The sequence below is a fragment of the Plecotus auritus genome (assembly GCF_963455305.1).
Source record: "Plecotus auritus genome assembly, chromosome: 1".
NCBI lineage: Eukaryota > Metazoa > Chordata > Mammalia > Chiroptera > Vespertilionidae > Plecotus > Plecotus auritus.
In genome coordinates, this window is record NC_137770.1 from 238,392,632 (window position 1) to 238,464,720 (window position 72,089).

Here is a 72,089-nt window from a genome sequence, read left to right on the forward strand (position 1 = left end):
TTATGATAAACTATGTGTCTGATATAATTATATGACCTATGATTTCAAATTTTAATTGCTTTATCACAGACAATAATAGAAGGTAAAATGAAATAAATAGGATATTTATATTATGTATGAAATACTGTAATACTAGCACCCATATCTAATTTAAAACTGTTTTATGCTCAGTGAATATTGATTTTTTCCTCCCTGCTGTCTGGACCCTACTTATCCTTCAAGATCTCCCTTTCTTTTAGAATTTGAAACCTGATTGCTCTTCTCATATCCTAAAAAGGCAACTTTAGCATAGAATAATTAAAGCATAACATCAAGGCCAAATATAGAATAGCTATGGAATGAGAGTTGAGATATAAATTTGTGTGGTTAAAATGAAAAGATAGAAATGTCTTCCCTGAATCATGTTTAATTATGGAGGACAAGATGATTGGAAAATTATAGTTAGGTAACCAGGGTAGGGTGTCCAAATAACCTCATATCAGAATGATCAAGAATCTGTTGTGTGTGTATATTTTTATTGAATTTATTAGGTTGACATTGGTTAATAAAATTTTATAGGTTTCAGGGAGGGGGGTCTGTTAGATAAGTTATCATCCAGGAGATTTGTTTCTGGTATTGTAGAGCCCTAGACATTTGACCAGACTTCTAAGACAAAACTTGGCTTCCTGGAGAGGAAGAACAGAAAGAGAAAAAAAGACATAGTGGTTCTGAAGAAATTCCTTTCAACCAATGTATTCTCTATTTCTTTGAAAGAGGCATAAAAAGAGAGAGGAATTTGAGGCTTAAATCTATCTAACAAAATAATTGAACATTTTGTTTATAGGTTTGTTTGTGTGTTTTTTTTCACTGATTATCCTTGCTTAAGGGAAAGAAATAGAAATGTGATCAGGACCAAACTCACCCATTCCATAAACACATTTTTTCACTCCCAGTGAGGAATGAGATTCACATAATGGGCTATTTATGGAAGCTGAAGTTCATACATTTAGAAACATATATTCTACCAGTGTGGAAATCATTCTGAAATAAATTAAACAGTGCCGATAAAATTACAATAAAATTGAAGCCTAGAGCCAGATAGAAAAATCTGAAAACCATAAAGAATCCAGTGAGGCAGTAAAAACACAGGCTGATGCAAATCAAGAGATGAAGGGAATTAGCTGCAACCTTGGTTGTAAATATTAAGCAATGGTGATAAATGAAATACATCTAGGAGGGATATATAATGCATTAGACTGCAAAATTAATTCTAGCCAGAAGCCTTAGGAGTGGAGTGGCCCATTTACTCAGCAGCCAGAACTCAATTATAAGAACAAGCTAAATATATTCAACTATGGCTCAAGTAGACTCAACTAGATATATGTAGCTGCTGAATTCCATGATACAATTTTCTAATATATTTAGACCATAGCAAAGATCATCAGATTGCAATAATACAAATCTCCTATAAACCTTTTATTAAAAGACAAAAACAACAACAGATAGAATGCATAAAAGGCATAAAGAAAAATTTAGATTTATAAATTTAAAATATGTATAATTTTATGTATAAAATATATAAAATTAAAATATGTTTGCTTGCAATAGTAACAATTCTAAGATATACTATCCGTATGATGTCTTTTATAATATTATTATTAATATGTATGTTGAGGGAATGTTACTTATATTATTTCTGTACCATCTATTTTTCCTAGTACTTTCTATAGTTTATTTTTATGTCATCACCATGTTATTGGATGCATGCATATTAGTCACTCTTACATATTTATTATTAAATATGGCTGTATTATTATAAAGTATTCTTGTTTGTCTCTTTTTATGTTTCTTGGCCTCAATTCAACTTTGTCCAAAATCATGACTCCTGTTTTTTTCTTTTTAATTAGGAATTGCCAGCATATCTGTGTCCTCTATTTTATTGTTTTGGGTTGTATTTCCGGAATACAGCATACCGTGTGACTTTCTTTGCTAACTGTGATGGATTACATGTTGTCAAGTCAGCATCAATCTTGGATAAGTTTTCAGCAAAGCTTTTCCATATCTCCCTCTGTATGGTGATGAGTAAAAGTTTGCCAATAAGGGGAACATGCATTAATTTAAAGGATCAAAATGAAAGAGAAGATAATATATATTCACTTGAGATTGTTCCAGCCAGACATAGTGGCTCTGAAGAAATTCCTTTCAACTTCTAAGAATTACCAGCTTCTCCACTACAGGTTAAGATATTTGGAGGGAAATTCTCAGATTCCCAAGAATTGCAGCAGCTTCCAGTTTTGAAAATTACCTACTTTGGTACTTTGATTGAGACTTCAGTATAACTTCCAGTTTTCAGGAGATGCTCTCTCTTTCAGTAGTAGCTTCTCTGATCTCTGCCCCTCCAGCTTTTCAAATAGATATTTAAGCTCCTTATAAAACAACTAGTGGCCTGGTACATAGATTCATGCACATTGAAAGGAAATTAATTAGAAGGTGGCCAGTGGGACTGGGCAAGAAGGGCTAGACATGCCCTGGAGCCATCCTCCCACGGTCCCTCCACAGCGCTCAAAGGGCATCTGTGGAGTGAGCGGGGTTCCTCTAGCAGGTGGGGTCCCTCGGCCTGGCCTGCGGGGATCCAGCCAAACGGGCTCTCCAACATCCCTCAAGGGGTCCCGGAGTGTGAGAGGGAACTCTGCAAAGTTGCTGTTGTACAGGGTGTGGAATGCAAAAGCAACTGTGCAGTAAACCAGATTCCGGGCCTACAGTGCCTCAGCAATAACATAACCCATGGCCGAAGGTGGAATCGCATGGCCTCACAAGGAATCAAGCTCCCTCCTCTCTGGTTCTGGGGTGCATCACCAGAGAACCGCCGCTGCCAAGTCACCACAGCTTTGCAGCTCCTGCACTGAGCACCAGCCCCCTGGTGGTCAGTGCACATCATACCTACTGGCCGGTCGGATGGTCACTTAGCCTTTTATATATATAGATTATACCTGAATATTTAGTGGCTTCTGTCTCCCTGACTATACATTGACTAATTTGGCCTCTTGAATTCTGCAATATTTTCCATCTTATATTTACCCTTGATTATCACTTTGCTGTAGTGTCTACTTCTGTCTCTCTTTCTGTCTCTCTCTCCCCTCTTTCATCCTCACCCTCACTCTTGTTCCACCTGCATATTTTTAGTATTTATACAAGTCCATATTTTTGTAATGGTTTACATTTATATTAATTTCTTTGCATAATACTATTAATTTAACCTTTTTTTTCTCTTTTTTGGTAGTGCTTGTTTTCTACTCTAAGCTGGTTTATTAGGTAGAAGTTCTTCTTTTTCTTTCTGTCTTGCTGCTTGGACTTAATTGAAGTGATATACTTCAACTCCCAGTTTATATCTATAAGGCATTTAGTAAACTCTTTCTGCTTTCCTTTTTCTTTCCACATTTTTCCTAAACTTATATTACTTCTGTTGATAAAATTACATTCCGTGCTTACTTTAGATATATATGACTGTGTCTTGAGGGGTTTTCTCTTATCTTCAGGTTCTTCTTTAGCATATCTCTTATGAATGACTCAAGAAAAAATATTAACTGACATCATGCCTATTTATTACAGTGTGTCCATATTATGTAAAAATGTCTTTACATTTAAACATCAATTTGGCAAGATATGCAATTGTTGGCTTACATTTTCTTTCTTACATTGTCTTCTGGCATAAAATGTTAATTTATTAAATTCTGATAACAGCCTCATATTCTTTTTTAATAAATGACTCCATCTTTTGGGAATGATGCCTAAGGAATTTTTGTTTCTCTAAATTTTTTAATTGTGCAAGAAATTAATCTTTCTGGGTCAATTTTCATAGTATTATAGTATTGCTTTAATATGCAGTTTTAAGTTTTTTTTCATTTAAAGAAAATTTGCTTGATTTTATTTACTAGTATTTGATCCACTCTATTGTCTTGTTATTATTCTTCTGCAGTACCATTCTGCATACATTGCATCATCATTACCTATTTTTATATCATTCTCAAAAAAAATCCTTTTTTCTCTTTTTTTGTATCTTCTTTTTTTCTTCCTTTCTTTCTTCCTCTCTTTCTTTCTTCCTTCCTTTCTTTCATTTTTGTATTTCCATTACCTGTGTCCCTTATGATATTATCTGTGGCCTTAATTCTTGTTTAAACTTTAGTTCTAAAATATCTTTTTTTCTTTCATTTTTAATTATTTTATGATTTTTGTTACTTCTTTATTCATTTTCATATGTTGAATCAACTGTCAAGATTTTCTAATTCTAATTTCTATTGATTCCTTAATTCCTTTTGGCTGCTTTGAAATAATAGCTTATAGACATCTCTTTTTGTGCATATTTTTCTGGAATGTCCTAAATGTCTACAAGTATGTTACTTTGTTCATTTTATTCTTTTCTTAAAGAAATTTAATACAAGGTTCTATTGCAATATGTTTCAATTCTTGATGTCTAAGAGAAAAAAAATCCTGGACTCTTAGAAGGATAGGGAAGTCTAAAATATTATTTAACTACATGACTCTATAGCAATATTCTCTATTGCTTCCATATAAGATTCGAACATATGGCCTTGAATTTTCTGAGATGTATTGACTACATTTTCTTTGCAGACCTTTATATGAACTATATCCATTTGTTGTAACTTAAGTGTATTTTTCTGTTCAGTGTAGATTCTGTACACAGCAATTTTACCTACATCTGATGCTTTATTCCAAAGTTCCATTTCATTAATTGCAATAATTTTTAGTTATTAGACCACCTCAACATTGTCTGAAAGTGCTGCTCATGGTCAGAATTAACTTTCTTACAAAGTTAAGCCTCTGTAGACACTCTCTTATTTAGGCTATTCAAGATTTGCCTATCATGTTTCTAAAACAATTGGGGCAATTTCTGGGTTCTTATTTATTCCCTGTTTCCTCCTTCTCTTGCAGAGTTGTTGAAGCCATAGAGTTCTTATGGCTGTTTTTTATTAGACTTCACATATGTGGAATAGCTGTTCATATAATTTCGTGGATGTTGCTTGTGATACTTCTGACATGTTATCTTAGTGGCTATATCTATTTTTTGGAGGGGTTCCTGGGCTATCTAAATATTACACCATGAACTACTATGTAAACTGGATATTTATTTTTGTCACTACTACAACACATAAAATTTAATTAAAAGAGAAAGGAAATATGCCCATTAGAAAAATACTTTTCAAGCGCTATTTATCTTAAGATATATTTAGAGCAATTAATCCATACTTGCAATTATACTATACTTGTTCACCTTTTAGTAGTACATACAATTGTGATCAATATAAGTTTAGTTTTGCTAAACTATTTTTTTAAATAAAGTCTTTTTTTTCTTAATATTTTATTGATTTTTTACAGAGAGGAAGGGAAAGGGATAGAGAGTTAGAAACATCGATGAGAGAGAAACATCGATCAGCTGACTCTTGCACATTCCTTATTGGGGATATGCCCGCAACCAAGGTACATGCCCTTGACCGGAATCGAACTTAGGACCCTTCAGTCCACAGGCGGACGCTCTATCCACTGAGCCAAACCGGTTAGGGCGTTAAACTGTTTTTTAAAAAAATACATGGTAATTGTGAAGGATAGGTAAATTAAGCTAAAAAATTGTATACATTTATTGTCTAAGAAGTAATTCAAGGTTCTGGGGCTTATTCTGATGTTTATCTAACACAAGGCTGAATAGTCTATTAGCTCCTTTCTCTTTTGGATTTCCTAGATTTCATTAAAATAGCTCCCCTGGTACACCAAAGAAGATGCAAACACATTTAATTTGTGTGACAGACCACAAGCTAGTCACATCCCTCTCTCCAAGAGACCAATTTGTATGTTATGTAAAGTTTTCAAACTTGATAGGAATAATGAGTGATAAAATATTTACATTTCAATTAATCTATAACATTAATAATGTGAATTCTAACATAGACGAAAATATTTAGTTGTACTAGTATTACTGAAAAAACAAACAAACAAACAAAAACCCCAAGTCTGCCATGATGTGGGTTAGTTTGTTGGGCACCGTATTGTGTACCAAAAAGTCCCTATTTCACTCCCAGTCAGGGCACATGCCAGGGTTGCAGGCTCAATCCTCAAAAGAGGGTGTGTGGGGGCAGCCATGGATATTTCTCTCTCTCCCTCTGCCTTCCACTCACTCTAAAATCAATTAAAACATATTTTCAAAATAAAATCAAACAAGACTATTAACTCAAAGAACAAATCCTTAAGCTAGTTTAATGTGTGCTACTCTGTATAAGCCCATAAGCATTAAGTTGAAAGCATTTTGTCCAAAACCTAAGTTTTACAATATAACCTGGAACTTGCTCATTTTTAATATTCAGTTTTATAAATCTAAAAGTCTCCCCTCTACTCACAACAGAGTTCTTTATCTATAAGATGTCATATGAGATTTAGGTCAGCTGTGATTATGTACACTGTGCTGAATTACAGATCCAAGGTTATTTTTTAATCATTTGAAATGATTTCATATTCACAGAATACAGTTGGAAGCAGGTTATGTTGAATTCTAGGAAATCCTATTTTATTATCTTCCTGGTAGTTAATGAAAAGCAAGGTGAATCAAGTTTCAGTTTGAGTACTGTAAAGCAAAATATGAAAACTCATATATCTTGGCTTTCAAATACCTTTGTTGAGGAATCCTAGTGTTTAAATTTGGGAAGCCTGCTGAGGTTTTCTTCTCTGGCATAAGTGATCAATTTTGGCATTTTTCCCAGGGAAATGCTGTACATAGGATTTGATGAAGGAGTTTTATATTGGGTTATTTCCCAAACACTTAGAGAAGTCACATTTCCATTCTAAAACAGAGAGACAGAGAAAGAACAAGGAAAAAAATTAACTGTGTTTTGGACAATCAGGATAAACTCAGGAAATATAAACTGAACAAGATCTCATCAGTCTGAACCACAAAAATTTACTCAGGCCAAAATAGCATTTCTCTAACCAGAAACATGTACATTATCTTTGAAAGATCCCCCAGAATCTCAGAGCACAACTCTTCCCCACTCAACCATCTTCCTGATGATATTATTTTAAATTAACAAAAGGATTATTATAAATGGGCTGAAAATAAGTAAGAGAAATGCTTTGTTTTAAATCAGAAACATATTAGGCATCACTGCAGATGATATCATCCATGAGCACAATAATAAAACAGAAAACGAGTGACATTAAGTCAGACACTTGCAGCTGTGAAAATCCCTGCCTCGGTACATCATTCACCTTCTTCCCAGGGTCATGGAGAACCTCAAATATGGAGGGGAGCTAATCAGAGTGCATATTGCTCTGAAACACAGATTGCAACTCAGTATTTACAAACCCACTAAAACTACCTTGCTATTACAAACCTAACCATCGATATTCAACTCATTTCAAAAAGCAGGCTTGACAAATTTCCCCAAATCTCAAGATATCTTTAACATCATCTTATCCTACTTTTGCCTCATTTTGTTGGTATGGAAAAGACATAATTTCACCAAGCTAACAGAAATAAGTGCCAGAGCGTGACTGGCATATTAGCACACCAGTTCCCACCTTGACGATATTCTCTTGAAAACAATAGCACCAGGCTGGAGTTTTTACAAATATCTATCTCCATTCCGCTCCTCTGAGGCCTCAGTCTGGTATTTCCCATATCTTCATATATGAACAACATGCTCTCCTAGCCAACATTTTTCAAAAGTACATTCATTTTTCTTTTTCCCAAATAAAACTTTCTTCTATATTACCTTTCTAATGAATGACTCCAAAATCACTTAATCTTCCAGTGGAACACCACAGAGGTTATCCTAGACCTTTCTCTTCCTTTGTCTCATATGATGATTAGTCTTCAATGCCTGCCCCTCCTCTTTCCCAAGTTTCACATCAGTCTGTTAGCCCTCTCTCCAAAACCAAAGATGCTCCTGACTTCAAGCCATCATTACTTCTCAACTTCTAATTGAAAATAAATCCCTAACTGCATTCATATCTCTGTTACCTCTTTGATCCATCAACTACTCAGCCATGTAAGTGCTATTTCTAAAACGAAAGTCTTATTGCACCATTCCTGGGTCTGGAATTTTATATGGGGCATCTCCTTACTATTCATCTAACAATTTCTCATTCTTCATTCAATTATTCTGAGAGAATATTAGATTTTATATGAAATGAGCCCATTACATGGTGAGATCATTCTGTTATTTTCCCAAAACTCTTCTGTAAAATGTATAATTTTGTTTCAAAAAAAGTAAATTAAAATGTACTAATTAAGCAATAGAAGAGAATAAAAAACACAAATTAATTCTATTTTTGAACTGCTGACTCTTATCTCATTAATATACTGGTTTCTGTTTATTTGTATTTTTGTATTATTTCATTTGTTTTTTAAATATTTTAATCATATTTAAAATTATCCCCCAAACTATATACAAAGTGTTCATATATCTATTCTTTATTTTGAACTTGATACAATATTGTCATTGTAATATAAAATATCATCATAACTCAATTACCTTCTGTTTTGTTTTTCATATACCCATTCTTCTCAAATTATACCAAATTTTATTTTCAGCTTTCCTATCCATTATCTACATAGATTTGCATATTTACTTAATTTTATTTTATAACCTATCAACTTAAGATATTATTTTTCTGATTTTTCATGATGTAAGTTAATATAATGTACCATCTTCTCCTATATTTTATTCACCATTATCTTTCTCATAAATATTATTGACATTTATTTCTTTTTATTTCTGTAAACTTAGTTCAGTTAATACATATTTATTGAACACACTAGAGGCCCAGTGCACAAAATTCGTGCATGGGGTGGTGAGGGGCGGCGGTGTCCCTCAGCCCAACCTGTACCCTATCCAATCTGGGAACCTTATCACAATCCAGGATTGCTGGGTCCCAACCGCTCGCCTGCCTGCCAGCCTGATTGCCCCTAACTGCCTTCCCCTGCCAGCCTGGTCACCCCTAACTGCCCTTCCCTGCCAGCCTGGTCACCCCTAACTGTCCTCCCTGAAGGCCTGCTCGCCCCCAACTGCCCTCCCCTGCAGGCCTGGCCACCCCCAACTGCCCTCCCCTGCAGGCCTGGTTCCCCCCAACTGCCCTCCCCTTCAGGCCTGGTCCCCCACAACTGCCTCCCCTGCAGGCCTGGGTTCCTCCCAACTACCCTCCCCTGCTGGCCTGATCATCCACAACTGCCCTCCCCTGCTGGCCATCTGTGGGGGCCATCTTGTGTCCACATAGGGGTGGCCATCTTTGACCACATGAGGGCCGCCATCTTGTGTGTTGGAGTGATGGTCAATTTGCATATCATGCTTTTATTAGATAGGCTACAACACAAAGATTACAGCATTTCGTTATTTTTCAAGTTGCTGCTAAATATCCTGTAATTCACAGAACAGCCTCCCCCATACCAAGAAATTATCTAACTCAAAATGACAATAGTGCCAAGATTAAAAACACTGCATCAAGTTCATCTAACTTCTGTATCAGTTTAATTGTTACAGTAAATAATTTTTCTTCTTTAATCTCTTTTATCTTAAAACTTTTTTTTTAAAATATATTTTATTGATATTTTACAGAGAGGAAGGGAGAGGGATAGAGAGTTAGAAACATCGATGAGAGAGAAACATCGATCAGCTGCCTCCTGCACACCTCCTACAGGGGATGTGCCCGCAACCAAGGTGCGTGCCCTTGACCGGAATCGAACCTGGGACCTCTCAGTCCGCAGGCTGACGCTCTATCCATTGAGCCAAACTGGTTTCGGCATTATCTTAAAACTTTTGACTTCCTGTTCTACTTTATTCATTTTCTAAGACAACTGCACAGTTAACAGCTGGGTTTTAAAATTTTACTCAGGTTTTACATGATGTTTTTTGAAACTCATATCTTCCATTTTTTTCCTGTATTTTGTCTTAAATTTGCTGGAGGGCATTCTAGAAAATCACTATAGGAGGTGAATGGTACAGTTTCTGAATCTATGCATATCTAAATATGTGTTGAGGCTGCTATTAAGTAGAAATATCCGAGGCTGATTTTTTTTTTTTTCTGAAAGGGTATCTTGAGCCATATGCTGGTCAGAAAAGGACCAGATCCTGAGGCTTGCAGCTACGCACCAGAGGGAGAGCTGGATGGAGAAAAAAAAAAAAAAAAAAACATGGCTGCCTTCCTGGGACTGAAAGGGCTCTTTCACACAGTGAGTTTGGAGAAGAAAGTTGTACGTTGCTCAGAAAGAATTTATATTGGCTATAAAGGGTACAGGAGAAGATGAAGCAAAGAGAGTTCTCATAGTCCATGAGGAAGAAGTATTGCTTCTTTCCTGTTGGCTATAGGCAACAGCCCAGAAAGTTCATGCGTAAGCAAGATGAAGTGGTATCTGGTGATCAGCTATGCTCTCTAGGTAAGAGTTGAAATAGCCACCTAGAAGCTGACTCAGTGTTTCAACATATGTTCAGAAATGTGAGCAGTCTTTTGTTGGTTTTAGCCAGTGGCCTTGTTAACTGATTGATTTCACTTGTCTCTCTCTCTCCCATTCTCCGTCCAGATGTTACTTAATTGAGGACATTTTCAGAACTTTTCTCTTGTTATTGCACTTGCCCTTGATATTTTGGCATGGAATAGCTTTTTCCTTTGGAACCTAGAATTTCTCTCCCTCTTCCCCCCTGCCCCCGTCATTCAATTTTGCTGATGAGAAGACAGATGCCAATCTAATTCTCATTTCTTTGTAAGTAACTTGCTCATTTTTGTCTCTGCATATTTTGGAATCTTTTAAAATATCTTTCATGTTCTGAAATGTCCTAAGCGATGTACCTGAGTGGGCATTTTCCATTCATCCTGCTCAGTCCTTCATGGACTCTTTTTGTGCTGATGATTCACATCACAATTTGTCTCTAGGATTTTGTTTTATTCCTTTACTTTTCCTACATTTTTAAGTGTTTTAAGGAAATTTATTGAATTCCTATAAGGAATTAAATACTTAAGCATATGAGTTCTGGAGCCCACGTCATGTGCTTCCTGGAGTTGAATTTCAATTGTGCCCTTATTATCTGAGTGACACTCTGTTCAGGTCATTTTACCTTAGTGTTCCCAGTTCCACAATCTATGAAATGGACACCACACTTCAATTACTTCAGAAGGTAAATGTAAGGATTACGCTGGCAAGCATTACAGAAGTTAGAAGTTTACCTGGCACATATCACCTTTTGAATGTTTTCTAACATTATTTCTCTATTTTCAGTTCACTCTATTGTCTCCATAGGTCAGTAAATATATTTCTGGACCAAAATGACATTTACATGACTTTCCTCCCAGATAAGGTCAGATAACAACTAACAAAAATAATATATATGAGATTTACTTATAAGTCTGTGTTTCTGTAAATGTCAGGCTGTCAACATACATCCACTTTCATTGCATCCACAGGTCCATTTTAATTATATCTTCTTTGCAAATCTATTTCAGGGGATTGTGAAAAGGAAGTTTTGGAGGATGAATAGCTCCCTTAACACATGCAGATAAGCTACCGGTTGTTACATGCATGAATGTACACACAGGCACAAAGAACAAAGACTCATACAATAATTCAACAAACTTCAAAACACCACCCCTTCTACACCTACTCAACCAACAAACATCAAATTAAGCATTCCTTTTCTCCTTTTGCTTCTCTCTCTCTCTTTCTCTCTCTCTCTCTCTCTCTTTTTCACAGAATTCCCCCCACTTGGGAAAAAAGCATAGTCTTTGCATCAAAAGACTTAAGCGCCCATGTTAACTCTGTCACATATTACACACAAAATCCTAAGTAACATACCCTCTCAGTAACTTCTCTTTTCCTGTAGTTTATGAAATGAGGTTAACCTAAATGGTGTAAATGAGATATATACTATACACATGCACAAGACAGATAGTAAATATGCAAGCTTACTCTTTCTTTTCTAAACCATATTACACATAAATTATTAGTGAAAGAATGAGATGACTAGAGTGATCACAGAGTATTGTTTAACCTATACATAAACTTATCTAATTTGGTTCTGTCCCAGTAATTCATTAATAAGTATGATATAATCATATATTTTACGTATCTCCCTTTGTATTTCACTTTATCCCCTACTAAAATTTTTTCATGTTTCATTTTGTTGAATTTTAAGTGCTCATGATAGGCAAGGCATATGAAATGTTTAGGTTTGCATGTCTAAATTTCTATCACTTTTTAGCTGTCAGGAATATTTATTTTTCCACAAAATCAGAGTATTGAAAACATAGGTTTCCTCTTAAAAGAACTGCTTATTTCTTTTCCTCATTGGGAATTTTTGATATTTTGGCACAAATATATGGAAAAATATATCATATAGTTGGATGATTCCCAGAAGGAGAAATATTTGACAAGCTTGTTCTGTTAATAGTAATTAACTTAAAGTGCAAATTTTAAGATCACTTTCTATATAATAAAATCTTCTTGGCTAACCTCTAAGTATTAAATTATTATAATTTTAATGGAAAATTTCTGGCAAAATATTCACCATTGCCTTGTATAATGTCCCAAGGAAGGATTTTTAATACCACCAAAGGGAGAAGGTTAAAACCCATTGAAAAGTGCCCTTCATTTTCCTGGAATGGTGCCTAGCTTTTGGAAAGCAATTTACAAAAGGCCTTTCTTTCTACTATAATCTTTTTTCCCTTCCTGATGACTCTTTTATTTTAGTGCTTACATGGAGAGCCAGATAGCCACTTAATACAATGTTCTGGTGCATTAGGCACTGTTCATGAATGAATGAAAAGATCTAAAATGTGGAGAATGTGAAGATTGGAAAGGACATGAAAAAATGACACAGTATCATTGCCAATATTATTTATTAATAGCCGCTGCAACAGTCAGTCACTTTTGCAAAGGGAGGCATTGATCACCTTGTTTGCTAAGACAATTCCACTAAGTAGCCACCAGATAAGTAGGATGTTCTCACTTCATTCTCTCCACTTTTTCTCTTAACCTATTTCCAAAGAGCAGAGCATCACAACTATTATAAAGATAAAATTCCTTAGTTGTTTTCTCTGAAAACTGCCAAATTCCAGATTTGTCATTGGTTCAACTAATATTTTATTTAAAGGATGAAGGACAGAAAACATGTATAATTTTAGCTATTCACCTCAGTGGTGTATTCATTTTCCTATTGCCACAAATGTATTGGCTTAAAACAACTCAAATTTATTCCATAGTTCTGGAGGTCAGAAGTCTAATGTTAGAGTGTTGGCTGCATTCCTTCTAGAGGTTTCAGGAGGAGACTATGTTTCCTTGTTTGTTGTACCTTCTAAGAATGCCTACATTTCTTGACTCATGGCCATTTTCTCCATCTTAAAGTATAATCACTACAGCCTCGATTTCCATCATCCTCTTCGTATGTGGTGAAATCTCCCTCCACCTCCCTCCATTTCCCTCTATTAAGGACATTTGTGATTAATTGGAGCCACTGAGATAATCCACAATCATCTTCATATTTTAAAACTCTCAATCACAACTGTAAGGTCTCTTTTGCCATATAAGATAACATAGGTTCAGAGATAAGGACATCTTTGGGGTCCACTATTCAGCTTCCCACAAATAGAATTGAATATTTTTAGATTCCATAAGTCATTCAGTCAAGGTACATATTTGACAGGTTATCAGAACTGTTTATGTTGAAGTAAGAGAACTATGACACTACCTACAGGATCTTCCTATAAAGAAAACTGCTAGTTAAAAATATCCTATATAATAAAAGCTTAATATGCTAAGTGCCCAGTCGTCCAGTCAACCAGTCAAAGCGTAATATCCTAATGATATGCTAAGGCCGCTCAACTACTCGCTATGACGTGCACTGACCACCAGGGGGCAGATGATCCAACCAGTAGGATAGCTTGCTGCTGGGGTCCAGCTGGATCATTTCTGAGTGAGACAGCCCTCCCACAGTCCCTCCCTGACTGGCCAACCTCCCGTATTCCTCCCAGGCCCTGATTGTGCACCGGTGCCTCTAACCTCTAAGGCCCTGGTCTCTCACAATCCCGGACACCTCAGGGGATGTTGGAGAGCCAGCTTTGGCATAATCCCACAGGCCAGGCCCAGGAACCCCACTGGTGCACAAATTCGTGTACTGGGTCTCTAGTTAAGAAGATAAGTGCAATAACATTTAAGAATGTAAGAATAGATATAACTTCAAAATTAAAAAAAAAAAAACACACATAAGTGCTCACATCTGAAGTGTAAAGTTTTCAATATGATTCACACGATTACCACTTCAAAAGTATATTTTTGTTGTTTTAGAAAGGAGTTTTCACCCAAAGCCTGGGCTATTTAAAATAATTGATAGATCAGTTAGCTGTTAAACAAGATATATGGATTTCATATAAGAAATTTAGACATTTTATAACTACTTGAGAGTGTTAAGGTCCCTTTGGAGGAAATAAAGGCTTAGATGTCTCTGGATCCTACTTGCAAATGTTTAGAAGGTCAAGTGACTATTATTCAGATATATATATATATATATATATATATATATATATATATATATATTAAACTTGAAGCCAAAATTGGATATTGTGAGAAGGTCTGATTTCCAGGCGAGTGCTATGGGTTAAGTCCATTGAAATGAATTTTCCAGGTGAACTTAAGATGCAAAGGTCAAGGGAAAGAATTCACATTGAATAAGTTACCTAAAGGGTGTTTATCTTTTAGTGTGCGCAAACTACTATGCTGAGTAAAGATTTAAATTAATTTCATCATAAAATGATAATCATGCTGACAATATTATTATTAGTTAGCATTTCATACATACACAAACATGCACATAGATCCATGGAATTTTTTAATCTACACATACAATATTGGACTTGGATATGAAAAGATTGCCATAGATAAATGCAACTCAAAGATATGATATATAAAATTACATTGTAAATTCAAGAAGACCAGGGTAACCAGTATTATATTGTCTTTTCCCCTTTCTTAGATATATCTTACCTAATAATAGAGAAACATGTAAATTGACCGTACCTCCGCTACACCCACAGCCAATCAGAGTGAGTATGTAAATTAACCCAACAAAGATGGAAGTTAATTTGCATACATACCTGGGTCCTGGGAACCTCCTTGGCACTGAGGTCACTCCCAGCCAGCCATCTGGTGGAGGCCTTAGGCGTGGGAAGGGGCTGAGCCTGCGATTGGATGGGCAGGGGGGAATCCCTTCCCAAGCCTAAAGCCTGGGGCAGAGGCTTTAGGCTTGGGAAGGGGCCGAGCCTGAAATCAGTGGGGTGAGGGGGTCCCCCTTCCCAAGCCTAAAGCCTGGGGTGGAAGCTTTAAGCTTGAGAAGGGGCCAAGCCTGCAATTGGAGGGGTTGGGGAGGGTCCCCCTTCCCAAGCCTAAAGCCTGGAGTGGAAGCTTTAGGCTTGGGAAGGGGCCGAGCCTGTGATCTCAGGGGTGGGGGCGGGTCCCCCTTCCCAAGCCTAAATCCTGGGGTGGAGGCTTTAAGCTTGGGAAGGGGCCAAGCCTGGGATCAGAGGGAAGGGGAAAAAATCAATGGAAACATATCCTCAGGTGAGGATAAAAAGAAAAATAAAGAAAGAAATGTCATATCCTATGAAAGACACATCTTGAAAATGCTTAAAGAAAGTTGTCATTTTTTCATGGTGAAGGGACTGGAGTCCATGTTGATGAAAATACCTTGGCGGCTGCGGTGACTGGCAGTGGCTGCAGCAGCAGGGTGATGGGGCTGGTGCCTTTTCCTGATCAGCCCAGTCGCCTCCCGCAAAGGGAGGCCAGACTGCGGCTTAGGTCTGCTCCCAACAGGGAGCGGGCCTAAGCCATCAGTAGGACATCTCCTGAGGGCTCCCAATATGTGAGAGGGGGCAGCTGGGCTGAGGGACCCCTCCCCAGTGCACGAATTTCGTGCACCAGGCCCCTAGTTTGAAAATAAAAGTCTTCGCAATCTGCTTTGAAATCACCTGGAATTGATACACATCAATATCATGTATTGTGGACTTTAACAATACAGAAGGCTTTAGGAAAAACAGCATATTAGTTGAAAGATTTTTTAAAAATATATTTTATTGATTTTTTACAGAGAGGAAGAGAGAGGGATAGAGAGTTAGAAACATCGATGAGAGAGAAACATCGATCAGCTGCCTCCTGCACACCTCCTACTCGGGATGTGCCCGCAACCAAGGTACATGCCCTTGACCGGAATCGAACCTGGGACCTTTCAGTACGCAGGCTGATGCTCTATCCACTGAGCCAAACCAGTCAGGGCTAGTTGAAAGATTTTAACATCAAAAATATAGATTCAAGTCTAACCTCTGTTCTTATTAGCCATGAACTCAAGAAAAATCACACTACTCTTGAGAGTCCAATTCCCCTTCCAAATGAATGAGATGATAATATATGTATCCCGTTGTTTCACTGAATTGATCTGGAAAGAGTCTTTAAGTCTTTTCTGGCTGCAGCATGCTGTACAAATTCAACAATAGAAACTATTTACTGAGCAAGGTACCATGACAAACAGTATTCTCTAAATCACAAAGAACTCAATACGGTAGATATGACATTTCACTTAGAACAAAAAGCTGTGGATCAGGGAAGTAAGACAGAATAACACAGAAGGAAAGAGAAGAACTTGGATGTTAAACAAAGTCTATGGAGCCTGCTCTATCCGCCGTTCCCAGCTGCCTGTCAATGAAGTAAAATACAACTTTAGGATGGAATCCAAGGCTTTCCCCTTCATATAAACGAAATGCAAATCCAGGTGAAGTATCAATTTGAGTCAGTCTGATTTCTGGAGGCAGAGTTGGGTTATAAAATTCAGGTTGAAAGATGCACCTTTTTGCCCCATAAATGATGAACCTACAAATATCCTATCATGATCAAGATTTTCATGAAAACAGTTAAAAGTTCATTTTTGTAAGAAAGCATAGTTATTGTCATTTTTAATTGTATATCATTTTAAAATGTATATATTGTAATTTTTAAAAATTAAGATCGGGGTTCTCAACTTGGACCAAAAATCCACTTAATTACCTCACCTAATGTCAAATCTTTAATTTCTAGAAGAGTTTTACAACTTGACAATGTTCAGAAAAGAGGGACATGCACATTAGTTAGTCCTTATATTCTCATTGCAAAAGGCATACACTCAAAGATGTAGAGTAACTTAGAGACACGGGGAACTTTTTTTTACCAGTCTGTGTGCCTCAACTAAGAATGACACTCCACACACCTGCAATAGTTGAGTTCATTCAATTCCACGTGGGAGTGAAATCACATGGTACTTGTCTTTCTCTGACTGCCTTATTTCACTTAGCATAATGCTCTCCAGGTCCATCCATGCTGTCACAAAGGGTGAGATTTCCTTCTTTTTTTATGGCTGAGTAGTATTACATGGTGTGAATGCACTACACTAAAACCTATATAATTTTATTAACCAATGTCACTCCAATAAATTCAATAAAAATGTAAAAAAATAAAAGGACTTTTAAAGTAAAGAAAAAAGTTGAGTTCATTTTACTATTTCATTTAATAGCCCACACAGAATCCTCAGCATGAGCTATCATTTTGCTATGTATAAACCAGGCTTACCAATAAAAACAAATCCAGCTGATGGTTCCCACACTATAATTAATACATAGAACTATGCACATTATTTCCCTAAAAGGTTATTATCAGGTGTGTGGGATACGCAGGCCTTCTACTTTTACAGGTTTTGCTATTCTCAAAGTGGATATCCTGCCTTACCCCATTCATACTCAACCATGCTTGGAGCATTAATACTTTCTATCTCTTTCCAGCTTCTACCTACTCTCTCACTGCACTTCTCTTTTAAAGAAAGTCAAGAGAAAAAAGACTCCAATTGAAGATGCAAATATCATCCAAAATCTCTCCTTCAAGTCATAGCATACACTATGTATAAAAATAAAGAATTGCAGACATTTTCTGGATGAGATGAGCCTCTGAATGATTTGCTCCGCATGGAAATTTATTGTACCCTGTCTTTCAGCAAAAGTGACAAATGAATGCAGCTGGGAAAACGTGCTTCCTTATCTATTGACAATATATTCTAGAGGCTGGGCATGCATTCATTCATCTTTATTTCAAAGTTTTAACCATACAATTTTTTACAAGAAACTTTACTACTCTATATGCATATTGGTGTATATGCAAATATATAAACATATATGCAAAATATAGATAGATAATAGATAGATATACATTTTAATTATATCCAAAGCAATTAAATTTCGTGTTAAGGCTATTCTGATAAGGTTTTAGTTAGAGAAAGAGAACTACCACAATATTAAAAGACATGCCCTATGTATCACTTCATGGAACTGTCCCTCTGTGTTCTTTATTATGTCTTTTACTAGAGGCCTGGTGCATGAAATTCATGCATGGGTAGGGTCCCTAGGCCTGGCCGGTGATCAGGGCCTATCAGGGCCTTCTGGCTGCCTGCTGGGACCTTCCTTCATTCTGTGCTGTCCCCTGGTGGTCAGCGTACATCATAGCAAGCGGTTGAACTCCCAGTTGATTGAACTCCCGAGGGGACAATGTGCATATTAGCCTTTTATTATATAGGATAGTACACCAGTAAGTGTAAGTTTCCCTGAGTTCTGTGAGCCATTCTGAATCCAAGGAGGGGGTCATGGGAACTCTGGTTTATAGGTAGTCAATGAGAAGTATAGGTGACAACCTGGGATGACATTTGAATTGTGGATCTGAGCACTTCACTTGTGGGACCTGATAGTGTCAGAATTCAATTGAACCATAGGACATCCAATTGATGTGTGGAAAACTCACACCTCTGATGTCAGAAGTTTTATTGAGTGTTTGAGTAAAGGCGAAATGCAGGATTGTTTTCCCAAACACTTCTAGGAACTTATCCTATATAATAAAGAGGTAATATGCAAATTGACCATCACTCCAACACACAAGATGGCCGCTCCCATATGGTCAAAGATGGCCACGACCATGTGGACCCAAGATGGCCACTACGAGATGGCCAGCAGGGGAGGGCAGTTGTGGGCCATCAGGCCAGCAGGGGAGGAAAGTTGGGAGGGACCCAGGCCTGCAGGGGAGGGCAGTTGCGGGGGACCAGGCCTTCAGGGGAGGGCAGTTAGGGGTGAATAGGCTAACAGGAGAGGGCAGTTAGGGGCAATTAGGCCAGCATGGGAGTAGTTAGGCATCGATCAGGCTGGCAGGGGAGTGGTTAGGGGGTGATCAGGCTGGCAGGCAGAAGCAGTTTAAGCCAGAAGTCCTGAATTGTGAGAGAGATGTCTGACTGCCTGTTTAGGCCCACCGGGATCGGGCCTAAATAGGCAGTCAGACATTCCTCGATGGGTCCCAGATTGGAGAGGGTGCAGGCTGTGCTGAGGGACACACACACACACACACACACACACACACACACACACCCGTGCATGAATTCTGTGCACCAGGCCTCTAGTAAAATAATAACTTTCATTATAAAATACTCATATTAGTGGTATAAGCAATGTTTCTGAATAGTACATAAATACATGGCATAATGGTTGCAATGGTGATAACAATGTCTGCTTTCATGAAAGAGTGAATGCATAGCATCTTAGTCTATCCATTAGTCCTACCTCCTACTTCCTCTGTCCTCTCACATGGCACTCCTAGAATTCCAAACTACTCACATTTCCCTGACTGTCCCACTTCACTCTCAGTCATGGGCTACTGCACATCAGAGAATGTGCATGGAACACTTTTCTGCCCCCTACCCAAAGCTCTTTATTTTTGCCTAACTTTTCTTTACTGAGTTTAACTTTTCTCAACGCAGTTTAATGGTCACTTCCTTTTAGAAACCTTCCAGACCTTTTAACTTTGGGTTAGGAGGTCCTCTGTGGTCCCCCCATGGTAACTCCCAATTATCCCCATCTTGGCATACTCAGTAGGCTATAAGCTCCTTGAGGTCATGGAACTCCATTATTCAGAACAAAGGCTGGTACATAGAAAGCATTAAAAAATATTGATCCCCTAAAATGATTAAACACAATAAGTAAAATAAAATTATCCAAAAGCAGCAGCAATCTAGGTCTTTGGGGCACTGGATGTAATCAACATTCTTCCTGTTCCTCAATTTTCCTGTTTGTTTGTTTTTTGTTGTTGTTGTTCTTCCATTACATTTCTACTATTTTCTTACTCTCCTTTTTACCTTCTACTTGAGTTTTTATTGCCATGTGTCTCTTGTCAAACACAGTCCTTGATTAAAACATCTTGAAAGAACCCCTATAACGTTTAAATGGTCATAAAACCGTGAAAGTGATACCTAATACCATATGAAACTACTCTGAGGAGGCATGAAAATCATGTTCCCAGAACCCACGCCCCATCCCCACAACAGCAACACACCAATCAGGGTTGAAGTAATGTCATGTAGTTGGAAAATAATAATTTTTGACTTCCTGGATGGAGTAATATTTTGGTGGTTTAAAACTACCTATAAAATAAATATTTTTTAATGAATCTATTATTTTACTCTATTTTCTTTTCACCAACACACTTTCTGAATTGCATTTTCAACCCAAGGTTTACTAACCATGAAACATTAGGCATGTCATTTTGCCTCTCTGACTTCTAGCACTGACATGTGAACGCTAACACCCATACATCCATTTCTCCCATTACATGGAGGGGATGAAATTTTAAAAGACATGTAAGCTGTCTGTCTCTGTTTCTGGCATATTGTATATATACAATAAATTAGTTCCATTCTCCATCCTCCCCACTTCCTATGTAGACAGAGCTGCGGTCCCCAGTTAAATGCCTGACTGAGATACAAACCCTGTTTTTGAGTAAGCACATGGTTGATGATCACTGTGAATCATTTGTCAATTTAAAAATGAAGCATACTGTAAGAAAAACAAAAATAAATTGACTACTTATGTTTCTTTTCCCTACTCTATTTCTATAACGGTTATTTAAATCCAAATGAGGAAATCATGACATTCTCTTTGGATTGCCTCTGGTTATCCCACAATATATGCACCCCAATGTCAGTGTTGTGCATTGACGCTGCCATATTTTGCTCAAAGAGTTGAGCATTTTCCAAAACCCTGAAACCCATTTCCCCTATAAATTATTCTTATTAATGTTTCTATACTAAAATGCCTACACGTTGCACTTCTTTAGTGCAGGGGGCAATTTCAATATTTCAAAGACCCCTATAAATCAAGCACAGTGTTGTAAAAATGGAGCAATTTGGCTGGAAACGCAAAGACATGGTTCCTGCCTGACATTTGCATCAGAAAGTCAGCCAAGCTTCTGAGTGCATTAGTCCATGGAAACAAGAGTCCTCTTATGATAAACAAGCACTCTGGGAGATGGTATTATCACAAAGAGGATTATTTATGCTAGTTCGAGAAACAAGAAAAGGTGGGGGGGAATATAATCCCTTTCAGATCTTGAGGCTGCTGATCAAATAAAAATTTCAAAGTAAAATTTCTGAAAATTGGCTCTGAGGGTGCTTCTGGTTTTGTTAAAAAACAAACAAACAAAAATACACAAAACAACAACAACAACAAGTGGGCAGAGGGACCTGAGGATGGTAGAATATCAACAAATAGGAGTGTTAATGTTAATTCTCTTGAAACAGGATTTCAATTTTCTTAAATATTAGAAGGTACCTGTACTGCATTTCAGACCTCAGAGGAAATAAGATCATCTCTCTTCAGGAAAAAATAAATAAAACAGACTCACAGATACTCATATAGAAATGCACATTCATTTAGAAAGACAGATATAAAGTCCATAAACCTAAAAGCATACTTGCAAGAACACCCAAGCACGCTCATTCATGAAATTTGCACGCACAATAATTCTGATATGCCTGGGGATGAAAACCTGGTGCAAGGGTTTAATCCAAATCCTTAATCTTCAAGAGCATAAACTTAAATGGCAAAAATTAATATCTTCGATTTTCCTTTAATATGATTCAAGAAATTTCTAATCAGAATTTTGCTCTGGTGTCCTTTTATACAAGATAAGGAAAACTTCTTATCCATAGAAAGAAGACATGATTTTTTTTTTTACTTCTACCATAAACATATAAAGCAATTTGGACCTGTTATTAGAAAATAGAGGAAACCATAAAGGGAGCAAATAATCAAACATTTTATACACCAGAATGGAAATTAAGCATAGTGGCTGAGGTCACCTGTGACCACATTTCATAACTTGGAAAAGCCTAAATCATTTGAGAAACCATAGAATATGGTAAAACCTATCAAAACTATTGTCTGTCAGCCCTGGCTTTAAATCCCAGCACAAACTACCATTTATAAGCTCCTTCACCCTGGAAAAGACATGGGTATGTACATGCATGCCTCTGCATCTTTAAATGAAGGTAACAAGTATTTACCATTCAGATTGCATGACATAGCCCATCACTTTATCATTACACTAGTGGCCTGGTGCACAAAATTAGTGCACAAGGGGGAGGGGGTTCCCTCAGCCCTCTCCAATAGGGGACCCACAGGGATCGGGCCTAAACTGGCAGTCAGACAACCCTCTCGCAATCTGGGACCGTTGGCACCTAACCGGCTCACCTGCCTGCCTGCCTGATTGCCCCTAACTGCCTCTGCCTACCTGCCTGATCGCCCCTAACTGCCCTCCCCTGCTGGCCTGATCTTGCCCCCAATTACCCTCCCCTGCCAGCCTTGTCTTCCCCAACTGCCCTCCCCTGCCAGCCTGATCTCGCCCTCAACTGCCCACCCCTGCTGGCTTGGTTGCCCCTAATGGCTTCTGCCTCGGCCCCCACCACCTTGGCTTTGTCTGGAAGGAAGTCAGATGTCTGGAAGATGGCTGGTCGACACAGTCTAATTAGCATATTACCCTTTCATTAGTATAGATAGATTATATAGGATAGGACTGCTTAAATGGGGGTGAGGGGAAGCCTTTTTCATCAGGAGGAGATGCTCTTGGCAGACAAAAATACATAATCCCTATATCTGGACTGATAGCCAGCCATATGCACTATACTGCCAAACCAGTCATTAAAAATTGAACTGCTTTCTTACACCTTACACCAAATAGCTGTTGCCCTTAAAACCCCTCCTCACCCCCCACCTTAGGTTCTGCCTTTGCAGTTCACCCAGATTAGGTTCTGATTGGTCAGTTTCTATGCCAGTCAGTGTCTCTGGGCCTATCTCTAGGCCTGATCAGAGAGGTGGGGCTGATCAGCAGCCCCCGCGGAGGCCTAAAGAGAAAGAGAGGCACAGCTGCTGGCCAGGCCTAGAGAGAAAGAGAGAAGCAAAAACTGATCAACAGCTGCCATGAGGCTATGGAGGCTACAGTTCAGACCCTGCTTCTCTCTCCAGGCCTCTCTCTGGGCCTGATCCGCAGCCCCCTTGGCAGTCAGTGCTGGGTTGCCATGGCAACCCAGTGCTGACTGCAGCACTGACTTCTGGTTAGTTGAGCCTTCGGTCGTTTTGGACGTTATGGATGCTAGGTTTTTATATATTAGGATAGTTTATCATCTTAGTGTAATGTCAGACACATATTAGGCACTCATTCAACATACATACTATACATTAATATAATGTAATATAATAGTTGCTGAAAATGATTTGTAGATTACATTTCATTGAACCAACTTCTAAATAATATAATTCAAGCTATATTAAATGAGCAATGAAATATGTTCTGAAGAGATTAAGAATCTGAAGGCAGAATTATAGGTCTAAAATACCCTTTCGCTCTAAGCAGGTATGTTTATCAGTAAAATTCCTGGGTACTCAAACTAAAGGGAGCCCTTGATGTGCAGCCACAATAAAACAGATGAGCAGCCTGCACTGCGCAGGTGTGAGGTGCCCTTAGAGGAGCCGGCAGGTCTACAGAAACACACACATGCATTCCTCCTCACAGCGATAAATAAGAGTGACCTAATGTCAAGTGGAAAATCCACCCCATCAAGCAGTTGTCTTTATTACTTAGCACCAAACAAATGAGTCTGATGGATGTTTTCTGTTGAACTGGCCACCTGCTGTGGTGCCATTGTGTTGTGGGGACTCATATCTGAAGCATTCTTCCATTCTGTGTCTCTACAATTTTATATCCTAAATTATATCCTTTAGGATAGGTACAACCTGTTTTTTTGAGACAAGAACCTGGCAAAATAACAAGGGATACTGGCAAAATGTAGGCAATCTAGGTCCACTACCAGAAAACCATGGAGATAATAAAGAATTTAATGTTTAGAATATAATGAGAAGATGAATAGAAAGCACTTAGGACATTGTAAGTTCTTAGGGAAGGTCAGCTAATGTCTTTATATATGAGTGCTTGGAATAATATTATCAACTATTATATTTATTAGAACAATGTTTATTAAGATCAAATGTCAGAGGTCAAGAATACTGAGGATACCTACAATGAGACCCAAGGAAGGGATCAAGAAAGTGGCAAAGTTTCTCCTCTCACCTAAATTTTCTTGTAATTTTCCTAGAAAGAAAGCTCCCAAATCATCGTGTAAGCAATCCTTCCAAACATATATTTATTTAGGAATTTACTCTATTCATGTTAGCTAAGGAGTAAAAAGGCAGATGGATTATGCCAAAGAAGCAAGAATGGGTCAAACATGGTTCCTATAGTTCATTTCTGCATCCTGTTCCTCATCTCTACTATCTGTGTTCCTAGGAGACTGTTCCTTCCTACAATTGTGTAATGTATTTTCTGAAGCTATTATACCACCTCCATCAAAAAAGCTTTGTCATGTGAATCATACTACCAAAATCCTGCTTTGTGATTTTTAAAGTGACGGCTAATAAATATGATAAAACTGCCCACGTTAAGTATATGTTTTCAAGTCTTCTGGCTTCCTTCATTCAAGATATAGATTTGTTTTCTCACGGTGTTTTGGGGGAACACAGTTTGTTGTGGACTGAATTCCTTCCCCTCAACATTCATATGTTGAGGATCCTAAAACTCAATTTGACTGTTTTTGGAAATAGGACATTTACCCTTATAAAAAGACATTCTCTCTCTCTCTCTCTCTCTCTCTCTCTCTCTCTCTCTCTCTCTCTCTCTCTCTTTCTCTCTTTCTCTCTCTCTCTCCTCTTTCCATGTGCACACAATGGGTAAGGTCATATGAAGATGCAGTAAGAAGACAGCTGTCTGCAATCCAGAGAGGTTTAACCAGATACAAACCCTGCTGGCACCTTGATATTGGACTTTCAGCCTCTAGTACTGAGGAAAAATAGTATTTCTGTTGTTTAAGCAGGCCAGTCTATGGTATTCTGCCATGGCAGCTCAAGCACACGAATGCATAGCCTGCAAAGGCTTACCCAAAGTACTGTATAAAATGGTGGGAATTTCAGATATCCTCAAAGACAAGATAAATATACCTATTCCAATGCGCATTTTATATCCTAAATTATATCCTTATAAAGGATAAAATCACTAAAATTAATCTTATAAAGTCTAAATCCACTTTTCCGTCATCATAGCTAAATGTTTTGCTTAATTCTACACACTATGAACACAAGAAAATTAACATATTACATGGCCTGTTGAGTGTTTATTACTCAAGTATTCACTGATGACCAAGGAGAGAAGACTTTCCAAAGGCCACTTAGACTAGGATTGTGAATTTATTCATTGGTGTGTGGGGGCATTCACAGGACGAGAATAGAGGTGATAGCTGTAACTTGAGATGGTGAGGTCATATTATTATTTTTGTTGTCTCTGCTGTTAATCAATTAATTGCACCAAAGAAATCAAATCAGATTTTCAAGCCATGATGTTTGTAAGAACATCTTCTATTTTCAATTCTAGTTCTTTGTGTGGAATATTTGTTGCCTCCAACCTTTCTTCTTTCCAACGTTACCTACTGAAGCCTATAGGCAAACTTTCCTTAAGGGGGTGTAGGTAAAATAAGAGTGTCAACCCCAGTGGAATCTAATTGAGTCTTGCTAACATAGTGAAAACACAAAAGCAAAAATAAAAAATAAGAACTCTAAAATAAAGTTAGATGGTTGATTGAAAAATTTTAATGCCTAAAAGAAATATTTAAGATTATTTTTAAGTATTTGGGGCTGCTTAGAAACTTCTTCCCATGAATGGGGTGGAGTAAGGGCCGTGATTATGTATTGCTGAATAAGTCATCTTCAAGCATGGATATATTCCCTAGTATTCTAGTTGTAACTGGCCCTAAAGAATTTTTCCTCTCACCTAAATTTTCTTGTCATTTTCATAGAAAGAAAGCTCCCAAATCATTGTGTAAGCAATCCTTCCAAACATGTATTTATTTATCCAAAACAATTGTTAAACAATTTCATGGTGTGTGGACATATGACTGCAACATTTTGGCAAACTGATAGGCTTTGTCCAATCTTTTTGCCACTACATTTTTTTCTTATCTTGTCATCCTAACATTTTCAGGGTTGAATTTGTTTTGCATGTAATTTTATATTACTTGTGTTTCCAGGATTGTTCTCTCAAACTATAAATTCAACTAAAGCTGATGTTTTCAAAGAATGGAGATTTCAGCTATTCAGGTCATAGAGGAGAAACGTTAAGACTTGTGTAATCAAATAATTGAAAAAATAATCATGCTTTTGGATTTCTCCCTCACCTCCTAATAGCTTAACTCTAGCTACTACTTTCAATGATTTAATTTTCTTTCTGTTATGTCATCTCACACAAGATTGCCTCTAAAACATAAACTTGCCAATAGCTCATGCATACAGTAGCTGCCTATTTTATGATGGGTTGCAAGCAACACTAATTAGCAATTTTTTCCCTTCTGTTTAGAACTGAAAGCCTGGTGCAGAGCTGACTTGATTGTAATCATCCTTCCTCCTCAATCTACATATTTAGGTGACTTTTGACGAGTAATTTGTAATTTTCTCTCTTGAAATTTCAACTGTTTTATCCATTGAAGATAAACACTAAGGTCATCCATAGAGAATTATTGAATGGCATGCATATGATACAGACTGCTAATTACTCCCTAATATCCATTCTTCATCTCTTCCTTTCAATAATTGAGCCTCTAATGAACAAAATAAACTGAAGAACAAAATTGAACCAGAGGCATGAATACATGGAAAAGACTAACAGATGTCAGAGGGGAGGTGGGTGGGATGGATGAGATGAAAGAAGGTAAAGAGAATAGCCAAAGAATATATATGCATAGCCCATGGACAGACAACAGTGTCTGTGGGTCAGAGGGAGAGGAGGGCGGGGTCTGGGTGGAAGTGGGCAAAGGAGATGGAGGGGGACATCTATAATAAGGTCAACAATAAAAATAAAATATATGTAAATAAATAAATAAATAAATAAATAAATAAATAAATAAGCTGAGTACATAGCCTTCTGGTTAAAGAATATATATCCAAGACCCCCTACCAACTAGTTAAGACCCCTTGACTAAGTTCCGGCTGGTGAATTGTGATGCGAGTGATATGTTAAACTCCTGGGTGATGTCCTTACAAGGAAGTTTCTTGTCCTCTCTGTCCTCTTCCTTCTTTCTCAAGGACTCAGACAAGGAAACACCCCAGGGAATGACAAAGAAACAAGAGAAAAGGAATGTGGGTACCTAAAAATGACATGGAATTGAGACTGTGGCCTCCTTATTTTAGTGAGATTTTACTTTAAGAAGAAAAGACCCTTTATCTTATTGAAACAGTCAAGCCAAATCCTACCCAATACACAGACTATGCAATACAGATACCATAGGCAGCCATGATATTTCCCAAACACAGAAATTGCTTGCATATTAGAATCACCATAATTCAGGGCAAGAATCTAAACTAAAAATAACCAGGGTTTAACCTTTTTATTGTTGGTGAATCAGGAATAACTATCCTATTTTATAGATGAAGACCCTAGAACTCAATAGAGGTTAAATAACTTTTCCACTAACACTGTGAAAAAAGTTGCCAAATTAAACACACACACACGCACACACACATACACACACAAAGAGAAAGAGAGAGACATGCTTCTCCAACAGAAAATGTTTTAAGTATATATCATTGGGATACAGAGAGGCATATAAAGTAGTTCATGTTAAAAAGAAGGGCTTTTTGTTTGGTTCACTTGTCTGAGAACATGAACCAACTAAAACTGCTGAGCAGCTACTATGTGCTTCTTATTGTACTAGGCACAGACAGTAATACAATAGTTATAAAAATCATTACCTCTAGCCCTCACAAACAATGAGGGCTATATTCTATGTAAAGGGAAGCAAAGAATATACACATGAATGCTCAATTGTATGTGTTTGTGAGAGGGACAGAAAATAACTAAAAGCCAAATTAAAAAAAAAATCCCCTAAATGGTCTCAATACCAACTTTATCTAAATTAAATGAAGGTAAATGATGAAGTACAATGATCTGCCATATGATGATGGCGTGAAAACTCTTCTCTACATAAGCATATTTATTTCTAGCTTCACTAGAATGATGAACTACCTATTCATAAAAATGGTCTAGTACAGAAAAAGCAATAGACCATGAGCTGGAATTAGCATAGATTTCCAAAGAAACAAATCATACCAGAAAACATAACTCTTTTTGTAGTACCATTTGAAGATAACTCGATTAAGGAAGCATTGCAGAAGTATTGGATTATACTTGATTTATTCAGACCCAACTTAGTGTCTCAGGAAAACATGCTTTCATATTTGGCAAAATTGCTATAGGTGTTGGATGAACACTGTCAAATAGGTTGCATATTAACTGAAAGGTCATAAAACAAAGAGTAATCATAAATTGCCTGGCATGTAGATGAAAATGCCCCAACTCCAAGAGTTTATGGAACAGACATAACCCAAAAGTGATGACTGTGCCAGATATTTTTATAAAACTAAAGACAGAAAATCATAACTCTCTTGTAAATGGAAAGGCTGAAATGTCAAATAAAGCAATAGTGTGAGGGGCTATATCCTTCGCTTACCTAGTATTTGGGTTGTTTTTAAATATATCTATACTTAATGTACATGTAATATCATTTTCATGATTCATTTAACAAAATAGGGTGTTCACTCTATGGAAGGCATTAGAAATATGGAAAGAGAGGATTTTACATTTATTTGGTGCCTAAAATGTGTCATGCTTTGAGCTAAGAGCCATGCATAATGTATCTTGTTTCAAGAAAAACTATGTACAGTAGCTCTATGCTTAAGAGCTATGTCTCACAGGTCAGCTGTGAGCCTTTGGCTAAGTCACATAACTTCTCTGCTCAATTTGCTCATAGGGTTGCTGAAAGGATTAAATATGTTAACACATCTAAAGTGTTCAAATTATCATCATCTTAGTCTCCCTACAACTCTACCAGGTAGGTAGCAAAGAGCATGTGCCTTAGCATCTGTCAGACCTGAAGTCAAAGCTTCTTATACTGGTTTCTGATCTGTGACCTGCAGCCAGTGTCTTCAACTCTTAGCACTTCAGTTTTTTAAATAATTAAATGGAGGACCATACCTATTTTTTAAGATGACTTTAAGGATGAAAGGTAATGAACTCTATTTGCCTGTCACCATGCCTGGAGAAATAAGACTTCTCCTCGAATGGAAGCTGTTATTGTTATGAAAATTGCATTGCCTTTGGTGCTCATGGATTCAACTTCTAATTCCAATGGTTGTGCAGAAGCTCTTTGTATTTTTTAATAAAGAGTTCTAATTATATGTTCATAATCTTTCATGATTAAAAGCATATACATCCATAATCCCAAGAAACGTATATCCCTAAAACCCTGAGCAAGTTTTTCTTCTATATTACCTTTTATGCTGCCGTACTTATTGGAGACATACCAGATGTTTGAAGGGTGAGGGGTCAGTTAAACTACTGTTTAATGTCAGACGTGGTAAATTACTTACCCTACACAAATATGTTCTTAACATTTAGAAACAGTGTGCATGGCTGTTGCTTGCTTAAAAATAAAAATATTAGAGATTCTACAGTTTTGATATATGGCTTTTATGAGATAAATTTAGAAATAATTTCTATTTTCATATTTTAAAATATTAACTTGTTTTGGTTTGTAATTTATAATTCACTTCAAAGATTATTTTATTCTAATAAATTCCATCTGTTTTTAATTTAATTAAAAACAATTAACACTTATTAAGGAGTTACTGTGTACTAGGCCCTGAGAATAAAAATGAAAAATTGACATACTCCTTGTTCTGTAAGAATTTAACATTTATTGGCAAATATAGATAGACATATTAGAAACTGTAATTATCATCAGAACAGGGTCATTATATATTTGGTTCCATCTCTAAAAGTGTTTGTAACTTTCAGTAGTTACTACTACAAAAACAATTGAGTCTATTGATCTTTGACTCAAAGTATAAAATTGTAACATTATATAAAATTTTACATAACTTAAGGTCTTTTTATAATTAGTTAGAAGTACTCTGCATGTTCAGATCTTCTAATCTGTTTATTTTTGCTTTGTGTGTTCATTCCCTTGCATGCTTTTTTTCTATTTTACTTAATCAACCCCACCAGAGTGTTTTGTTCACTCTTAGAATAGGCCAGCAACATTTTCCCTTTACCGTTGTTTTTTATAGTGAGAGAACAGTATAGAGATAAAGGGGCAGGAGGAAAAGGTCAAGAAAGGCACATAGTTGCCCTAGCTGGTTTGGCTCAGTGGATAGAGCATTGGCCTGTGGACTGAAAGGTCATGGGTTTGATTCCGGTCAAGGGCACATGCCTGGGTTGCGGCCTCTATCTCCAGTAGAGGACGTGCAGGAGGCAGCCGATCAGTGATTCTCTCTCATTGTTGATGTTTCTATCTCTGTTTCCTCCCTTCCTCTCTGAAATCAATAAAGATATATTTTTTTAAAAAGGCAGATAGTGAGTAATTCTGACAGAGCATCCACTAGAGGCATATGGTTAATTCAGAGTTCCTTTGGAGTAAAAGCTCCAAAATAATTAACCTAAATATTAAAAGAGAAGAGTAGAGTTGTGATTTATTACATGGGTACAGAAATTTCTTAGAATCCAAGGATTAAGTAAAGGTATTTCCAGACTTAAAGCAAAGAAAAAAATAACCCAAAAATGTGGCAACTGAAACCACTATCTTCACCTTTTAGGGGCCACATGATCTCTTTCATACTAGGTACCCAACTCATCTCTCTTCCAACAGCTGCCTCACTAATTGTATTGCCTTGTTAGAGGCAATACATAATCAACAACTATAACTCTATTAACTGAACTCTTGGTCTTAGGGCCAGTCATTTAATGATTATTGCATCAATATCTCTAAGCTAAATGTCTCAAGGGGAAAATTTTCACATTCTTAATAAAATGTTGGGCATGGTGATAAAATTGCAAAACAAGAGAGGGCCACAAAAAAGCAATGTTTATTGTAAAAAAGCTGCCCAATAAATTATTCATTCATATTAATTTCTTCTCTCTTTCAGTAAGTGTAGAGTATCCACTATTAACGTAGCAGTGTGCGAATGCAGAGGATACCATCATAAACAGAAACATATACTCTCTGTTCTTAGGGAACTATTAGTTTACTGTTTAGAGGAGGGTCAGACTTTAATCAAGTATTCACACTAACATGAATAGATAGAAATTAGAACACACTACAAAGAAGAAGTTCAAACACTGTAAGAGCATCTTACACACTTGACCTTGTCAAGGAAGTCAGGAAAATATTATTGAACATGGAGCAATTGAGCTATAATATGCATAGAAGGCACCCAACACAGAGAGGAAGAAGATTCCATTTACAAGGAAGGAAATCTGTAAAATCCCTGTAGCAGGTTCAACCAAAGAAATATAAAAAGCCACTGGGACTGGCCGCAGAGTGTAAGCATGTGGGAAATAAAGGTATAGCTCAGCTAGACTTAGCCTTGCTGCACGTTGCAGACCAGGAAGAGTACCTTTAACATTTAAAGTTTTTAAGGTGTAAGTTAACAATGACACCATCCAATTTATGCTTTGAAAACTTAACTCTGGCTGCAGTACTGAGAAGGAATTAGAAGGGATTGGAAATGTGATGGTGAAATCTGATGCTTCAACTTGGCTGGGATGTGGTGTCCAGTTAGTGTCCACACCTACATCGTAGTCTAGGTGTTGCTCTGAGGGTATTCTGTAGATGTGAAGAACATCTATAATCTGTTGATTTTAAGTAAAGGAGATTACCCTCCCCTATGTGTATGGGTCTCACCTAATCAGTTGCAGACCGTAAGAGGAAGAACTGAGGTTTCCTAGAGAATTAGGAATTTTGCCTCCAGACTGTTACATAGAAATACTGCCTAAGTTTCTATCCTGTTGGCCTTCCCCACAGATTTCAGAAGCAAGACTTCAACATCAACACTGCTTTGAGCTTCCAGCCTGCCACCTGGCCTTCCCTATGAGTTTCAGACTTGCCAAGCCTCACAATTGTGTAAGCCAGTTACTTAAAATAAGTAAATATATACATATTTCTCTGAAGAATCCTGACAATTCTGATACAAGGGACTAAAACATAATTTTGTAATCAAACCAGCAAGGGTGTATAGTAGTTTGAAGATTCTTAGTGATAGATATTAAGAAAAATTGCCACCACCAGTCACTTTTGGCTCCTCATGCCAGTAAGCCAATTTGCAATAAAAGGAAAACAGAAAATCCTCATGGCTTAATCTTTACCAATGAATAATAGGAGGCAGGAAGGTGCCACCCAAAACATTATTCCCCCTTCATCTTCTTCCACGCTGATGGACTAATCCGAGGCACAGTGGTTCTGTAAGTTCTGTCCAGAGACGTCTCATGTGACCAAGAAAGCACCTGTCTTTTCTTCTCATACTGTAGCCAGCTTGGTAACAGGCCCCCTATTTCCACTTTGCCTCCTCCCCTTCCTTTCTTTCTCTCCCACACTCCCACTGCCGTGGGATTTGGCACTCACTAAAGTATTACCATGCAAGGAAAAAAAGTAAAATCAACACAATTAGATGGTGAATTAGATGTGGAGGGAATTTAGGAATGAGTGGGTTAGGTAAAAACGTGGCATTTCCGGTTAAGCCTAGTTGGGTTATAGTGGCACTCATCAAAGTGAGTTCTGTTTGATTTCAAAGATTCCCCCTAGATTTTCTAGAAAAGAAAAGATGTAGACAAGATGTTAGGCTATATCTGTCTGGAATTCAGAGAAAAAGTATGGTCTGGAGATATTTGTGTGCCATCTGGAGACAACCAATGACAGACAGCATTGGTGAGAAGAGGCAACTTGGGCAGAAAACAGAGAGGGAGAAAGGAAGGGGCCGAGGAGCAAGCTGAAAAGCTTTTCAACAATGACAGGTCCTGGGTCTTGAGTCATTCCTCTTTCAAATAGGCCATCACTCACTCACACACGTGCACACACACACACACACACACACACACGTGTGCGCACACACACACAGTCCTCTTTCCCTGATTGCATGCTAAAGTAAGGGACATTTTAGCTGAAAGGGTGAAAACAGCTTGTTAAGCAAACTTGTTGACACTAACCAACATTACCAAGTTTTCAATACAGGTGGGGCAAAAGTAGGGTTATAGTTGTGAACATGTAAAACACAGAGTTTATTCTTGTGTTATTATTTATTAATTATTGTATTATTTTCCACATGAGCAACTGTAAATCTACTTTTGCCTCACACTGCATATTGCTTTCCCCAAATATACTTCAGAGGTAAAAGTAAACTCAACAGCTTCCCCTTCCATGAAGTCCTCCTGATTACTCCTCTCTTACTTGAATGTGCATCCTTTGAGCATGTATCTCTACTAGAACAGTTCAGGATTTCCTCTCTGCCTGTCCCAGTAGATTTTTTGCACCAGGAGGATAGTAATTATTCATGCCAATATTCCCACTATTCATCTGGAATTTGCTGGATGCTCAAAAACCATTATGATGTAAAGAAGCACATGAAATCTCAGAAGTGTGCTATTTATTTTACCACAGCTATTATCACCAGTTCCATCAAAGTACAACTATTTTGGCAGCCCTAAAATTCCACTTCCAAGCTGTCCTTCTAAAAGGCATTTCAAAGTTATGAAGGGTCATAAACCTACATTCCACCTATGTATTTTTCATCCATAATGTGTTTCTATTAATGAAAACATTTTCATCAGTATTTTATGGATGCTTCCAAAAAAGTCATTTGCTTCTGATTTCAGTGATTCATCTCTTAAGCAATAGGAGACTTCATATGATGGCACAGATACACCAGAAAGCCAGAACCCAGGGGTTTGGCCATGATTATAAAAAAGAAGGTGCAGCCCTAGCCAGTTTGGCTCAGTGGACAGAGCATCAGACTGTGGACCAAAGGGTCCTGTGTTCCATTCCGGTCAAGGGCACCTACCTTGGTTGCAGGCTCCTCCCCAGCCCAGGCTCTGGTCAGGGCTCATGCAGGAGGCAACCAATTGATGTGTCTCTTTCAAATCAATGTTCCTCTCTCTGTGTCACGCCCTGTCCCTTCCACTCTCTCTAAAAAATCAATGGGAAAATATCCTCAGGTGAGGATTGAAAAAAAAGAAGAAGATGCACTCTGAGCACTGTGTCAGCTCATCACTGTCCAAGAAGAGAAGGCAGTTTGAAGGTTTTCATCCTGAGCCTGGCCACCGAGGTCAGCAGTAAACAGTTTATAGAAATGCCCCAAAGGGACCTCCTCTAATAGCTTTCCCTAAACCTGTCAGGTTCTGTGGGTTCAAACTAAGAATTGTATGTTCTGTGTTTTTACTCAAGGTTATTGAAAAATCCTCTTTTGAAAGTGCATCCATGGTTTTAAAAATACACATGGAGAGAAAAGTGAAAGATGCATTTTCTAAGAAAAACAAATTAAAGAACTTCTTCCTTTGTTTTGCTGTTGTTGCTTTGTTTTGTTTTGTTTTGTTTTTGGATTTTTATTTTTATTTTTAAGACAGAACCAGCTTTGATGTGATGGGTGCACTGAACATGTCAGGCAAAATGTTATCAAAATAAGTAGTTTGAAGCCACTCCTGGGGGAATATACTGTACTTTGATGTCCGACTATCCTAGCCTTACATGAAAGTATTTGGTTTAGACAAAAATTCACTTTGACCCAGAAATGACAAACACACACAATTAATGTAAAAACAACAAATCTAGACCTTGGAATAGGGGACTTTGAACCCTTTGATTAAGGTCATTTCAAGCAACCTGACCATATATTACTTTTTAAAGAAACCCCAATTTGTAAGCTAGGAATAAAATGGTTTCACTAGGTCTTCTGAGAAAATAGCAAAACTGGAAGTTGAATCTCGAATATTCTTTTGGTCCCTGGAACTCCACTAAAATCCATTGCTTCTGCAAAGACAAATGTCCTCGTTGCTTGACTAAAAATTTTAAGCAACTAACTGAATATCTTGCTTGATTACAAATGTTAAGCAATTAGCTGAATCTCTCTTTCTTTCTCTCTCTCTCTCAACAAAGCAATTGACAAGAAAATTAGAGCAAAATAATACTTTTTAGACACATGAAATAATTGGCTACCCAGGGCTATCTTTTTTCTCATATTTCTGTTTTGCCTGAAGCTAACTCCAACTATGAGCAAGGACCCCTATGCATGCTAAAGAAACCCAATCCTTTCTGATTATAATCAAACCAACACAACGTTTCATATGTGAGACCTGAGCAACCACTGGGTAACAAGTATGCCCTTTCAGTGAATCCCAGGCAAGTTTCCTAACTGACTTGGTATCAATAGATTCAGGTGATGTGGTGCCGTAAACTCAGCCCTGTGGCTCTGCCCAGGGAATTTTTTTATTTTTTGGGGGGGAGCAGTTGGCCTAAAGGAAAACGCTGCAGGAAGGGAACTTCTCTCCCTCTTGCCTCTCTGTTCTCTCTTTTCTTCAGAAGCAAATTCCTGTGGGCTCCGGTACAGCCTAGCCGAGGCATTTGTCTGAAAGGTGGAGGCACATCCTCCAAAGGGGGAAGGAGGGAAATAAACCACCCCCTTCCCCCAGGGTGCAGGGCAGGCGTGGAGGTTCCAGGGGGAGATTAGGAACTAACTGGGGGGTGCAGAAGAGGGAAGCTCTGTTTGTGTGCACAGTCATTTGCTAAATTCCAGCAAGAAGACCACCAGAGTGCAAACAGAAGCATGGGAGGTGGTAAGCCAGCAAGGGGACCAGGGGGAAGCAAGAAAGAGGTAGGACATGGGTACAGGACTGGGGTTCCCAGCTATTGCATTCCTTTCTAAAGAAAAAGAATGAGCATCCAGGAAAGGGAGCCAATGTACAGGGTGAGGAATCCCACTTAATGTTTGCTCATTCTATGTTTTGGTTTTGAAATTGCTTTATGTCTCCACACAAAGGAGAGGGTCAGCCCATCTGCATCAGGATAGTTCCTATACCTTTAACTCAGTGTAAACCATGACAGCTTCCTCCCAGGACATAGAAAGTCCAAGACACTCCTAATTGACAAGGCTCCATATATACTAAAAAATTAAGAAGTAACAAAACAGGATTATGAGAATGAGATTCTAATCTCAGTGCTCACTTTTAAAAATGAAGAGATAAAATGAGTATCTCTTCCAATGTTATCTAAGCGAACCCCAATTGGGAGTGCATATGCAATTTCACTTGCAAATAACGCCCAAGAAGAGAAAAGGAGACTTGAGCAAATCAGGACACCTCCCTTCACCCCTTATTACCATAATGGCCCTATCTAGAGCCCTGAATCTGAGTACCGGAAAGTCTCACCATCTGAGTCAGAGTCCTCTGTGGGGATTGGTTGGGTGGGAGTCATGCCAGGTAGCCTAGATGAGGAGTTGATTAGGGATGACCCTCTGATCCTGCTCAATGTCAGGAAGAACCTGCTTCTGGGGGCTACTCATTACCCTCCAACTGAGGAAGTCATTTTCAGTAACCTTGCATCTCACAATACAGAGCTCCCTACTGGATAGGACTGGTTACACTGGGGAAACTAGGAAAACATCCCCAAAAGTTGTCCTTCAGCCTGAAGAGCTGAATCAATTACAACAAGGCTCACTCACATGTGTAAATGCAGGCTCTATCATGTGCCACAAAGGCGATATGAAAAATAGACATACCTGGCTTTATTGATCTTGTCCCAGGTACTGTGCTAATGTGGAGGCTACTTGGAGCAGTTGTGAGTTCTGGAGACCTGGGTACCAAATTCCACACCATCACTTACTATTTATATTCCATCACTTTGTGTCTCCATTTTCTCAGCTGTGAAAGAGATAATTATAGCCCTGATTTGGGTTGTCAGGAGAATGAAATGACTTAGTTCATGTGAAGGTATCTAGGAGAATGCCAGGTACATAATAAGCATTGACTAAGAATTAGCTGTTACTGTGATATATCTACTCCTCTCCATAACATTAGGCAGTATCTGGTTTTATTCCATTTTAAGAATTTAACTGAGACTTAGGGCAGTTACAGAGGTGCCTATGTTATGTACAAAGGCAGGTGGAGGTTCAAACTCAAGTTTGTCAGATTTGAACAATTACTACACTGATAATCATTTACTTTCTCACACTATGGACACCTTCATAGAAGAAGCTTAATGACTGCAAAAACTGATGTAAAGATTTTAAAAAGGCAATATATAGCATTTTTCACTTTCACTTTTTTGTAAGAAGACACGAATACAGTAAGCTGAACAGTTCATTGTTTATTTTAGTTTCTATCCACTGGCTCCTTTTAAGACTCCTGTCTCTTTATGTTTCACTCTTCTGCCTGTTTCTCTGTCTAATGATAAAGTGCTCTGACAAAACACAAAATTCAAATTATGTACTATTGCCTTAAATTGTTCCAGTTCATTTAACTCACCATGAGCATTCATTACAGCTAATTATTATAACAGATTTTTATTATTCGTAAGTATTTTTTCATGTTGTAATGATGATAAATTTTAAAAATTCTGGTCATCATGAGTCACCACTCATGCTTGTCAGGGATTTTTTTTTCTTCCTTTTCCCATCACAGAATATTTAAATGCTCATTATCATCAATATATCCATAGGTTGTTACTATTCACATCCCATAAAGCCCTTTTGGGGTATGCAGAGTGACTTCAGAAATGCAGCAATTCTCAGACCTAATGACAAACCAATGCTCAGCCTAATTTTAGAAAATCAAATTAACTACCTCTGATTAAATGTACAGCCAGCTTCACCATGTTAACTGTGTCAGGTTCAGGACTCCAGGCAGAGAGAGATGCGTCCTTAACTCATCATTATGCAGAAAATATATTTCTTTAAAAGATCATCCTTCCAAACTGGTCGACTAGGCAAATGTAAGCATTCCCTGGGAACGGATAAATGATGAGCAAAAAACTCTCCATTAGGCAGAGAAGTGCATTTACATGATCAGAGATTAGAATCAGAATTTAATTGGGTGCAAATCTCAGGCCGCGTGAAGCAAATCTTATTTCATTATTTTCTTTAGATCAACTTGGTTTTGGTTGTTGAGTGTCTCATTCCTTGTCTGGCTCGTGGGCATTTCAGATGTTCTTCGAAGTTCTTGGAGAGCTGAGGGCACCTGAAGGGCAAATTCTACCCCTTGAGGTTGTGCCAAGAATGGGGCCTTATTCAGTGCTGACCTGTCACCAACAGTGTGGTTCCTCTACCATGTCCAGTGCAGAAACCTTTGACTTAGTTGGGAGTCCTGGATGTAAGATCTATCTTGGGCAGTTTCTCTCAGGTGCTGCCACATCCTCAGGTGCTGCCTTAAGGGGTACAAGCCCCCCTACAGCATCCACTTCTTGGTGCCCTCGTGTGCAGTAATTCACTGAGAGGCAATCTCTTCTCCATACTCTCATCTTAGGAAATGTCCTCCAGCTGCATGGCATTAATCTAAATGTTCATGAATCCTACATGTGGAATCACAAGTTCTGAGCTGCTCTCTAAGCTTCAGCCTCTATGCTTTCCCAATATTGCTTTGTATGCATCTAATAAACATTCACAACATTGTATTCCTAAACAAGAACACTGATTAGCTTCCCAAAACCTGTTCCTTTAAAGTGTCCACATTTCTGTAAATAACACTCCATACACTGACTCATTAAGTTAGGGCCGAGAGTCATCCTTGGTTCCTTTCTTCCTTTCCCGCAGCTCAGCAACCTCCCAACAAACCCTGGGAACACTGTCTCCATAATATAGCCTGCATCTGACTACCTGTGTCCAATCATCACTGTAAAACCCTAGTCTAAGCTCCATCATCTGACACCTGGACATCTAACACCTTGTCTCTCAGCCTTGACCCTGGCCTCTCATACTCCATTCTCTCTGCAAGGCAGACTGGTCTTTCTAAAGCATAAATCAGATCATGTCATACTTTGGCTTAAAACCTACCAGTTACTTTTCATTATATTTAAAAGCCAAACAGTCCTGCCCTACAAAAATTACAGGATCTGGCCTCTGACTTCCTCATCTACCACTATGTCGCTTCCCTCTCGCCCCTTCATCCACAAGGCTTCAGCCATGGTAGCCTTCTACCTGTCCTTAAATCAAGGTTATCTATTGGGCTGTTGATATTTATTGTTCCAGGTGTTGTCATGGCACACTCTACAGGTATTTTTTCATTTAATCCTCATGACAGCTTTTAAACTAGCTATTATTATTATTGTTATATGACCAATGAAAAAATAAAATAGATGCTAAGAAACATATGACAGGTCATGGTGAGAAAAATAGGAGAAGGAAAAGAATTAGAATGCAGTTTGGTGCATAAGGGTCCCGACAGGATTGTTTCTAGGTCTGGCACTCTTGGTCAGATGTGTTCGCCACACTGCAAAGCTTTCTGCCACACATGGTCAGTCCTCCTGCTCACCCTGGCTTCATGGAAGGTACTCTTCTAAACTCTGGGCATCTTTCACTCAGTCAGTTAGAAATTACTGCCAGTCAAATCAATCAGTAAAATAACTGGATAAAGTGATGTGTTACGGAATGACTAAGTGTTCAGTAGTATTTTCCTTTTGCTTCTCTGAATTGACAGGTCGTATCAGTCAGAAGAAATTGCCAGCCCCAAGTAAACAAAGCATAAATTGTTTCTCTGTGCTCTTTCCAAGAAAACGTTAAAAATCACCCACCACAAAGTTCATTGCCATATTTGCTGCATTGCTGAAGTCTGATGCAAGACGGGCAGGGAGGAATCAGCTTTATTTAGCAACTAATTCATTAGAGTTTACCATGCACCAGGCACTTCACTTCTATTACGTAGTTTAATCATACTAACAATCCTTGAGGCATTTTACAGATGAAACTGATTGGCTTAGAGGCTAAGTCACTGAGAGCAAAACAGACAGCTAGTGGGTGCTGGAGCCAGAATCATTCAACACCACTCAAGCTCTTGGTCACAGTGCTACACTCTTCAACCTCAGACCCACTACAGTCAGATCACACACCTCAGCTCATGGTGGCCCATGGGATATTCTATAGGTCTGGAAATACCAACCAGCTGGAAGTCATTCAGTATAGCGGTGGCCAAGACAATGAGATGATTCTGCAGAAGAGATCTGGAAGGATTACAGCTCAATATTTACAGAATCATTCTCTGTTTTTCCAGCAGGCCAGTCTAGCTCAGATGATGCAAGATAGATGTGGTATTTTATTCATTTTCCTGTTTGCTTGTTTTTTCCTTCCTTCCTTCAAAATTACTGTGAGAATGACATAGTAGTTCAGAGCACAGTCATTGGAAAGAAGCAGACTTAGGAGCAGGTGGTCCATGCTCCTATGTTTAAAAGCTGAAGTTGCCACATTTTTTTTCTCCATCCATCCATCAAAGGACATTTAGGTCTTTTGTTATCTTGAGTACTGTGAATAATGAACAGGGTGTGCATATAGCTCCTCCAGATACCAATTTCATTTCTTTTGGATGTATACCCAGAAGTGGGATTGCTGCATCATGTGGTAGTTATAGTTTTAAATTGTTTTAGGAACCTCCATACTGTTTTCCATAATGGCTGTACCAATTTACATTCCCACCAATAGTGTACAAGGATCCCTTTTTCCACATCCTTACCAATATTTGTTATTTCTTGTCTTTTTTATAAAAGCCATACTAACAGGTGGGAGGTGACATCTCACTGTGGTTTTGATTTGCATTTTCCTAATGATTAGTGAAGTTTTCTTTTTTTTTAAAGATGGCATCTATTATAGTGTATTTATATGCTGATATAAACAACCCAGCAAAGAGGGAAAGATTAATAGTACAGGAAAATGAGGACAGGATTGTTGGAACTTTCCCTAAAGTAGAGGAGATGGGATGGGATCCAGTGCACAAGGGAGGGGTTGGCCTCAAAGAGAAATATGGATGTTCCATCCACAGTGGTGGGAGGGAATGCAGAGTAAAATGGGCTCGCATCCAGAGGAAACAGAAGGGATGAATCTTTCTTTCTGATTCCTTTTGATGTTTTCATAAAACAGAGAGCACATTTAATAACAAAGACATGGGGTGGGGAGTGAGTGTAAAAGGCTTAGGAAAGCGAGAAGATATAAAATGGTCATCTTGGATAGAAGATAAATGGTCTAGAGCTGGTTGATCAAACTACCCCTGGTGGGCCAAATCCAGCCAACTGCTTGTTTTTGTAAACACTTTGGTTGGAGGACAGCCACATCCATTCATATGTGCACTATCTATGGCTGCTAGATGACTGAACGGTGACAGAGACAGTATGGCCCCCAAAGCTTAAAATACTTTCTACCAGCCAACCCCTGGTCTAGAGAGTTGAGTTGGATTTTGAAAGAGTGTTAAGGGTCACAAGATCTTGGTCATATATTTAAAGAGATTAATAAATATAAATGTGACTGTGTGTGGAGGTGGAGGGATGGGGAAATCGTCTCCATACATCTTCAACTGTTCAAGTACAAGAGTAGAAGAGAAAGAGAGTTGCAATTAACCAGGGTGGGTGTTCAGCCAGGCCAACACGATAAAGGAAAAGAAATGGAGAGGGGTTGATGGGGGATAAAGGGCTGAGTGATGGATTTTGGAATCAGTGCTAATTAAAAGGGGAAGAGAAACAGTAAGATGAAGTATCAGTGGATCTTAAGTCTTAGTGGGCTTCTGGGAATATTAAATCGAGGTATTCATGGGAATGAGCACTAAAAGCAGCAGAATAAAGACAATTCTTGAAATGAAAATTATGGACCAGTTGCCATTTAGGTAATGAAAAAGAAAGTGAATCATTAAAGGGAGGTAAGTATAAAATAACACAAATGTAATATTTGCTCTTCAGAAATAATATCCCATACAAATATAAGAGATTATTTCCAATCTTCTGGACCTGAATTTTGCACATTGTATAGCATTTCAATTTTGGGAGCACATGTGGAAAGTGTAATCAGTGAAGAACTTCCCTTGTTTGTCTAGTTTCCAAGAGATTGGTGAAATTGCATTAGGAAGAGGAAAAATGAAAAACAGGTAGGAGAAAGTATATGAGCTTTCAATGTATGTCTTATTAATATTCCATCTCTCCAGGGAAATGGCTACAACTGAAAGACACTACCCAGGATTACTGTCCCTGGAATGGCTTAGATGACAGATAGAAAGCAGAAACTGCAGATTTCACTATTTCCCCACGCTGTTGATGAAATGAGGCACAGGCTGAGTTATGTGAGGTTTTTCAGGTCTTTCCAAACTAAACATAGTTTGTCAGTTTTCAAAATCATAAAGAATGAACCATCTTCCTACCCTCACCCCTGACCCCACTCACATAGCTTTTTCTTTTTTAATCATGTGTCTCTTACATCAAACACTTGAAATGGGGAGATTGCTCATCTTAGCTGACTTAGTCCATGCTTGCCATCCTTCCTGATCCACCTTCAAAGTTATGAACACATTCCAAACTGATTAAATGGGTCACAGCCTCTTGGAGAGGCCAAAGCCAGCTGGTTCTAGTCAATTGTATTCCTTCCAATTGGCAAACGATAAATGGGGTGTGTGTTTTTTTCTCAGAAGGTTGACTCTGCAGTTGGTGATTGATGACTTGATATTATGCTTTTCAGGCTGGGGTAACATCTCACCCCAACCAGGATCCATGAATCTATCTAGATCTTGGGTTAGCCCACCTGCCTACCACAAAACACTGCATATGAGTGTATCTGTAAATTCAGTTACAATTTCAAAGAGACATTTACCAATTTACACACACACACACACACACACACACACACCAATATACTAGTTATGAAGAAATAGAGATGAAAATGAGATAGTTGTCCACAGACATAACAGTCTACTGGGGTGATAGAAAAATCCTATGTAATAAAGAGCTAATATGCTAATTAGACCAGAAGGCGGAACAACCTTTCTGAATGACGGGTGGATGGGTAGAGGGAGGGCGGGGGCGGTGTGTGGAAGTGCAAGGCAGCCGGGTGGAGGCAGCCAGGCCTGTGAGGGCCTACCCTTGCACCATTTTCATCAGGCCTCTAGTAGATAATAAAAAGTTAAGTTTGATAAGTAATAGATTGAATCATTCAAAAGGAAAATAAAAGAGAAACATCTAACTCAGCTCAGAACAGGGTTTCACAATCTCAGCTACTGACATTTTGAGCTAAAGATTCCTTGTGGTAAGAGCTGTTGTATGTATTATAGAATGTTAACCATCATCACTGACCTCTACCCAGTAGATGCCAATAGCACCCCCAAAAATTATGACAACCAAAAATATCTTAAATTATCTTTAAAGGGGCAGAAAGACAAAATCACCCTCATCTCAGGACCACTGGACTAGAACATCAGAGAAGGTTACAAAGATAAGGTTACACCCGCACTGGATCTCTAAGTATAAGTAGTTCCTTCCTCAATAAATAGAATAAAAGTTTTTCTAAATAAAAGGAAACAGCATATGAATAGATGGCATACCCAAGGAATTGTAGGTACCTGCAGTATAGACAAAGAACAGAGCATATAAGGGTAGACCACAAAGATAGTCTGGACCCATATTGATCAAAACATTCACAATAAGAATATATTTTGGCAGTTCCAAAACAAGGCATATTAACAAAATTACTTATGCAGGTATTAAAAATGTAGACATCTGATCTCAGTCTTACTAAATAAGAATCTCTAAGAGTAGGGCCCAGGAATGCATATATTTTAAAAGCTCTTTAAGGAATTATAAGTCTTATTACTCAATGTTTGGATACCTGTTAGAAATGCAGAATTTCAGGCAAACCTACAAAATCAGAATCCTCTATATCACAAGACCCCAAGTGATTCTTGTACATGCTCTAGTCTAGAGGAAGTCTTTCAAAAACACAGAAGTAAATACCATTAATGACCACCGAAATATACAATAGGCATTTTAAGCACTGTTAAGATATAAAGGGAACTTACATAAAAACAGGTACCATTGAATTACTCTTTTCAAGTTTGTCCCACATGGTAAATCAAAGATTTATTGTTACTAATATTAAATATGACCAGCTTTCATAAAATCATGTGGTAAAGCAAGGGAGAGGGTGCATGTCACCATTGATCATAAAATAACCTCTTATGACCCCCAATTCAATCCTGATGTGAATCTGCATCTCTTAGAATAAAATGAAAAAACCTCAATATTTTAGAGCCAATGAAAGGCCTAGGGGAATTTACTCAATGCTGAAATAATGAAAGGAAATGGGTATTACTTTTAAAGAGTATTTCACGTTTGTCATTTCAGATTAATATACTTTAATTCCAGGCTGAATTGAAAATTTAACTTACTTATAGACAATGGAGAGATAGCTGACCATAGAAATTAGTAATGACCATTTGGAGGACATTTGCAAATTGCCCAATACTGTACTAACATTTCACGTGAGTAATGATTTGTCACAGGAATTATTACTCCATTTCACAGATGAAAAACTAAAATGCTGAACAGGAATGTTGATAGACTCAGAGCTAAAAAGCATTAGAGTCTGAGTGTAATCCCCCATCATCTGAATTCCTGCCCCATGCTCCTGACCTCTGTAATTTAAACTTAATTGTAAGAAGACATATATCTAAGTCATAACCATACCACTCTGAAGGTTTAATCATAAAAGGTCTGAGTCGGTTTCTTCAACTTTAAGACAGAATCAGTATTATCTATGGAAGCAACTTCAGTGCCCATCAGTAGATAGCTGGATAAAGAAGATGTGGTACATATATACAATAGAATATTGCTCTATCATAAAAAAGAATATATAGTTATTTGTGACAACATGGGTGGACCTTCACATGCTTAGGAAGTCTGGCCTCTCTGCTGTGAGATATGCTGGATGCAACTCAGGAACAGGTCAATTGTCCAAGTTATTAGATGTCCATTAAATGGCTCTGGGTAGGGCTTTGGGGGCAGGAGAAAGTCTCCTGTGAACACAAGATGTGAACACCTAACAAAAGATGCCTTAAAACAAGACTAACCTCTTTCCAGATGTCTGGCCTGTCTCTTTAAATGCAAAGTCAGAGATGTGAGATAAAATGTTATTTTAAGGATCTCCTCTGCAAAGTGGAAACTGACATTTTCTTCCATTTTAATTGGTTACTCTTTTTGACAGCTATCAGAAGTATTATTCAGTGTTGCTACACTTCATATAGGGAGGTGAGGAAAAGAAATATCTACACAGGTCTTTCCTGCCAGCAGTAAAGGAGATCGAATTAAGACACACGTGAGGGAGCGGATAGGGTAGTGGTTAAGAGAACAGACTGAGGTTGGATTCGGTGGGCGTGAATCCTGACACCGCTATTTACTATTACCTTGAATGAGTTATTCTGTGCCTCATTTATAAAATAAGGATAATTAGACATAACTCATGGACTAAAGAATTCACGTAAAGTGCTTTGAACCAAATTGACAAACAGGGCACACAGATCATAGCATGTGGTACATCTGCTTGTAGCGTGATTTATAAGCCTGTCTCTGTACTAGGCTCTGAACATTTGAGGGGATTACAGATGTCTTAATTGTATCTGAGACCTTAACTTATCGCTGGTGCTTAGTAAATGTTCGCACAAACATGTACATGTCAGTACATTTACTCCTGAGGCTGAGCAAAGTCACAATAGATGAATTCACCTGGAATTATTCTCCTAGAGAAGTTTCTGGATCAGGACTGTATCAACTTGTGAACTATTCCCGCCCCCCCATGATATATTCACATGTGATGTCAACTAATATCAGGATCAGAACAAACTGACTTGACCAAAAGTAGTCAAAACAACTGATGTCACTGTTTCAGGATGCTGTCAGCTGGATGAGCCCTGCCTCCTGTCTTTTTCACACACTCAGGCAAACCCCTGGAGGCATGAATTTCACTGGACAGTCAGGTCCATAAAAATGTGAAGCAGGACAAAAGGCAGCTGAGAATTAGCTAGAGGGAAATTATTCTTCCATGATTTCTCTAATTCAGCATTTCATAATACCGAGTCTCTGCTTGACTGTGAGCTGTGCACATGCTGCCTTTACGAAGGGTGCAGATGAGAAGTTGTGAGCCAATGCAAGCAAAATATAGACACCTGTGTTGAAGTATAAACAATCATGAGGGTGAGGCACTCACCCTAGTCATTACAATAGAAAATTGGATTATTCTAAGCTTCTTCCTTTCACCCTACTGAGTTTAAACATACACACATCTCAGGAGGTGCGTGCGTGCGTGTGTGTGTGTGTGTGTGTGTGTGTGTGTGTGTTGAAAGCACTTACTATGAGATCTACCCTCTTAACCAATTTTGAAGTGCACATAACTGCACTGTTAACCATGCTCACCATGTGGAACAGATCTCTAGACCTTATTCATCTACCATAACTATAACTTCTTATCATTGAATAACAAGTTCCCATGACAAAAGGCAAAAACCAAGGGACACCTGGAAACTCTGCACTTGTTAACTGCCTCCTACCTTGATAGTGGTTAGGCTCCCACAGGTGTTTGCAGATGTCCAACTCATCAAGTTGGTACATTAAATAGGTGTAGTCATTTGTATGTCTATTACACCTCAATAAAACTCTTAAAATTAAATCAGCTTAAATTATGTTTTACTGATTTTTTGTTTGTTTGTTTTTATAAAGACTAAGAAGGCCTGGCTGGTGTGTCTCAGTGGTTGAACATCAACCTATGAACCGGGGGTCATGGTTCGATTCCCATCAGGGTATATGCCTGGGTTGCAGGCTCAATCCCCAGTGTGGGGCATACAGAAGGCAGCCAATTAATGATTCTCTCTCATCATTGATGTTTCTATCTCTCTTTCCTTCTCCCTTTCTCTCTGAAATCAATAAAAATATATTTAAAAAAAGACTAAGAAGGGACATACTAAGTAATAACCAAGGAGATCAATAAAAAGAAAAGAAAAAAAACACATAAGATAATTGAATGCTGAAATCAGCAAAAAAGACAACTTGTTAGAAAGAAACAAAGCAACAGGAAGCCTTCTTTGGGATATAGCAATGGGTTGAATGAAGATCAGATAGCTCCGTGAAAAATCACTGCTACAAGGGTTTCTTTTGAAATTATGTTTGACCCACCCTGCTGTTCAGCTCAGTGTTAACCTCCAGGTACAGCTCAGCAAGACATTAGATATAACAAGATAAGGAGAGGAATCCCCAGAACTGCTTAGTGCAGACAAGTGAGACTACAATTAATAAGAAGCTGAAAGTGTATTATAGGGAAAAATGTGCTTAATGAGGCTATTTGATAATTACCAAGATGTTGTAGGCACAAAGCAGGACATAATGCAACCTATTTAGAAGTTTGTTAATTTGGCCCGAGTGGGAAACAGGAGACTGTGTTCCTAGAGCTGCTGATGCTGAAACAACTTTATTGATGTCACTTCTCAGGAAGAAACTCCAGTACTTTCCTTCAAAGCCTCTCCCTGAATACTAGAAATGAGTCGCATGTGTCCAAAGTCTGTGAGAAGTCTAAAGCATAGCTTGAATCATAAAGAGTATGGCTATGGCCCAGGAGACACCAAACACCAGGGCCAGCCTGTGAGTATTGTAGGCTTTACAGACTACACAGTCTCCGTCACAACTACATAACTGCCCTGTGGCGCAGAAGCAGCCTAAACAAACATGTAAACAAATTGGTGTGGCTGTGCTGCCAAAAAGTTCCTGTGTCATCATGGAAGTTTGAATGTCCTTTAATTTTCTCATGGCACAAATGTTGTTCTTCTTTGAATTTTATAAGCAATTTAAAGATGTGAAAATATTCTTATCTTACAGGCCATTCAAAAACAGGTGGCAGGTTGGATTTGGTCAAGCTCTGCAGTCTGCTGACTCCTAATGCACACTAACTCCAGTTAGTGACAGAATTACAGGATCAATGTGTGTGTGTGTGTGTGTGTGTGTGTGTGTGTGTGTGTCCATAAGTGTCAGCTAGAGTTCTTTTATTTAGCTTTTAGACTTAATTGGTTTGGACTACTTTTCCAAGAGGAGGAAAGCCAAAAGCCATAGTCTTCTCTCTCTCTCCCTCTCTCTCCCCTTTTCTTTCTTTGCGTGTACATTCCTCTTTTCTCTCTGTCTATCACATCTCTCACTCGCTCTCTCTGTTCCTCTCCCTCCCCCAGCCAGCATTTATCATCTCTCATTTATACCCATTCATCCCTCAGTCCACTCCAATAACAATGCAGTACAATTTAGCAATATCATTTGCTGACTTCTATTTGCTAATGTTTTAAATCGTGAGGAAAATTTAAAAAATATATCTTGCATCATGTGAAAATTATGTTAAATTCAAATTTCTATGACAATAAATAACATTTTTTTTAATACAATCTAGGAATTGCATTGTAATAAATAAGCTTTTATATGTAGTGGTGGGGGGAGTTCTTAGAATCAGACAGTCCTGCATTTAAGTTTGAGACCCACTAAATAAGTAGTACATATAAATCATTTCTAAGCAACACACCTAAATTTCAAGGTAATTTAAAAACATTTTTAAGAAGAATAAATTGAGTCTTATTTTAATTAAGTCACTTACCCAACATTTAAACCTGGCAAATGACACAGCAGAGGACAGCTAAGGATTTAGATAAAAATATGATAGAAGCACTTAGGACAATAGTATCTCCCAAAATACAATTTAGAGTTTGAAAAAAAATCATGATTTTCCCATTAAACTATTTAGTTGATAATATTGCTTATTCTGTGTAGACCATAATAAATTGTATTTGAGAAACTATTCTTTCTATACACACTGAGATAACTGGTAAACTCAGAAAAGTCTGCTAAATAAAAAATTTTTGCAAGTCTTTTTTTCTAGATTATATTGTAAAAATTTAAACTCAAATATTCTCACAGGTTCTTTATTTCTCCATTCAGAGTATATTTTCAAAAAATATTTTGATGCATTCAGACTCATCAAGTAATTTCTCTATTCACATTTTGATGTTTTGAAATTAGGTGCTACAAAATTATGCCTCACCAATTTAATTTCATTCTTTTATTAAATATCAATGTAAGCAAGGAACAATGACAACTTTATTGCATAGTCTTTCACCAATTTAAGGTGTTCCAAAGCACAAATAGAGAATTTAAAATTACATCCTACATATTATTTGAGCACACATTATTTAATTTGCGAAATTCCTATTTTGATTTTGTTTCAATTAATGTCAATGATTTCTCATTTGCAAGTTTTGTTTTCAATAATTATAATTCAATAAAACTGTCAATCTGAAGCTTTGTGGATTTCATTTACTTGATTAAAGTATTCCAACAGATTTTTATTTTAAAAAAGCATCCAGAATTTACAAAATTCAATTAAAGTAAATACATTTCAGAAACAATGAATTTCAATGTAGGTTACATTGATGACTTTCACAGGAGCTGTTTTAAGGCTCAAACTTTTCTGAAATCTCATTGGTGATGGATAGCAATGAGCAGTGTGTACACTGCTGGTAAATTTGTAAATGTATTTGAAATTAGGATAAAATAAAAATAACACAATTTACCATCTTAACCATTTTACATATACAATTCAATAGTGATAAGTACATTCACATTGTTGTGCATGTACCAATCTATAGAATTATTTCATTTTACAAAAATGAAAATCTATGCATGTTAAATAACAACTCCTGTTTCCTCCTCCCCCAGGCCCTGAGAACCAGCATTCTACCTCTGTCTTCATGAATTTTACTACTCTACTTTATATAAGTAGAATCATACAGTAGTTGTCTTTTTTAAAAAAAAAAAATAATGGCTTTTTTCCACTGAGCATAATGACCTCAAGGTTCATCTATGGTGATTTATGAGAATGTCCTTTCTTTGTAAGACTGAATAATATAACATGTTTATATACCACTGACAAAGATTCTTTCCTTGACCAAACTTTAGTCAGGCTCCTCTAAGCCCTCTTGTCAACTAGGCCTTCACCTTGGCCCCTGTCCTTGCTGGGCCTGCATAGCCCACTCTTGGCAAGAATCGTATAAATGACCCACGGCCCTTGGAGCCACATGTAAAAACACAAATGGAAAACTTCAAATGTGATTTAATCTCTGTTCACATCAATTTAATTGAGCAACATCTTTGTCTAGATGCTATACACATTGCATTTTGAACCCTGCTTTCCCATCTGGATATCACAGTTCCTGAAACAGACAACAAAATTGAACTGGGTGTGCTCTGTTCTCTTGATTTCCCTAGCAACCATGAGCTCAGTACACTTTCAAAGTTTATGACTGTTGGTGTATTCACCAATGGGAAGGACCTTGCTACCTTAAGGACGCTTTGGGTCAAAAATGTCCCAAGAGGTGTGAATTTGTTCCTGAGTATATTTGAAAGTCAAGATTAGGAGAAGGAGGTTTAGAAAGAGGATTTGGGTAAAATCAGCCAGAGGAAATGGGATACCTCCCAATTACATTGAGAAGTCTTGGCATGGCTAGCCCACACCTGAGCTTTGTAGGAAATCAGAGCCCAGAATCATCTCAAAAACTCCCTCTTCCTTTCTGGCCCTCGCGGACCTGAGCCCATGCAGCAAGCAACATGCTTTAATAGACAGAAGCCAGATAGAGAGATTAAGTGAGTCATTCTTTTATAACAATTTGGGTTATAATAAAATGTAAAAATAAATGGCATGTGTGCTGGGAGACTCCCATAGATTGCCTTGGAGCCATACAAAGAACCGAAATTTCTGCTCACACATTTCTGAAACTAGCATTTATCAAAGCACCACCTTACCTAGCTGTCTTGGGGCTCTTTCAGGGTCTACTGCTTTCCTACTTTTGTCATTTTAAATCCATGTTACCAACCCCAATGGATTTTCCTTGGCTCATTCATGTAGCGTGTGGAGCCAGCACTGTTTGGCTTTAACTCTTATTCCCCACTAAAGCTGAAATCTTTAAGAGGTGCCCGTGGACTTTGAGAGGGGAAAGAATACACTGGAGCTTTATGGTCACCTAGGTTTCCATGACTCTGGCTGATGTGTACATATAGAAAATGGGAAAAGAGGAAAGAGGAAATGTCTGTCATGTTGTACTTCACAATTTCCTTTTTCCTCCTGCCAAATAAGAACAAAGATACTTTATAAATCTTCAGACTTGCTCCAGGCTTCCTGTTTAATGAGGTAAAGGATAGTCAGTCACTTTTTAAAGCATTGCACAGCTGGAATAAAATAACCCATGTATTAGCAATTTGCATGCTCTATATGCGACTGGTGATATTGGTACTGAGTTTAAACAAATTTAGGCATAAGGCTTGAAACACAGATAGACAGACACACTCATTGGTTTGAAAATGTCCCTGGTCCTTACAGTGAGCGGCATAAGCCTCTGAACAAGGCTGAAATCCTATTTGACTGAATTCTCTCATTTTAGCAAAGACATCCTCACATCACTCTGTAGCCCTATTTTAGAGGCTTTGACATAATTTCTTTTTCTTTCCTCTCTTCCCTCCATATGTGAAAAATAGAAATCTTCAAATGTCATTTAATCTCTCTTAAAATCAAGTTGAGCAAACATCATTGTTCTGGATGCTGTAGCATTTTGAACCCTGCTTGCAAAGAAATCACAATATTTTAGAGAAGAAAATAAACAAATGATTATTACAAGTTGACAAGTGTCCATAGAGCAGGTGGGTTTCTTGCAGTTGGCTATCTGCAGAGTCTTGGAAAATTTCACAGAGGAGGTATGCCTGAGTTGGATTTTGAAGGATGAATGGAAATTCCAGCCCATCAGGAATCCATGAGTAGCTCAACATGGCTGTCAGATAACAAACATTGTTTTGAGGGGATGGGATGGGGATTTGTTGGAGAGAAAACTGGACAGATGGATGAGGGAGAGATCAGGAAGGCCTAATATGTGATGCTAAGAAGATTGGACTTCACTCTGAAGAGAATTGAAGGCCTTTGTCCTATTTTAATCAGAGGAAAAATTTGATCAGATTTTATTTTAAAAAGCAAGTTACATGATGCTAAATTAAATTGAGATATGACTGGAGACTGGGGGAATCACTCAAGATACATTGAAGACCCAAGCAAAAAAAGTATTCAGGGTTTGAATTAAAGTGGGGATTGGAAATATCAGGGGGTTGGGGAAAGGGATAAACTAAAGAGGTAATTGGAGGGTTGAATCCACAAGATCAGTCTACAAGTGATTAGAAATCGTGGCAGAAGGTGAGAGAGTTCGAGGGAGTAGCATACATGTAAAAGAAAGAGTCAAGACCCAGCCAGTGTGGCTCAGTGGTTGATCATCAACCTATAAACTAAGAGGTGCCCAGTTCAATTCCCAGTCAGGGTACATGCACAGGTTGCGGACTCAATCCCCATTAGGCGGCCTGCAGGAGGCAGCAATAGATGTACGTATATCTCTCATAGCTGTTTCTATCTCTCTACCACTCTCCCTTCCTCTCTCTCTCTAAAATCAATAAAACATATTTTTAAAAAGAGTCAAGAATAATTTCAAGATTTCAGAGACCTCCTATTTTTATTATTCTCCCTAAAAACATTGTGCCTTGGGTCCTTGCTACTCAAAGTGTGATCCACTATTTGCTTGAATAATTGGTATCACCAGGAAGTATATTAAAAATGCAAATCATGCCCTAACTGGTTTAGCTCAGTGGAGAGAGCGTCGGCCTGCAGACTCAAGGGTCCCAGGTTTGATTCCGGTCAAGGGCATGTACCTTGGTTGCGGGCACATACCCAGTAAGGAGTGTGCAGGAGGCAGCTGATGGATGTTTCTCTCTCATTGATGTTTCTAACTCTCTATTTCTCTCCCTTCCTCTCTGTAAAAAAATCAATAAAATATATTTTTAAAAATGCAAATCACTGGGCTCCTTTGCAGAACATCTGGTGTCAATGTTGAAGAATTTTGCCCTCCATTTCATTTGCAGGCACACTAAAATCTCAGAAATACTATTTTATGTATTTAAACTCTGATATTCTACACCTGTCTCCCATGAGAATTCTTTTCTTCCAGCCATCTCTAACTTCTCTATCTCTAGTTCTGCTCCTGCTTAAAATCTAAACAGAAATAGCCTGTAAGAGTGGTGTCAAAATTTGGAACTTGGGACCATTTTTCCAACACTAAAGTGGAGGCGCATTCCATATGGCCACAGCAATTTAATGACAGTGCTAAGATGTTTCACAATCCACTAAGTGCGGTTCCCAATATGGTATGAGCCTGCTTGCTATTTCATTAGACTAAAACACTTACAAAGAATGGACACCATGGTACTTGAACTTGTGTCTATTTTCTCTCCACAGTTCTCATTTCGATATTCCCGATGATGGCAGTGTCCTGCTGTGATACCCTTCATCATCAATGCCTCTATTGTAAATAGCGCAGAGAAAAGAAGCTGAACTTACAAGGCAACAGTGAAAGGATGGAAAACCTTGTTCCTAATTAGGCTCTTGAGTTTGAAAAACTCCATTCTTTTCATGAGAGGAAATACTTTAGCCTGAGCATCAGGAAAAAGAGATGGTATATAAGAACTAAAAACAGAAGATTGACAGACTAAAGAGAATGTCCAATTTGTTGCATCTGAATAGAGGTTTTCAGGGTTCCGTCTTGGATTGTTTCTCACTATCTACCATTCTCTCCCTCTTTTCTAGCCCACAATTGCAGTTTTTCAAGTTGTAACTTCCTCAATTCATGTCCTTCCTCTCAGTGTATTAATCTCTCTGTGTTCTGAATGAGATAAACATTTAAAGGACTATACCACTTTTTTTTCCTTTTCAAAGCAACATCCTAGTAAAATGAAAATGAAGATCCCTTAAGAGAGAAAAGAAACAAAGGAGAAAAGCAAGGAAAGCAACACTTAGAAGAAAGATAATGAGATCCCCTTGCTGGGCTCTTACGCAAACTAGTAGGAGTGGGGCTGTGCTGAGATTGCAATAGACAATAAAGGCAGAGCAATAGCCTCCACTTAGGCTCTCAGCAAGAAGAAAACAATTGTACCCTTTCTGCTCCTAAGGAGGAACAACGGGACCACCCAGGAGGGATAAGAAGAGATGGGGCCCTTCCCTTCTTTCACACACACAAACATACACACACACACACACACACACACACACACACACAAAGATATATTGCAAAAATACCTTCCAAATTATGTAAGTGGTAATATGCTGAGAGTGTTTCTAAACAGATCATTGGACCTTCTCCATTCAAGTGAGTTCGGCCTCCATCATAACGGGTCCAAGAACTGTAAACTTACCCCGATGATGCTTCCAATGATTGACACAGCTTGGGATAGCTTCTTTGAGGGTTATCTTCAGGATGCTATTTTCTTTGTCTTGTTCTGCAGTGTTTCAGTTGGCTCGTTGGTTTGTGTGACAGGCTATATTTATGTAGTTTGCTTTATTCTTGAAACTGGTCATTACGATAATGTGTGATGCAAAGCCCGTGGTTGAATTCCAGTATCTGATCCTGTGAGGGCCCTTCTCGAGCCAATCCTTGATTATGTGGCATGCATGCAGAAGCAGAAAGTCAAGACTGAATTCACCAATGACTTCTGTGACCTGGATTTCTGTTTCAGTTCCAACCCCAGAGGTTTATTTGTGGGAGATTTAGTTCCAGTCTTCCCTTCCTTTCCAGGTATCTCAGAGGCTGGCTAATCAGTCCTGAGTTTTAGGCAATTTGGGTTTTGAATAAGAGATAGACAGGATACTTCTAAGTACTTTCAAGTAAACAAGCCCAAGCTATTTGGTAGCATTGTATTTCTGATTCACTGGTTTTGTGTTTTGTATGTGTGTGTTTTTTTAAATCCATCCCTATTGCTCTTGCATTCACTGGAAATCTGTCCCAGATTCCAGAAACAGGTTGACCATCATTCTCACTGGTAGAGTATTTTTATTCTTCCCCCTTTTCTTTATAAGTATTGGAGGTAGATAAAAGCTCTGAACATTCATACTTTTTATTTCCTAACTAGAGGCCTGGTGCATAAAATTCGTGCATGGAGGGGGGATTCCCTCAACTCAGCCTGCACTCTCTCCAATTGGGGACCCCTTGCAGGATGTCCGACTGCCATTTTAGGCCTGATCCCAGGGATCGCGCCTAAACCGGCAGTTAGACATCCCTCTCACAATCTGGGACCACTGGCCTAACTGTTCACCTGCCTGCCTGCCTGATTGCCCCTAACTGCTTCTGCCTGCCAGCCTGATCACCCCTAACTGACCTCTCCTGCAGGCCTGATGTCGCCCCCAACTGCCCTCCTCTGCTGGCCAATTTGGTTCTGATTGGTCGGTTCCTATGCCAGCGTCAAAAGCTTCACCTCCTAGGCAGCCATTGGCTCCCCACAGCACCCAGATTTGGTTCTGATTGGTCAGTTCCTATGCCAGTCAGCATCAAAAGTTCCACCTCCTAGGCAGCCATTGGTTCCCCACAGCACCCACCTTTGGTTCTGATTGGTTGGTTCCTATGCCAGTCAGCATCTCCAGGCCTATCTCTGGGCCTGATCAAAAAGGCGGGGCTTAACAGCCCCCCACCTCCCCAGGCCGGGAGAGAAAGAAAAGCCTGGCTGCTGGTGAAGATCAGAAAGAAAGAGGGAGAGAAAGAGAGAGGTAAGTACACTGATCAACAGCTTCCACTGAGGCTGAAGATCAGACCCTGACTCACTTTCTGGGTCTCAGCCACCTGAGCAGTCATTGTTGGGTCGCCAGGCTGCAGCTGGGCAACCCAGTGCTGACTCCCGGATAGTCTGCCTTTGGTCGCAGACTCGGCCCCTTCCCAAGCCCCAGGCTTTAGGCTTGGGAAGCTACCCCACTCCCCGCCCTGCCCCACCCCTCCGATTGCAGGCTTGGCCCCTCTGATGGCTGGCTGGGAGTGACCTGGGTGCTGAGGAGGTTCCCAGGACCCAGGTATGTATGCAAATTAACCGCCATATTTGTTGGGTTAATTTGCATGCTCACTCTGATTGGCTGTGGGTGTAGAAGAGGTACGGTCAATTAGCATGTTTCTCTATTATTAGGTAAGATGCTCATGTGTATATAGTGTCTTCTGCTATTTATATACAATAGACCATCCTAAAAATTTTTTCTGACTCCTCCTTTAGGCTAAGCAAAATACTAGTAAGTGGGTGTGATAGAAGTACTTTTGAATTTTTTTGCTTTTTTTTCTTTTGTTTCATCTTCATTTGGTTGTGACAGCAATCTCACCAAAGAATAGGGTATTTCCATAGGCTGTGGACTGAGATATAAACAGAAAAGCTGCCTCACCTGTAGTGCTTTGGCTCAACTCCACTAGAGCTGAAAGAGTAACTTGACTGCATCCTCTACTGGTGAGGGGCATGCAAATCCTCATCCTCACAACCCTGGGAAGAGAGAACCAAGACTCCCCTGAGCCTGAATAGAGCTTAGAAGGATAACCTGGCTGTTAATCTGATAGGCAAATGAGGACACTCTCAGAAGTCAAAGCCACATGGACAAAGAGATGGATAAATTTACCAATATGCAATGTTCAGGTAAACATTAGAAGGTGTTGAGATGTGGTATGTGAATGACACTGATATGTGTACCAAATGCAACACACAAATTCAAAGGACTGGTGCAAACTATAAAGACCAAGACCAAGATTTCATATAGTGTAGTCTGTGGTCACAGACTCAGAGAACAGACTGATGGCTGTCAGAGTGGAAGGCAGCTAGTGGAAAAGGTGAATGCATTGATTAGTATGGATTGGTAGTTACAAAATAGTCATGGGAATGTAAAGTACAGCATAGGAAATACACTCAATGATATTGTAATAACTATATATGGTGCCAGGTGGATACTAAATATATCAGGGGAAACACTTGGTAAAGTATATGATTGTCCAACCACTATGCTATATACCTGAAACTAATATAAAACAATATTGAATGTAAAGTGTAATTGAAAAATAAAATGTAAAGTTCTTTAAAAAAAAAATTGTAGTTTGTAGACCAATTCATTAGAATTACCTGGACTAAAAGCTAAAAATGTAAACCCCTAGGCTCCACTCCAGACTAACTAAATCAAGACCCCCCTACTAACACATCCTTGGGAGCAATTCTTACAATTTTGAAGTGTACAAATTTGAAAAACTAGTATATTATCTTTCTCAGTGTTTTAAAAGGCTAAATGGGTCAGTATATTGTTTTTCAATTTACTTTATGAATTGGATAAGCATTATTCTATCTTTCTATAATAAATCCAGGCAGCATCTGGATGACACCCTTTTCTCTTTCCACAGAGGTCCAGTGCATGAAATTCATACATGGCGGGGGGGATGTTTCCCTCAGCCCAGCCTGCACCCTCTCCAATCTGGGAACCCTTGAGGGATGTCTGACTGCCCTCTCACAATCCAGGACTGCTGGTTTCTAACCGTTCGCCTGCCTGCCTTCCTGATTGCCTCTAACTGCTTCTGCCTGCCAGCCTGATCATCCCCTAACCACTCCCCTGCCAGCCTGATTGGTGCCTAACTGCTCCCCTGCCAGCCTGATTGCTTCTAACTGCCCTCCCCTGCAGGCCTGGTCACCCCCAACTTCCCTCTCCTGCAGGCCTGGTCCCCACCAACTGCCCTCCCCTGCAGGCCTGGTCTCCCCCAACTGCTCTCCCCTGCAGGCCTGGGTCCCCCCCAACTGCCCTTTCCTGCAGGCCCAGTCGCCCCCAACTTCCCTCCCCTGCTGACCTGGTCACCCCTAACTGCCCTCCCCTGCAGGCTTAATCACCCCCAACTGCCCTCCCTTGCAGGCCTGGTCCCTCCCAACTTCCCTCCCCTGCTGGCCATCTTGTGGTGGCCATCTTGTTTCCACATGGGGGCAGCCATCTTTGACCACATGAGGGCAGCCATCTTGTGTGTTGGAGTGATGGTCAATTTGCATATTACTCTTTTATTAGATAAGATTATCTAAGTAGAGCAAATAGTCTATTAAGAAACTGTAAAAATAATATACATATACATATGTATGCACATATATTTCTTAAAGACACATTCTTAGAGCTGTTTACAAGTGGAGGATCCTAATTATGTTCTTTTCTAGCAGCCTTTTTTCAGATTAATAGATTAGTAGAACTCCACAGCCATTAAAATAGAATCAATTTCCTGTTCATTATCAATTAGACTTGTATACTTCAAATTCAAAACCTTTTAGTTTTCCCAGGCCATACCCCCAAATTTAGTCAATTTTTAATAAAAAAATCCCCCTCTAATAGATATTGATTTTCCCATGCCATTATTTAGACCAAACCACTATTATACTATACCTGAAAAGCTTTTTAGATTCTTATAGAGTCTCCAAAATGCTACATTTCATCATTCCAATGAATTTGTAATAAGACCTACATTATACCCAATGTAACAAAGCAGGAAATCTATATGGGGTATAACAATAGGAATAAAGGAAGAAAAAGTGTTCTTATTTATAGATGCTACTATTGTACACCTAGAAAACTCTGAGAGCATCACTGAAAAGCTATTACAACTAACAAGTGAACTCAGTAAGTTACCCAATTACAAAGTAAATATACAGAACAATCAATAACTTTCCTCTATAACAGGAAGAGAGGTTAGGAGACATACTGAAAAGTATATTATCACAAAGTCATCATCTTTCCAGTGCCTGAGCAGTGTGAAGATCCTGAGTGGTCCATTCCCCATCCCATGAAGGAGTGTAATGTATCCTTAGTAAAGCCACACTTCTTTTTATATATATATACTAGAGGCTTGGTGCACAAAACTAGTGCATGGGTAGAGTCCCTAGGCCTGGCTGGGGATCAGGGCCAATTGAGGCCTTCCTTCTCCCGGCTGCTGGCTGTTGGCTGCTGGCCAGGGTCTTCCTTCATCCCGCACCACCCCCTGGTGTTCAGCACACATCATAGCTGGTGGTCAAACTCCCAGTAGGTCGAACCCCTAAGGGGACAGTTTGCATATTAGCCTTTTATTATATAGGATTGTTCTAGGGGTCATTTCTAGATGCCATTTGATCATAAATGCAGAAATTGGAGTGATGGTTTCACAAGTCAAGGAACTCAGATTTCAGGGAGGAAGGGAGAGAGAGAGAGAGAGGGAGGTAGAAACATCAATGATGAAAGAAAATCATTGATCGGCTGCCTCCTGAATGCCCCCATACTGGAGATGGACCCTGCAACCCAGGCATGTGCCCTTAACCAGAATGGAACCTGGGACCCTTCAGTCTGCAGGCTGACGTTCTATCCACTGAGCCAAACTGGCTAGGACAAAGCTACACTTCTTACATTCAAATTTCAACTGCTGCTGTGACAAAGATACCCAGGGTTCTTGACATGATTCACTCCTTCTTGTCATTCTAGTCTCAGTACAAAGGTTACTACCACAGAAAGACCTTCAATAACCACCCAAATTTAAAGACTCTTTCTATGATGTTATGTAATTCTATTTCATTTTATTTATTTTGATTTGTATCTGCAATAACATACATCCTAGAAGATGATCATTTCCCTTAGACACCAGTGGTATCCTCTGAGCTTCTCCTTATTGCCTCAAATCAGTTTGGGTGACAGGCTAATCTAGAAAAGCCTTCTGAAGAGAAATAGCAAGATGATGACAATTGTATTTCGTTCCCCAGAGCGAGACGATGAAAATGTTCCACATTGTGGCTCTCCTCAGTGTGTTTGGTGATTAAATACATTTTGGAATGCTGATTTAAACCAAGATAAACATGTTTTGTTGGTTTACTTTTGTTTGCTTGTGGGAATTCTCATAACCTAAATTTTCTAGAAACCTTGCAAATTTGGAAGAGGAAGCTTAGTATACAATATTTTCTAAATGTATTTTTCTGTGGAGCACTTTCATTCTATACTTTTTAAAAATATCTATTATATTCTAGAATTAATGTCCCCCATTTATTTTATTTTAGAAGGCAAGGAGCCATCAGAAGGAATCTCATCATTTTGCTCAGTCATGAACATTGATACACAGGACATGAAAGTTTGATGACAGGAAAGAAAGATAAAAGGTACAGTTGGTGAGAAGAGATTATAGAGTTTTGCCAAATGTTGCACCCTGCACACTGTAGGCAAAGGAAGGCTAGGCACAGGCAGAGATACAGATGAGGAGAGCATCAAATAAACAGAGATGGCATGCCTAATACCTATAGCTGTGGTTCCATTGGTATTTAATATACCATGCTGTGAACTTTTCCTAGGCATGGTGCCACATCTCAATAAATAAATAAAAGTAATTTGACTCAACTGAACATGCTTAGTGTTATGTTAGCTTCTGTAATATTGGTCTTGTTGGGTCAGGAAGCTAAGAGCAGAGCAAGGAACACCTTTGTTGTGGATTGAATTGTGTCCTTCAAAAAGATATGTTCAATTCCTAACTCCTGATACCTGTGAATATGACCTTATTTGGCAAAAAGATCTTTAATGATGTGATTAGGCTTAGATGTGGTCATACTGGATTGGGGTGGGTCCTGATTCAATATGACCGGTATCTTTATAAGAAGAGGGAAATGTGGACACAGAGACACCTGGGAGAAAGCCATTTGATCATAGATGCAGAAATTGGAGTGATGGTTTATTTCACAAGTCAAGGAACTCCAGGGATTGCCAGCAACCACGAGAAACTAGGGAGAAGCACAGAAGGATCCTTCCCTGGAGACCACAGAGAGAGCAAGGCTCCGCCAACCATTTGATTTTGGACTTTTGGCCTCCAGAACCGTGGGAGAATAAATGTTTGTTATCGTAAGCTACCAAATTAAGGCTACTTTGTTTTGGAAGCCCTAGCAACTGAACAACCTTGATTCTATTTATAGGCACAATGGAGATCATAATTCTCAAGCTACCCCACAAATGGCCATGTATGGACTAGAGCTTTGCCTCTTATAAATATAAGATTAAAATTTCCAGACAATGAAATCATATTTTCTGCAATGATACAAGCAAAAAGTGAAGGAGTAAGTAGCATAATAGTTATAAGGGCAACTAATCTCTCCAAAGTCATTGCCAACGTTTCTAATACTTGAGAGCTTATCATGAATGCAAAAGAAAAAAAAAAGGTGTGGATTAGTGAGAAGGGGTGTCAAGTACAACCATATGGTTATAACATTCTGAAACAATGGTAAATAACAGAAGCCAATAAAGAATGAAGTACTAAGAAGTATGGTTCCAATTCTTGGAAGGTCATGGCAAAATGGAGATCAATAACCAATGGTGTCCTCATGGATATAATGTGACATATGGGGTTGGGGGTAGCCAGGCTATTGACCTGACTCAATAGAGGGTACTTATGACAACAAATAGGAAATATTACCATTATAGTTATTGTAGGTATGATATCCTAGGAAACAGTTACTGGGACAGAGTTTGCAAGAATGAGTTGTATTGATGAATCCTCTAGGGAACACACCTGTGAGGGTAAGAGGTGCAGGGTTGGGCTGAGGAAGATGAATTACAATGCCAACTGGGAGGGCCTTCAGCATTATCCTCCCTTGAGAAAAAAGGATTAGGGTCTTTATATCCCTGCCTCACTCAACCAGGTGTTGGATGAGGGCTGTCCCAGTGATGGGGACATAGCCTTAGGAAGGAGGCTCTTTTTGACTGAGGGCAATTACCAAAAAGAGACACAGTTGACAGCCATTGGCTAATACCATTCTAAGCAGCTAAGGATGAGTACCTCAATCCTCCAGCAGGCAGCGTCTGGATGACACTCTTTTCTCTTTCCACAGGAAAGAAGTTACAGGCAATACAAGAAAGTAATATACTTAGAAATAAAATAAATTAATATCTTAACATAATACCTCTGCAAGTATGCCAATGTTTGTAGATGTCACTGAAGCTGAAGAACATAGCACTGATCTTCCTGGTAGTCAGGGCAAAAAGGGAAAGAGGATGTGTCATAACTTTATTCATATCACAGAGGACAAGGCAAACTAACTCCTCAGAGGGAATAAAACTTTCTTTAGTAATACATCCTATCTAATAAAGAGGTACTTTGCAAATTGACCACCACTCCAACACACAAGATGGCAGCCTCCATGTGGTCAAAGATGGCTGCCCCCATGTGGACACAAGATGGCCACCACAAGATAGCCAGCAGGGGAGGACAGTTGTGGGCAATCAGGCCAGCAGGGGAGGGCAGTTGGGAGAGACCAGGCCTGCAAGGGAGGGCAGTTGGGGGCATCAGGCCTGCAGGGGAGAGCAGTTAGGAGTGACCAGGCCAGTAGGGAAGGGCAGTTGCGGGGGGGGGGGGGACCCAGGCCTGCAGGGGAGGGCAGTTGGGGGGGACCAGGCCTGCAGGGGAGGGCAGTTGGGGGCAACCAGCCCTGCAGGGGAGGGCAGTTGTGGGGGGGACCAGGCCTGCAGGAGAGGGCTGTTGGGAGTGACCCGGCCATCAGGGGAGGGCAGTTAGGGGCAATTGGCCAGGCAGGGGAGCAGTTAGGCATCAATCAGGCTGGCAGGCAGAAGCGGTTAGGGGCAATCAGGCAGGCAAGCTAGCCCTTGGGAGCCAGCAGTCCTGGATTGTGAGAGGGATTTCTGACTGCTCGTTTAGGCCCCATCCTCAAGGGGTCCCAATTGGAGAGGGTGTAGGCTGGGCTGAGGGACACACACACATACACCATGCACGAATTTTGTGCACCAGGCCTCTAGTTATAAAATAAGATTGGCACATAAAACTTACAAGGTAGAACAGATCGGGATAAAGGAATAATGCTCTCAATAGCATTTTCTTTATAACACATACAATAGTAGATTTTATGTAGTAATTTCTTGTAAATATTGGGGGAGATGTAGTAACCAAGGTTGAAATAAGCAAAGTACCAGATTAATTTGACCCAATATGCAGAATTCTGGTGCCACAGTTAAGTTCCAAGTCTAGACATTGAATTTGTAGAAGAGTCTGTCTCCCTCATGGCCTTTAGAGATTTAATGCTAAATAAATTTTCCTCTGGGCAAAAATTTCAGTGGGAAGCAGGCTCTTGATCCTTTTCAACTCTGTATCCCCAGCACCTATAATAGTACCTGGTCCATGGGAAAGATTCAGATATTTGTTGAATGAATGAATGAATGAATGAATGGTTAATATTATTGTTGTCAGACTACTGAGCAGTGTGTGTGTGTGTGTGTGTGTGTGTGTGTGTGTATTTTATGAGCAAGTATGGGATGTCAAGGGTGATTTCAATACATGTTAGAATCTAGAAAAGAAGAAGGCAGAGTAAGAGGAAATAATTTTCAATGGAGCAACATTATTGAAGGCCTTGAAAGCCGTCAAATAGATTTATACTTGAAGCCATAAGAATCAGGGAGCCAATGAGGTTTCTTAAAAGGGCACAAGATAAAAGCATTGTCTAAAAGAAATTATCTTGGCAGCAGAAAAGTGAAAAACAAATTTTTCCATCAAACAAGTTATTTCCAACAAGGGCTGTTTAACATTTTATTTTTAAACCAAATTTAGTCAAAGCAGTTGTTTTTGTGGACAAAATTATTTTAGAGGACACTTTTCTTAATTACAAAAAATTTAATTTGCAAGTATAAATATATAAAACATGGAAAAAATTATACCAAATCATCCCCAGAGGAAATGATTGCTAACATCCTTCCCACCTTTTTTTCCCCTCTATTTTACAAAGTTAAGCTCAGACCATAAAGACAATTATTTTTATCTCGGTATTCCTTTAATTTATAATGTGTATTTTTCTGGTATTGGAAAATCTTCCAAAATAGAATTTTATATTTTTAACCATTTAAAAATGTTTGTAATATTCACTTATATTAATCATCCATAATGTACTTAGCCATTTCTTTATTGCTAGATAGATATTTAAGTTGCTTTTGTCCTTTAATTTTGAAATCTTGGTCCTTTAATAATTAATGCTCTGTAAGCATCCTGTGCATAAAGTTTTGTGGGTATTTCAGTTTATTTTCTTAACAAAATATTCCTGGGAGGAAACTACTAGTTCATAAAATATTAATATTTTGTTATATATTTCTAAAATGTTTCCCAAAAAAGTTAGAACAAGTTGTGCTCTCTCCACTCATACAGCAGTACATCAGCATTGTATACACTCCTCAGCATGAGCTATTTCTATTAAAAAAGAAAAGTATTACCAATTGAACAGGCAATGGATTATCTTTTATCATGAATATAATTTAAATTTCTTTCATTTTCAAGGAGTTTGAACATTTTACTCAAATATTTGTCTTTTTACTTTATAATTCTTTTCTTCTGTCTTTGTTATTTAATTCAAGATTTCAGTAACAATATTTTTGTTGTCATAGGTCTGTTATCCTATCTAATAAAAGAGTAATATGCAAATTGACCATACATCTGCTACACCTACCAGCCACGCCCACCAGTCAATCAGGAGTGAATATGCAAATAAACCCAACCAAGATGGCTGCAGCCACAGAGAGCAGGAGGGAGGCTTGGGTTTCCCTGGCAATGGAGGAAGCCAAGCTTTCCGCCTGCCTTTGCCTGCCCAGGCCTCCATTTAATGCTACAAAGTTTCAATTATAGAAGATAAAATAAATCCCAACAGAAATGGTGGCAGCCACGGAGCTGGAGAGAGCAGGAGGCTAGGGTTGCCCACGGCAATGGAGGAAGCCAAGCTTCTGCAGCCCTGGCCTGCTTTGGCCTCCACTTATGGCTACAAAGTTTCAATTATAGAAGATATATAAATCCCAACAGAAATGGCTGCCACCATGGAGCAAGCAGAAGGCTTGGATCCACTCCAGGCTACAAAGTTTCAATTGTAGAAGATAAATAAACTCCAGATACCAGGGCCTCCGCTTGGGTTGCCAGGGAGCGTGGCCGGCCTGCAAACCACCACAGGCCTCTTGCCCAGGCCACCCCACGCCCCAAGGGGACCCCCACCCTGATCCGGGACACCCTTCAGGCCAAACCAACTGGCCCCCACCCATGCACCAGGCCTCTATCCTATCTAATAAAAGAGTAATATGCAGATTGACCATCACTCCAACACACAAGATGGCTGCCCCCATGTGGTCAAAGAACCTGCCCCCATGTGGACACAAGATGGGCGCCACAAGATGGCCAGCAGGGGAGGGCAGTTGGGAGGGACCAGGCCTGCAAGGGAGGGCAGTTGTGGGCGATCAGGCCAGCAGGGGAGGGCAGTTGGGAGGGACCAGGCCTGCAGGGGAGAGCAGTTGGGGGGGTACCAGGCCTGCAGGGGAGGGCAGTTAGGGGTGACCAGGCCTGCAGGGGAAGGCAGTTAGGGGCAAGCAGGCTGACAGGGAAGCAGTTAGGCATCAATCAGGCTGGCAGGAGAGTGGTTAGGGGGTGATCAGGCTGGCAGGCAGAAGCGGTTAGGGGCAATCAGGAAGGCAGGCAGGCGAGCAGTTGGGAGCCAGCAGTCCTGGATTGTGAGTGGAATTCCAGATTGGAGAGGGTGCAGGCTGGGCTGAGGGACAACCCCCAGCACAAATTTTGTGCACCGGGCCTCTAGTGAGTTTATAATATAATAAAGCAATTAATGTATTGCAGTTTGTATTTGTTGCATATATTTATAGAGATAGAAATAATTTAGTTTTTATATATTAATTTTCTTTTTGTGATTTCTTCCGTTTTAAAATTAAAATGCTTTTTCATTCCTAGATTTGATTTATTTTTACTTTTTGTATATGCTTTTGAAAAATCTATATTTTAAAATGTAACCCTTTCATCCATCTAAAGTTTTTTTGTTTGGTTGGTTTCTGGTACATAGAGTAAAATAATGTATCAGTCAGGGATCATGATTATAAACAAAGAAAAAGATGATTTTGCCACCATCCCTACCAAAAGAAGGAGTTGAAGCATCGCCCACTTCCTCATGTACTACTTTAAGATCTGAGTCATGAGCTAGCAGATATAATTTCTAAAGCCCAGTTCACATGGTCCGATTTACCTTTAAAGGAGGCTGGGAAACAGTTCTAAACTGTGACTTTGGAAAGGCAGAATTTATAATGTGGGAAGTTGTCCAAACAACACTTGGGTGTTCAAAAGATGTTGAGTTGCCAAAAAATGGCAAATGCTCCCTATAGATAAGAAAATAAATCAGCCATTGTTTCAAATAACTTACCAGTTGTACCAATATCAAGAACTCTTTCATTTCTCCATGAATGTGGAGAAATGGTAGGCATCAGTGTATACCTTCAATGTAACATATTAAATTATTACATGTGGTAGAATAGGTTTCTGGTTTGGGTACAATTTTTACTAGTACACTAAACATTTGGGAAGTTTAATGTAAGAACTAAAAGTCAGCCAAGCCACACACACACACACACACACAATATGGCTCTTTATATATTACAACAACAGTGACTTTTATCTAAGTTCAACTTGCACTTTTAAAGTGCATCTCCAATATGAGGTTATTTAACATTTATACTTCCTCAAACAATTAAAGCTAACTGTGGTGCCCAAAGCCCATGCTCTTAACCATTGATATCGGTGTTACCTCCACTTTAAAAATGATGGAAGGAATTTAAACCAGAAATAATTAATGCTATGAATACATTGACTAATATCCACAGATAAGAAATTCTATCAGTTGCCATCTTTCCATGTTGACAACAATATGTGTACTTTGGTGATAATTCTTTTTCCCCTAGGCAGTTTATATTCTGGTTCATTAGAGATGTAGGATAATCTATCTCATGATTACAAAATCACTTAACACATTCCCCCAATTTCAATCAAAATCACAAAATCAGGATACCAGATGCCATCAGCCCTCAAGAAGCTTACTGACAGTTTTGTATAAAGTTGTACATATTACCCTTGGGAGCCTTAAGCCCAACATGTACGTCCCTTTATGGTTCCAATTACAGTGGTAGTGCGGAGAAGAAAGTTCAAGGAAGAAATTAAAATTGCACATTCTATGGGATTTGAATGTAGCACATTAAAAGGCTAACTTTAATGTAGGAACTTAAAAGCTGCACTGTATTACCTGTGGAATAATAATTCTCGTATATAGCTACAGAATATAGTTTCCATTTATAGCATGCCTCCAGAGTCCGAGGCACCATCTTAGGTTCTTTTCAACCCTGAAGAATAAGTGTCATTATTCCCAGTTTTAAAGATAAAGAAAAGATGGAACTTTTTTTTTCAATCTCATGTGCCCATCTTTAAATTCCATGTTTTCCCCACCATTTCAGAAGTCAGAGGCAAATATTTTAACATCCTTTCATTTCCCTTCTCTTTCCCCATTTCTTTGATAATGATGGGTCCACTTTGGGCATCAACTATGTGATGATCAAATCAATGTGGGAGTCAGTCTTCTTTGGAGATTTCAGGGACCAGAAATGTAAGGTATTCTGACTTTTAAATATTGCCATAAGGCAATACTAAAATTCCACTTTTTATATGAATTATGTTATTATAAGTGAGCATGCCAGGGACTTACAAGTTTACTTAAAATGTAGAATGTAGTCAGAGAAAATAAAAGTATTAGCAAAAAATGTTCTCAGAATTGCTATATTTTTCCAGAGAGCAGTTCCCAACTTTTATTAATTATATTTAATTACAAAGATAAAACTAAAAGGGTGATTTTAGCAATGTGTCACTAGTAATGATTGCGTGCACTGGAATGTGCTCATAGTTGCTCCAGTGGCTTCATTCTAAACCATAACCCACAGTTCACATACAACCAATAAGAAAAACACCTAGCCGAAACCGGTTTGGCTCAGTGGATAGAGCGTCGGCCTGTGGACTGAAGGGACCCGGGTTCGATTCCGGTCAAGGGCATGTACCTTGGTTGCGGGCACATCCTCAGTGGGAGGTGTGCGGGAGGCAGCTGATCGATGTTTCTCTCTCATCGATGTTTCTAGCTCTCTGTCCCTCTCCCTTCCTCTCTGTGAAATATCAATAAAATATATTAAAAAAAAAAAAAAAAAAGAAAAACACCTAGTTGAGCCAATGACCAGCAACCAGTGGGACAGCCAGAATATATTTCTTCCATTGGAAAACATCATAGGAATATACTGGAAAAATTGATATGATGTGGAATTTCATTGATATAACAGGGGCCATGCCCATAACTGCTCTACTACTAGAACTCCTCAGGCCACAGGGGCAATGTAGATGATATTCATAAAAGATGCTGTCAAAGAAATATGGGAGAGAGCAAGTCTTAGAAACATGAAACTATAGGAAAGAGTATTGGACGAAAGACAATTTTCAAAGAGAGGCCTTAGACAAAGTATATAATCCCCCTAATTATGTGGTTAATTTTATACTTCCATCTCAAAATTTTCAAACTACAACAGTCTGTGTAGCAATAGACTCTGGGAAATAAACCCTCCATTAATACAGGGGGACCTATGAAATTAAAAGTTTTTAAAATTATATGGATAATGCAAATTGTAAATCTGGAAAATTCCCAGCCTGATCGTGGACATGGATCCAGGTGGTATGACGCTGCAGATACCACCTGGATCCAAGTCCTCAAAACATAGAACTTGCCAATTTAAGTGCATTAGATGGGTTAGAACAAATAGGGCTTCTTCCTCCATGAAAATAGCAAGCTGAACCACACATTAACTGAATATCCATTTATTATTTCTGTCAGTCACTGTGCTAGGCTGTGAGGATGTGGAGGTTGAGAAAGTTACAAAGCTCATATTCTCAAGGATTTACAGTCTAGCAGGGAAGACAAACAAATATGTAAATATAATAAAGTTATAGTACAACCTAGTCAGAACTAGGTCCTCTAGACCTTGAAAAGCATATCATCATCAATAACCATGTTTTTTCCCCAATTCTATGTTGCTCCCCCAAACCCATCCTATTACAGCCTAGTCTAAACAAGTCACATGTCAACAGAAATCCAAAGCAACATGAGAAATATCACATTTCATGTAGGGAAGTGAAGCAGAATTTTTTTTTACACATTTCTATCTTCTTCTTCAGTCAAGTTTTTAAAAAATATGTATTGAGTCTATCATAGCACTATGCTAGATAATAAAGGGAATAGTAAGCAATATAAATGCCAGAAATTCAAATGTACTAGAATCACACTGATGTTACTTTGAAAGAAAGAGGTGACGTTAGCAAGAGAACAAGCAGAAGTGTGCTTTTACAGAAAGAATGTCTAAGGAAAGAAACAAAAGCACAGAAAAGGCTGAACATATTTAGAAAGCAAGTTTCTTTTCATAAAACAAAGTTTGGTCAGAGGACAGGGAGGCTGTCTTTACAGGACATGCCAGAACTTTCAATATGCTATTGATATTGCAGATTTCAAAGAAGGTGCGCAGCATGAGAAGTTTTCCATAAACATTTAGTAAAAATAAATAAAATAAAAGACTGATGCTACTAGATTATCAAGAGTTACAACACTTTGGGAAGATCAAAATCACACTAGAAAGTCAAAGTTAAAATCATGCTAAAAATACCACTAAGTAAAGGCATTTTAGAACCAAGGAGATAGCCTTATTCCAACCTTCTTCTATTTTAAGGCACCAAATTAGAGCATAAATTCTTTCCTTGAAAAAACTTGGAACAAATCCCTTAGCCTGGGAGATTTTCCCCTCAAACTTGAAGAAAAATGTATTAGCTATTTTTGAGTCGTAGGAATGTAAAAAATGTATATTTTTGAGGAGTGGAGTCTTTTTTTGTGTCCTTGAATAACCCCAAATTTCTTTGTTCTTCTGAATCAAATTTACCAAGTAATTAGTGCATAATGAGAACCAGTTGTAACATTGGCTTTATTTAGCTAAAGTAAATTTAAAAATACATAGGAAGGCAGATAATCTGAATTTTCTTTCTAATGATGCTGACCTCCTGAATGTTGCTGAAGAATGTATAATGGGCTCATAAACATGCTTTGCTGATTCCCAGAGAGCCCTGGGGATTAATTTTCTCTCCATGTTTGGTTCAACAACATTTCTGAAGCAAATGGGAGATTTGAATCAAGGATCAGCAGCATAGAAACAAGAGGGTATCCAAGAGAGTCTAGAAAGACTCTCACTTGCTAGCTAACTGGCCAACCTCTAACTGCTGAGAGGAATGCCGAATCCTACTAGAATCCTATTGTGAAGGCAAAAGTCTCAGTCCTAATTTCACACAAAGCAGGCAAATTATAGGCAATAAATGTTGGCTATTTTGCTTTTGCTAACTGTGCCTAATCATATTTTACTCCTCAGATTGACTCCTCTGAAGGATTATCTTCTCAAGGTAGTCATTGAAGTGATTTGTGGGGAAGGAATCCAATCTGCTTCCAATTTTAGGTGTCACTTTCATGGAGGGAAGATATGACTAAAACATTAATGTAGAGAATGTAGTGCACAGGACAGAAAGAGAGCAAGCCTTGGAGTTCAGTGGAAGAGAAGGAACTAGCAAAATAAACAGGTAGGCAAATGAACAAATACTCAAGTCACGTAAGAAACAGCAAAACTCAGTATGCAAATTGTGAAGTGAGAGATGTGCTTGGAAGAGGGACGTCAGCGTTATTTATTACAGTAAAGATATTAAGAAATCAACTACTCTACAGCAAGCACTGCTCTAGACCAAGCACTGTTCCAGGCAGTGGTTCCAAAGGAAAACCTAACAGATCCAAATTATGTCTTCAGATTTATGGTTCAGAAAATCATTTCCTGGATAACAAAAAGCATCTGCTCTTGCTGAGACTGATTAACTATGGTAAGTCTTTGAAGCCTTTTAAAGAAATGAGATTCATATGAGATCTAAATTTTTTTTAGTATTTGTATTGATTTTAGAGAGATAGGAAAGAAGAGGGAGATAGATGATAGATAGATGATAGATAGATAGATAGATGATAGATAGATAGATAGATAGATAGATAGATAGATGATAGATAGATGATAGATGATAGAAACATCAATGTGTGAGAGAAACATTGATCTTCTGCCTCCTGCACAACCCCTACTGGGGATCAAGCCCACAACCCAGGCATGTGCTTTGACCTGGAATGCAACTAACAACCTTTTGGTGCACAGGATGACACTCCATCCAATTGAGCCACACCAGCCAGGGTGAGAGATCTAAATTTTAGAAATATCAGCTTCGGTTGGGGGAGGAGGGTTGACTCAGGGTGAAAGGAAGTGGTAGAATGGAGACATCAGAATCAACAATACAAGACTTATAAGACTTGCTTAATTGTTTCCCATATCCACTTTAATCCTGTATTTCAAATTCTTAGGGTTTTTATCACCTAAGAGGAAAAACATGCTATGTACAGGTTTGAAATAAATGTTTTCCTGAGAAGATTTGCTAAACCTTGATCAAAATTGATATTCAAGGAAGAATTAAGGTTAGAAATTCCTTGGAACTTCTGTTGATTTGTTTTTGATAATTAAGTTCTAATACATTTATACTGTAAAATGGTATGGATTTGACTCAGGGCAACGTTTACCCTGATCAGTACAGAGTTTGCCTGTGATCAGAATCAGTGTGGGACATGATGTGTGTGTATGCCTGTTTCTGGATTTGCGTGGGTTTACATTTTTTGTACATGGCCCTCTGCACCTGTTTCCATGTACCTGATTTGTATATATCACAGATTCATTCTCATCTTTATAAAACTATCTATAACAATATCTATAATGCTTTTTATAATGAGTCTTTATCAATCCTTCTATCCTCAATTTTTACCATGTTCTACAATTTCAACTACAAATGGCTCTATTTATTCTTATCTATAAATATTATTGTGAAGATTAAATAAATGATTTCACAGAAGAAGGGAGAGGGAGAGAGAGATAGAAACATCAATGATGAGAGAGAATCATTGATCGGCTGCCTCCTACATGCCCCCCACTGGGGATCGAACCTGCAACCC